Source organism: Vitis riparia, chromosome 7 (assembly GCF_004353265.1).
Source record: "Vitis riparia cultivar Riparia Gloire de Montpellier isolate 1030 chromosome 7, EGFV_Vit.rip_1.0, whole genome shotgun sequence".
Taxonomy (NCBI): domain Eukaryota; kingdom Viridiplantae; phylum Streptophyta; class Magnoliopsida; order Vitales; family Vitaceae; genus Vitis; species Vitis riparia.
Window position 1 is genome coordinate 17,636,460 of NC_048437.1, and position 72,089 is coordinate 17,708,548.

General features: G+C 33.8%; 4 protein-coding genes across 4 annotated transcripts; 1 reads left to right on the forward strand and 3 right to left on the reverse strand.

Annotated features, from left to right (window-relative positions):
• The first annotated feature begins 11,122 nt into the window (after window positions 1–11,122).
• Window positions 11,123–36,600, forward strand: LOC117917417. The gene is made up of 10 exons (XM_034833684.1): window positions 11,123–11,414; window positions 14,549–14,914; window positions 15,317–15,389; window positions 15,540–15,652; window positions 15,877–15,961; window positions 16,431–16,503; window positions 23,514–23,569; window positions 33,708–33,773; window positions 36,041–36,106; window positions 36,179–36,600. Exons 1-10 carry the CDS (start codon window positions 11,224–11,226, stop codon window positions 36,257–36,259), a joined length of 1,170 nt encoding a protein of 389 aa, XP_034689575.1. The 5' UTR covers window positions 11,123–11,223; the 3' UTR covers window positions 36,260–36,600.
• A 696-nt stretch (window positions 36,601–37,296) lies between these two features.
• On the reverse strand, window positions 37,297–40,685 carry LOC117917569. The gene is made up of 2 exons (XM_034833884.1): window positions 40,464–40,685; window positions 37,297–37,676 (listed from the first exon to the last, which is right to left on the reverse strand). The coding sequence occupies exons 1-2, from the start codon at window positions 40,613–40,615 to the stop codon at window positions 37,598–37,600; spliced, it is 231 nt and encodes a 76-aa protein (XP_034689775.1). The 5' UTR covers window positions 40,616–40,685; the 3' UTR covers window positions 37,297–37,597.
• Window positions 40,686–45,384: 4,699 nt separating this feature from the next.
• On the reverse strand, window positions 45,385–46,005 carry LOC117918110 (agamous-like MADS-box protein AGL62). Its single transcript, XM_034834633.1, has one exon. The coding sequence runs from the start codon at window positions 46,003–46,005 to the stop codon at window positions 45,385–45,387; it is 621 nt and encodes a 206-aa protein (XP_034690524.1).
• A 5,953-nt stretch (window positions 46,006–51,958) lies between these two features.
• On the reverse strand, window positions 51,959–52,441 carry LOC117918111 (agamous-like MADS-box protein AGL62). The gene has a single exon (XM_034834634.1). The coding sequence runs from the start codon at window positions 52,439–52,441 to the stop codon at window positions 51,959–51,961; it is 483 nt and encodes a 160-aa protein (XP_034690525.1).
• Window positions 52,442–72,089: the final 19,648 nt, after the last annotated feature.

Below are 72,089 nucleotides of genomic sequence, written 5' to 3' on the forward strand. Positions count from 1 at the left end.
ACTCAAATATCTGCCTAACATTCCAACAATGTACGCAATATTCGGACGCGTACAAACTTGTGCATACATGAGACTTCCTATTGCCGAGGCATAGGGAAACCTCTCCATATCCTTTTTCTCAAGTTCATTTTTCGAACATTGGTGCAAACTAAACTTATTGCCTTTTGCTACAGGCGTGTCTCCTGGTGCACAATTGCTCATGCCAAATCTACTCAACACTTTATCAATGTAGGCCTTTTGTGATAACCCAAGTATACTTCTTGGACGATCCCTATAGATCTGTATACCCAGTACAAAAAATGCATCACCAAGATCTTTCATATCAAATTTACTAGATAGAAATCGCTTGGTTTCATGCAAAAGTCCCACATCACTACTTGCAAGTAGAATATCATCAACATATAGCACCAAGATAATGAATTTGCTCCCATTGAACTTGAGGTATATGCATTGATCAACGGTGTTCTCCTTAAAACCAAATGAAGTAATCACCTGATCAAACTTTCGGTACCATTGTCAGGATGCTTGCTTTAAACCATATATGGACCTTTTTAATCTGCATACAAGTTGCTTTGAATCATTAGACTCAAAGTTCTCTCGTTGCACCATGTATATTGTTTCATCAATGTTACCATTAAGAAACGCAGTTTTAACGTCCATTTGATGCAGCTCTAAATCATAATGAGCTACAAGTGCCATGATGATTCTAAAGGAGTCCTTTGACGAAACTGGTGAAAAGGTCTCCTTATAATCAATGCCTTCCTTTTGAGTGAAACCTTTTGCAACTAGGCGTGCCTTATACCTAACAATATTGCCTTTTGAATCCCGTTTGGTCTTAAAAATCCATTTACAACCAATCGGTTTTACACCTTCAGGCAACTCTACTAGGTCCTAAACACCATTGTCTTTCATTGATTTCATCTCTTCCTTCATGGCTTCTATCCACTTTTCAGAGTTAGAACTTTGTTTGTAACTGAAATTGGGTCGTCTTCTAGACCCATGTCAAACTCATGTTCTTGGAGATATACAACATAATCATCTGAAATTGTACTTTTCCTTTCTCTAGTGGATCTCCTCAGTGACACTTGTACTTGAGGTTCTTGAGGTTGTTGAGTTACTTCTTCATGAACTTGAATTGGTTCCATAACTTGAGCAGGAGGAATTTCAGGTGTGTCTTGAATTTTTGTTATCGATTGTACATTCTGAATAGTGTCATCAAACATAATATGACCATGTCCAGTCGTAGGAATACTAACATATTCCTCTTCAAAGACCACATTTCTTAATGGTTCTCTCCCACTTAACTCAACATCCTCAATGAACTTAGCATTACCCATTTCAAAGAAGGATCTAGATGAGGGGTCATAAAATTTGAAACCTCTCGACCTTTCAGAATACCCTACAAAGTAGCAACTCACTGTTCTGGAGTCCAATTTCTTTTCATTTGGCTTGTAAAGCCTAGCTTCAACTGGACAACCCCAAACATGCAAGTGCCTAATACTAGGTTTCTTGCTAGTCCATAACTCATATGGGGTTTTGGCTACTGCTTTGTTTGGTACTCTATTCAAAATGTAAACTGCAATTTTGATAGCTTCGCCCCAAAGTGATTCTGGTAAGGTGGAATGACTAATCATACTTCTTACCATATCCTTAAGAGTATGGTTTCGCCTCTCTGCTACACCATTTTGGCTTGGAGTCCCTGGCATGGTGTATTGAGGAATGATACCACACTCCATCAAATATTTGGCGAATGGCCCTGGACGTTGTTCACCTGATCCATCATATCTACCATAGTATTCACCTCCAAGGTCAGATTTGACAGCCTTTATTTTATTGCTTAGTTGGTTCTCAACTTCAGCTTTGAAATTCTTGAACACATCCAATGACTGAGATTTCTCATGAATCAAATAAAGATAGCCATAGCGCGAGTAATCGTCAATGAAAGTGATAAAATATTGTTGTCCATTCCAAGAAGCTGTAGGGAATGGACCACAAATGTCCGTATGTATCAATTCCAAGACGTCACTGCACCTATTGGCATCCTTTTTCCTCATATTTGTTTGTTTACCTTTAATGCACTTTATACAGATTTGAAAGTCTGAGAAATCAAGTGGATCAAGAATTCCTTCTGACATAAGCCTTTGAATCCGTTGATTTGAAATGTGACCCAAACGCTTGTGCCATAACATTGATGAATTCTCATTTATTAATTTCCGCTTAATGCCATAATCACTTGAATGCAAGGTTTCATTTCCATTAGTGGCCTTTATGTTCAATTTGTATAATTTATCTGTTAGACTACCTGTACCAATAACATTTGAATTTAGATAAAGACTAACCATTCCATTTTTAAATGAACAACAATATCCAAATTTGTCCAAACAAGAAACATAAATTAAATTCCGTCTAAACGATGGTACTACAAAAGTCTCTTTCAAATCCAAAGTACATCCAGAGTCTAACTGTAATCTGAAAAGACCAATAGCCTTGACTGCAACCTTGTTGCCATTTTCCACATAGATGTATCTTTCACCATCAGTTGGCATTTGGCTCCTTAGGCAACCCTGCATAGTGACACTTATGTGAGTAGTTGCACTCGTATCTATCCACCAAGTGTCAGTAAGCACTACAGCTAAATTAATTTCTGAACAAACAAAGTTGAGAAGTGTACCTTTCTTTTCACGCCAAACAACGTATTTGGTACATGTCTTCTTCATATGACCAACCTTTTTGCAAAAGAAACAAATGATCTTCTTATCTTGTTTCTTCTGCATCTTCTGCTTTGATGTCTCAGAAACTGCAGTTTGTTTTCCTTTATTGTCCCTCTTTCTTTTCTTATTGGCACCAAATCCCTAAGATGTGGAAGCCAAGTGAGCACTTTCTATCTTCTCTTGTTTCAATCTCTCTTCCTCTTATACACACTGAGCAATAAGCTTATTCAAAGTCCATTTCTCCTTTTGAGTGTTGTAACTGATTTTGAATGGACTGAATTGTGTAGGTAGAGAGATCAAGACTAAGTGCACGAGTATGTTTTCCGACAACTCTAACTTTAGTGCCTTGAGTCCAGTCACAAGATTAGACATTTCCATAATGTACTCCCTTATATTCTCTTTCCCTTTATATCGCATAGAGACAAGCTTACTAAGAATAGTGTTTGTCTCAACCTTTTCATTTGCAGCGAATCAGTTTGCTATCTGGTCTAAGAATGCCTTGGCTTGGGTTTCCTTAGGTATTACACCCCTTATAGTTTTTGGAATTGAGTGCTTCATAATCATTAGACTCATGCGATTGGATCGCTCCCATTTTTCCATAGTAGACCTTTGCTCAGCAGTGCTGGCATTAGTAAGATCTGAAGGGCGATCCACTCTTAATGCATAGTCTAAATCCATGCACCCGAGCACAATTATAACGTGCTCTTTCCATTTCTTAACGTTTGTGTCATTAAGCACAGGAATGTTATTGACATTTGCAGATATAGAAGATGTTGAAATAATAATGAAGCTCACAATCAGTCATATAATCATCACACATACATGAATAAATAAAAATTTAACATATATATGCATGTGAACATATAACAAGATACCTAGCACAAATATCAATATTCAGTCTTTGGACAAAAATATCAACTTGTAAATGACATCTTGTTCAATATTAATTCATAAATATTGACAATAAAACCGAAAATAATATGTTTGTCTTTGGACTAACATATTGAATGCAAGATAAAATTTATATGTCATATATTTATGATTACTTTATTTATTATTATATTAAAATAATCCTCCTTTAGGTTGATTATTTTATACAATAATATCATGCTTACATATTTCAAAACAAATAAAATTACGTAACATATGTTACTTTGGCAACAAATATACATAACTTATTCATTTTGAAATGTTAAACACAAATATAGCAAGCAATAATTTAATCAAAATTATTTATGCATAAACCTATGTATATATACAAGCTTTGATAACAATAGATGAGAGAAAAGGTGGGTAAATGACGGAGCAAAGAGAAGTGGAATGGAGCGTAGCGAAATGGAACGAAGCGGAGTGACGGCATTGCCCTTTAGGCTTGTACTTTTGTGGGTGAATGACAAGTTGGGGGGACGCGGGAGGCAACACCCCTCGCGGTATGGTTTAGGGGTAATTTTGGTCCAAAAAAAAATAATATATATATATATATATATATATATATATATATATATATATATATATATATATATATATATATATTATTTATCAAACCACTAGTCCTTTATTGTAAAAACTTAGAGGACATTTATTTTACATGCAAAAACCTATATGGTTTTTATTTATTTATTTCAGGGAATCCTACAGCAGAGCACCTGTGGCGTACCAGCGGCCCAACGGTGCACCAGCGCACCAGCGACCCGGCGCACCAGCGCACCAACGGTGTACCACCTTGCAGCGGCGCACCAGCGGCCCTGTAGCGGCGCCAAAACGGCGCAGCCCCACCTGCGGTGCTTGAACGTCGTTGCGAACGACGCTTCTAGTGGTGTATGAAGGATGCTGCAAATGGCGCCTCCAATGGCGCCTGAACAACGCCGAAATGGTGGTTGAGGCGCACCTTGAACGGTGCCAGAACAACGCCTGAAAACGGCGCCTGAAGCACGCCTGCAAATGGTGCCTGAAGCGTGCCTAAAACAACACTTGAAATTGCACCTGAACAGCGCCTAAAATTGCCCAAAACAGCCCAGATTCTCTGTTATTTGTGTTTCAAAAGGTATTTTTGGTGAGGATGGAACCGACTCTGATACCAATTGTTATATTTCTTTGATCTCCATTATCACCAAAACATGTGCAGGATATATTTATCAATTGATTTAGAACATGCATTTATTTACATGGAACATACCCGAATCCATTTCTGAATTTTGGTTGAAGATGTATGGATCTTCTAAGGCTGAGGAGGGTAACCACCGTCACTGGATTCTCTCTGGCAATGGGAAGCAGGAGAGATTAGGGTTTTGTTCTATTCAAAAATGTGATGATAGCAAAATGAACAGAACCTTGACTTTTTATACCCTCCTGCCTTAGGGACCATACCCATTGGGCTATTGGGCCTCACGAGTCTTAGGCCCATTATCTAAGGCTCGTGATGGTGTTTGGGCTCTACACATAGGTGGTCCATACTCTTGAACGAATAGAAAACAAATGAAGAGGTGAATAGCATAATCATGAATTATTGTGAGATATGTGAGTCCATATCTTAACAGGTGGCTCATAATTCTTAAAAGCTCTTGAGGAAAATAAGAATTTTGGGGTTGATAATGGACAGATTGGTCAACTTGGTGTTGGGTTATATCCAATATTTCAGATGTAGTGAGGGTGGCAGTGTTAACGAATAGCCCATGGTTAGACAAACTCTATTGGAGTTTGTCTTTTCATTCCTTACATTGAAATGCGTGTCAAGGTGGAGATTGTTAGAATTTGGTGACCTAAATACTATTTGGTCTAACCTAAAAAGGTCATGGTACAATATATGTAGTAAAGTTATAATTATGAGATTTTTTGGGAGGTTTGTGGTGGTAGTAGAGGGATTGGGTTGATCCCCGTAGCCCACAATTGATCTCGTTGAGGGTGTGAGGGCTTGTCCCTACGGTATGGACCTACTTTGTTAATTACTCTCCCTATATATATATATATATATATATATATATATATATATATATGTATGTATGTATGTATGTATGTATGTAATGATGTATATTTTTAGGGTTATGACGTTTATGCTTCTCTTATAGTCGCTCGTAACTCTCCTGTCTTGTACCAATTTTGACATAGTGGATTTCCTTCTCCTCTACCCATGGTTTTTCTCGTTTAGGGTTTTTAATGTATATTTGTGTGTTTTTATTCTATTTTTTGTTATTTCTTATTCTAGCTATTTCGTAACGATCTACATATGATGATACAAACACAAACATGCATGCAGAGGAAAGTGAAAAGGATTTTGCAATGAATTTGTATCATGTATGTATATATGATGAATTGTTCTACATGAATTGACAAGCACAAATCCTTGAGCCTCTACCTTGTACCCAAAAGATATCCCAAAAATGCAAACATAAAGAATGAATCTTAATTTTTAGAATTATGTGCCAACCAATCATGTTGTGATTTCACTTATTAATCTCCAAATCAAATTAAAAAAACCTTTAATTAATTTTCTAATCCTTGAAAGAGCAGTGAAAGAAGAAATAGATCTTGTAATGGATTCTTAATGAACTAAGTCCAAATGATTAAAAATAAAATAAAAATGAACTAGAAATTTAAAGAAAAAAATGGAAAGAATTCATTCATTGTTGTAATAGGTAAAAAAAAAAAAAAAACTTATAGAGGCACCTAATAGAAAAGGGGATGCAACCAAATAACACAAGATAGATATAGAGCATGCCAAGTAGAAAAGGACCACAAACTGTACCTACTATCTAATAGTCAATAAAATCTAAGGAGAACCAACATGAAAATCCAAAGAGACTGAAGACCAACAAACAGAATGTTTAAAAGGTACTTTTCATAATCACTCTTTCTAATGCACCAAATCACACATAAATGAGCAACCCTCCACAAGCTCCTTAGGTTCTTCCGTACAAGTCTCCTATTCATTTCCAACATTCCTTCAAAGACACTGGAATTACCTGATAAATCCCAAACAGAAAAAATAACAAACTCCACAAACTGGGGGGACAAAGAACTTAGAAAACTGTTCAGCTCCATTAATTATGAGGGAAAGTCGGGCAAAGAATCAGATAGAGGTGGTATTAGTTTTGATTTCAGTTTCTCAAAGAAGTTACATATTCTATCTTGGGATTTGAGAGGAATGCATGATCTAGACAAAAGGAAGGTAATCAAATCTTTTGTTTTCAGGAAACCAAACTAATCAAGGTTGTGAGAAGCTTAGAGGTGGAAAGGAACCTGGAGTGGGCCTCTTTGGATGACAGGGGGATAGAGGAAGAGGTCTTGTTAATGTGGGACTCTAGGGTCTTGGAACAGTTAAGCATGGAATAGGTTCCTTTTCCATTTTTGTTTGTGTCAAAAATTGTGTAGATGGTTTTACCTGGGTGTTTTCAGGGATCTATGGCCCCTTTAAGGGAATGGAAAGAAGAGACCTCGATTAGAGGGCTATGAAATGAGCCTTGGTGCAAAGGAGATGGCTTCAATGTGGTCCACTTTCCAATTAAAAAAAGAAGGAATTGTAGTCGGATGTCTTCAACGATAAGGGAGTTCTCTGGTTTCATAGATGAGTTTGATGTGGATCCACCTTTAAAAGGTGGCGCTTTCACTTGGTGTGGGAGGCAAGAAAGCTCTTTGAAGGCTCGGTTAGACCACTTTCTATCCTCTAACAATTGGGAGGAGCATTTTTTTAGGTGAAGGTGGCAACTATTGTCAAGGCCAGTTTTTTACCATTCTCCTATTTTATTGGTGTATGGAGGAGAAAGGAAAGGAAAACTCCATTCTGCTTTGAAAATATATAGCTGACGGTGGAAGGATTTGGGGATTTGATTAAGGAGTGGAAGCAAGAGTATGAGTTCAGGGGCAATACAAGTGTTGTTCTTTTCAACAAGATGCAGGCCTTAAGAAAGGACCTAAATAAATGGAATAGAAAGGTGTTCGGAAATGTTTCAACTAAGAAAGAAGCTACTTTGTAGATGATAAATAGTTAGGACAATATTGAAAGTGGTCAAATCCCTCTCAGAAAAGGATAGGAGGAGTCAGAGGCTTGCTATGGATGAATATGACCACCTAACCATTAGAGAAGAAATCTCTTGGAGGTAGAAATCAAGGACTATGTAGTTAAAGGTAGGTTAAGAACAAAAATATTCTTGTATCACATGGCTAATGCTTGTTGGGGTAGCAATCTGATCAGTAGTCTTAAAGTTAATGGGATTAGGATGGAAGACGAGGAGGAACTCAAGGGTGGTATTACTACTATTAAGTTAATGTTTAAACATTCTCAAGAAAATAGACTTGATCTAGCAGCAAATCTCTTCAAAGGCATTGAAGCTTTAGATAAAGATCTTATAGAGGGGCTTTTCTTGGAGGATGAGGTGTTGTTTGCCCTCTCTAATTTAGACGGTGATAAAGCACTAGCACTAGATGGCTTTTCATTAGTCTTTAGAAATTTTTGTTGGGCCACAGTGGGTAGGAAGGTGATGCAATTTTTTGAGGAATTTTACTTGATGGATTTCTTTGTTCACAACCTCAATGCTACATTTGAATCAAAGGTATGTGACTTTATTATCTAGATCTATGTTTTCAATGGTATTCTTATTGTTTTTGAATACCAGTTTATCCGTTGCGATATATTTAGAGAGCCTATGGTAGATTTGCATGCACCCTACATTATCCAAGGCATGGGAACAGAGTAATCCAGGGTTCTCAACATTTTCTCTATAAAGATTAGTCTTTATTTTCTCAAGCATCATACAAAAAAAATAAAAAATAGAGATGAGACAAACTTATAACCCTTTCCACAAACACTCAATAACACACCATTTTGAACTTTTTAAAAAGTACCAACCAAGAAACAAACCTAATAACAATGAAGTCTCAAACCTAATCACAAACATTCCCAAAACACCCACTAATAAAACCCATAAAAGAAAATCCATAAAACTCACCAATAGACCTAAATAGAGAAACAATTTGTATGGGAGTTCATGAGTTTGTTGGAGGTGACTTCCACAAGGTTTTAATAGCCCTAGCTTCCATGACGCTTCTTTGTCTTGGCTTCCATGAGCATTTTTCGGTGGTGGCTTCCATTAGCTAGTAGTGACCATGGGTGGGTTTGTTTAGAGAGAAAGAATGCAGTGGGAATGCTTTGGTCTTTAATATAATTAATGTTTTTATAACCAAATTGGTTATTAAACCGAAAAAATTACTGATTCACGGTTCAATGGTTGAACTACAATCAAACCAACGATTGAACTGTGATCAAATCAATGATGTCATGGATATATATTTTATATAGATATATTTAAGATGAAAATAGAATTATAATATTTAATTTTATTTATATGTCTATCTATTTTATTATTTTAAAATTTAAAAAATTATTATATTAATTCATTTATATTATTTTTTATATTTATAATTTAATAGTTATTATAAAACTAAATGTGATGTAAATATTTGCACTTGTTTATTGATTAATTTGAAAAACATATCAGTATTTGTATATATGTTTATTGCATAACAAAATTTCATATAGCTAAGGGATTCAACATTTGCTTTACCACTATGGAGGTCCATGGCTCAAATCCTCCCAACACAAAACCTCTTTTCTTTGTCTTTAATTTATATCAATCCCACATCAAAAATTTGTAGGTTGTTTGTGGTGTACAAATACACCTTTATTAGTTGAAATGACAGATGATGGGATGAGGTATAGGCTAAGTAAGATAGTTGGGCTTTATTGGGCCTGCCAGTAAGTGAAGATCCTAAGCATTTTGGTCTAAATTAATGCTTAACCGATTACTCAAAAACTGGACAGTTTGTTTGATCTAATGATTCAATTGTCGGTTCAAATGGTTCCGCACCAGTCCAAAGCAAAGGCGACCCAATTAAGTGAACCGAAGCAAATGGTCATGGATCGATGGTTCGACCCATCTGATCTAGTTCTAAAAACATTAAATATAATATGTTGTCTTGTTTGGAAATGACCTAATAAATGGGTTATGCTTGTGCTTTGAAAATTTATTAAGTTATTAATGGGTTAATTGTTAATTTTAAAGGTTTAGAAATTTTATATATTATATTGGAAGTTAATACTTAATTTTTATTTTAGAAATGTTAATTTAATTTTGGAAGTGTTAACTTATAAAAAAATTTAAAGAAATTTAGAATTTAAAAATTAAGTTTTTGAATTTTAAATTAATCAAATATAAAAAATATGAGCTTTAAAAATATATTAAATATAAAAATCTTTCTAAAATGGAACCCAAAAAAAAAAGTTCATATATTATGTATATAGAGTTTATTACACTTCATTCTCCTAACTTATAATGTGTTTTGTACATTACTTTCTACAGTTTAAAATTGAGCAATGCACCCTCTACAATTTATAATTACATGTGATATGTATTTTTGGAGTGAAAGTGTTGCCTTAATTGAATGGAAGGCGCATGTGCTCTCCACGTGAAATAGGAAAAGTTCGGTTCTCATTTTGCTAATATTTCCATATTAACACATGAAAACACACTTTTTCGTAATTACTTTGTCATAAAAATATGCTTATAATGTTGGGATTGAAATAGTGCAAAGCCCCTTAACAAAAGCAAAAAATGATGCAAAATTGATGACAAGGGGACAAAGGGGGATGAAGTCTATCTTTCAAATACTTGATGAAAATTAAGCATTCTCTTGGTCTCAATGGATGAAGTTCGCTCTTTCAATGGACAAAATCCTCATTGATGAAGGAATGTTTTTCAATACGTTAAAGAACAAATTTTGAGGACGGAGAAAAAGTAAATATGGAAAAAAACAAAACAAAAGGAGGCCTTAGTTTAAGAACAAATAACGAAAAATAATCCATTATTTATTGATTATCTTCTTGCTTCACTCCATAACTAACTTTATTGTCGAAAAAGGGTTGTCCTACTCAACTTATCCCTTTTCATTTTTTTGTCTTTTTAAATCGTAAGAGGAAAAGTACCTCAATTTGACCCTGGCTTGAAAGAGGGCATAACATCAAATATGAAAAATAATTTTAAAAACTTATATATGATACAAAAATTTTCAACAATATTCTCCATATTTTTAATAATTAGTTGAAACAATGTACCAAAAATAAATTAAAATATCTAAAAATTTATTATAAAAAACAGCCTATTTTCGTAACAAATTCTGAAAAAATTATTTTATAATTTTTTTTTGTTAAAATTGTTTTTAGTTATGAAAAAAGAAAAAAATAGTGGGTTCCTAAAAAGGGCAAGTTTTTCTTGACTTCACTTCACTCAATTTTTTTAATTTCTAAACTTAAAAAAGGCAGGCAAAAACAATGTTGAAAGGGACTCGAAAAACCAAAGCATTTTCCACAAGTATATACTTGGATACTGTGGGGGAGACCACGAAGAAGAGCCACATGGCGGCACATGGAGATGAGACACCCACAACCACGATGACCCCCCCTTCTACTTCTCCCCTGCACATTTGAAAAACCATCCCTCCCACTGCGCCATACCTTCTCAAAATGGCTCCAACCCCACTTCTCAGTTACGCCTTCTCCCTCCTCCGCCTTCCTCCTCCCTCCCACTTCTCCAAACCACGCCGCCCCATCCACCGCTCCCCCCTCCTCCATGTCCCTCCTTATTCCTTGGTTTCAGACGACACCATCACGCTTCTCTTTCCTCCCCATTTCCTCAAGCCCTTCTCCACCTCCCGGTTAGTTTGTCACTCTCCTTCTGCTATTTGTTTTCTGTTTGGTTGCTCACGAAATGTGAGAATAAAATAAAATAAAATAAATTGATTTTTTTTTTTCCTGAGTTTTAGATTTTTTATGGCTGGCTTAATTATTTGGTTTTCAGATGAAAGAGATTTTCTGATTAAGGGAAAACCAATGTGACATGGAGAATGCATGATATTGGTTTTTTTTTTTTCCTTCAGTTTCTCGGCAACCAAACTGTACATTGCAGTATGTAGTTAGCTGTTTCTGAGACCCCACCTAAAATTAAGGCAACAAAGGAGGGAAAAGAAAGGAAAAAGCTTGAACGTGGCTGCAATCATTGTCAAGCAATTTCCTCACTTTCACCTCATTTTTTCCCAAGAACCAAACACCACATGATCATTCCAATAATTAAGTCAGCTGTTAGCTGTCCAATGAAAAGGCATGGATTACTAGTTAGGTTAGCAATTACTAATCCATGACTGCCAACAACTTTCCAACAGATAAATACAAGAGAACAATGAAAGCCTTGGATTGGCTCTTCATTATGGGAATAGTGCAATGTGGTTGGAATTCTCCCTTATTGAAGAGGAAACCTGAAAGGCAAATTTTCAAATGGATCAACATAAAGCCATGGATTTGGATGGTTTTTCATTAGCTTTCTATCTAGATTGTTGATCTACACAGAAAAAACATTTTCTTTTAGCTTTCAATAATGGGATTATCAATAAGAGCACCAATTCTACTTCTATTCTCTTTGTCCCTAAAACAGCTTTCATTACTAGTGGGTTCCATTAGCTTCACAACCAGTCTTTACAAGATCATAGCTAAGGTACTGTCTAAGCACTTCCAGAAAGTGCTTCATGAGACTGTCTCCTCTCTCAAGGAGCTTTTGTTGAGGGTTGGCATATTTTGGACATGATATTGGTAGCTAATAAATGGGTAGATAAAGATTCCCATTGAACTGATAAATGGATGGTCTTTAAGATTGACCTGAGAAAGTGTACAAATGTGTAGATGGGGGCTTTTTAAACATGTATCTTCTCAAATGGGTTTTCATTCCAAATGGAGACTTTGGATTTGTTGGTCTTGTTGTTCTTGTTAATGGGAGAGCAAATGGTTGGTTGGTGGGTGGTCTAGGTCTTAGGCAGGGGATCCTCTTTATCTCCCTTCATATGAACCACATTGTTTTATGTCTATTAGAATGATGCTAACAGTGAAAGAGAATAGTATCTCAAGTGTTCTGAAGTTAGTAGAGATAGCTTTAGAGTGTCTCTCCTTCAGTTTGCCAATAGTGGTTTTATTTTTGAGGATAAGTGTTGATGATATAGCCAAAATCAAATCTATTCATCTTGTGTTTGGTTCCATGTTGGGACTTAGAATCAACATTAACAAAACATCCTCCTGGGCATAAATGTTAACCAAGGTAACACCTCTACTATTCTCTCCTTGACAGGCTGTAAAATGAGTGACTAAGCCTTGTCCTATCTAGGTTTTCAATTAGGAGGAAATCTCAAGGCTCCTTATTTTTTGGACCCAATGCTTGATAAGATTTCGAGAACATTAGCTCATTGGAGGAAGGCTTTTCTACCTCTTGGGTGTAGGATCAACCTGATATAATTATTTTTATGCCAAATACCCACCTAGTACCTACCTATTAGGGGTAGGTCATCCTAATTCTGTTATTTTTATCCCCCATACCTACCTAGTACCTATTTGTATTCAAATCCCACTTGATTTTGTTTATTGGATTGGGAGAAGCCAGTGGGACTGTCTTTGGTTAGATGTTGAAATGGGGAGGAGAAATGATCTAATAGGTTAGAATTAGGTTCGATGTTTCCATTAGGAGTAGAGCACTTTTGGGTAAAGTGGACTTCGGAAATTTCTGAGAGAGAGCAATTTGTCATTGCATAATGTTATTAATTATCTATGGGTAAGTTTAAAGATGAGATGCCAACATTATGGTTATATGTTCAAGTTTTTGTCTCTAAAAGCCATCTCCTATGCCTCTCAAAACATTCCCAACTTGTTTGTTTTTCAGTTGGAGATGGCCTAAAATTTTGTTTCTGGGAAGATGATCCACAACTTCAAGAAACAAGCAAAAATTATAATCTTCCTGTACATAATGATAACATTACACTTCTTATGCACTTAAAATTGTTACAGAGAAGTAATACCCTTAGATTCCCTCTTCAGCCCCTTTAGGTTGAGTAATATGACTGGATTTTTGTGAATAAAAGATTTGAAAAATCATCATTTCAGGTTTGATGCCAAATAAAATGCCAAGAAATTAACATTAACCTGGGTGTGACAAATGGATGCTCTTCTAGTCGCCTATAGCTTGTTTTGCTGATTTTATACAATCTTTGAATGGTAATTACAACTTCTGTCCAAAAAATTTGTAAGAATTCCATCATTTTGTAAAAGCTTTGAATGTTTGGAACATGGATGTGTCTGAGAAGTTTGTAAGAATTTCATTTTTGTGCTCAATTAATTTTTTAGAATCAATTACAAGTCAAGTAACTCAAACTTGATTCTATAGTAGTGGTGGTGGTGTTTAATCGGATTTGATTGTTTTCACTAAATTTTGGTATATCCAGTAAATTTGTTTGACAATTTGACTGATCTTTAATTATATTGTAATGTGAGTCCAAAGAATTTAATCTATATTAATTATTGTTCTGGTGCCAGATGTATCCCTTACCTTTCTTGTGATATTGAGACCTGTCTCATATATATCCAGAATGCATTCTATTTTTTTCCATCTCAAATAGATTTAGTAAGCTTTTTGAGGGAAGGACCTCTCATCCTTCTCTTGTACCTTTACTATTATTAATATATTTTTTGTTTCTGGTAAAAAAAAAAAAAAAAAAAAAAAAAAGATTAGTAAGCTTTGGACAGATGGGTTTCAGTTCAAATTCTTATTGGCCACCACCAGTGTTATAGCTTTTTCTGTTTTAAAGATCCTTAAATAATCATCAAGTAGTGATTACTTTGTGTAAGTCTATGTTGTGTTTCTCATTATGATACTCTTGTTTGTTTATTTTTGTACTCTTGCAGTAGGCTGTTGTTTTGTTGATTTACTTAATTATTGAGGTATAAACATGTGACTTCTGTCAGTTAATACAAACAGGATTGGAAGCTTCCAAAATGAGGATTTAGAAAACTATGAGGCAGCTGGATTGAAAGATACTCCAGTTGAACAAGATGGGGATGCTCCTGTCAAAGAACAAAGTAGGATTTCTGAGGAGATATTCCAAAATGGGGAATATGAGACTTCTGGTTCTGGTAATTCATTCCTAGTAAAGGTAGCAATAGCCCTGGGTGTGGCTGTCACAGCCACAATAATATCCGCTGGATTCAAGCAGCCTGTTGGATCTTCTTTTGGGTTTCAACGTCTGGCTGAAGATTCATCTTCTTCAGTTTTGTCTGCAACCCCTGTTGGTTTCACTTTCAAAGCTTTTGGGTATAGAATTGTACTTCCAGAATATACGCCTGGGTATGCACCTACCTCTGCTTGCACTCTTGAGTATTTAATCACATAAGGACTGTTTTTTCAAGCTCTCATGATTCTCATGACAATAATTCGTTGAAGCAAACTGCTTATTTTCTCTTCTATACTTACCATTGTGTCAATTGACCTTCAGATTGTTGACCAGTATATTTTATCAACATAGAAATTGCAATTCAAATGAGCTAAAAAGGAAAAAAAAAACAAAAAACAAAAAAACAAAGAGAAAGTAGTAGTGTTGGGAGGATTGAATGGGCATCCAATTGAAGTGTTATTTTTAGTTCAATCTACCATCCATATTTCCAATCAAAAGACATTGTGAAGGTTTTGCTTGCCCATCAAGTGCAGAACACAGAAGTTCTGAATGTGTCTATAGGTTCTGTATTGCAGATGGGTCTACTTTTGGTTGCTCATGGCTGCTGGATGTGGACTTTTTATTAGTGAAGAGGCTTTAAATATTTGGGTCTGTCCTTTTTACTGGTACTTTTGTTTTACAAACTCACACATTTCCTTTTCCTCTTTGTGTTTGGCTATATTTTCCGTTCTACACCACTAGTTTTTTATAGCTGCTGTTTATTTAAACTTGTAAGTCATCCTCTAGTGAATGATATAGGTTGGAATATCTTTAGCACGGATGCTGCATTTGGATGGGTCATGGCAATCTTTTGCTGAATCTTTCTCAAGAAAGGCTCCATGTATAATATCTACAATTTTCTGGGTATACTGGTAAATGGCCACTACATTCTATTCACATGCCATTTTTACAGTCATATTTTGTAAGAATTTGTATGGTAAATAGAACCCTTTTTTTGGCTACAGAAACTTGTTTAAAACTAAAATGGTCTATCAGATTGCCTTGGACTTTTTTGGTAGAATTTAATCATTTATATACAGTATATTTATTACTACTTCTTGGTTTTGTGAATCTTATACTGCCTAGTGACCTTCAGGGGAGTTTGTATTAGCGATATGATTCCATTTTACCTTGGGAAGGCTTTTAGGCAAACTGGGGCATCTGATGATGTTTGTTCAAAGGTTTGTTCTCTCTACATGTTTCTAAAACATTCTTTGAACTAACGTATAGTTAGTTACATCTGGTGTAAGACTTTTTGTTTTTTAAAATTGCTTTGTAATTTTTGGTGCAATCCAGATCACCAAGCTCACCAATGCCAATTATCACAGTTCACAGTGTCAGATATCACAGCAGTCCAATCCAAAAACCACATTATTTTGTAAAAACCAAAAGTACAATACCATTTGATAGAGCTATCTGGGTAGACAGCTCTCAATTTCTGACCAACATTGACAATTGGTAGGCATTATAGGCTTGAGAGTGGTAGGTAAACCAATTGTAGACTTCTCAGCATGTGGGTTCTGACAGATAGTTAATGAGGAGGATAAGAATAAGTTGTACTCCAGATGTAACTTATATAATCTTTTGCAGTTTTTAGGTAATGATGTGTGCATTTGCTTTCTTAAATATTTCATTGTAATATACATGTAGCTAGGGATCAGCAAAGAGAAGGCAGCAAGCATTACAAGGGCGGTGCAAAGATATGGCAATTTCATAGGATTTGGTGAGTTCCAAGATTTCCTCTGCCAAAAAAAAAAAAAAGAGTGCTAAGAGTTAGCTGCTTTTCAAGCTTATATTTTGAATTGTATTTCTCAATGAATTGTTTGCTAGCTTTCCATGTTTACAGATGCATTGGCACAATTTCTTGTTTTGTTTTAGTATGACTGACCAACATGTCTTTGGCATTTTGTTGGATGTGGCTAATCAGCTATCTTGGATTTGCTGCCATGTGGTTGGATGGTCACCATAATAGTAAATTTGGTTCACCACTAGACAGACTCTGTTTGGGCAAAATCATTTATATCTTTTGTTAGCAGAGGATTCTAGATCCTGAGGTTGAAATTTAATGAACACTTCTCAAGCACATTAAAGAAGATAGTAAAATCCTTCCTGATACTCAGTGTCAATAAAACAAAGTAAAGAATGACAGAGATATCAGTTTTTAATGTGGTGTTAGGGGACAGCAGAAGGTGCTAGCAAACACTGTTGTTTCTAGGGTAATATTAGATATAATCATATTACCATTCAAGGCTTCTATCAGGTGGGCAACCTCTTTTCTTTTTCTTTTCTTTTTTTTTTCTTTTTCTTTTTTTAATAGAAATACAGCAGAAAGTTTTGAGGCACTCATTATCTTGATTTTAGTAGTATACATATTTCTTTTGTATAGAATGCCATATATATATATATATGAGGCCTATAGGTATGCCCTCTTAACAACTGCAGTGGTCAAGTGCAAGATTTATATTAGTTTCTGTTAATGGATAAGTATGATGAGAATAAACCTTACATTGCCTTGAATAATAGAGAGAGGAACATCATCTAGTCTAGCTCTAATTAATTAATTTATCTGAGGGAAGTTGCCTATCAGAAACAAAAAAAGATGAAAAGGAAAAAAACCAAGGGAAGACAAAGCATATTTATATTTACATGCCCCATGTGTAAAGCAACTCCATGCACAAATATCACATTGTCCAGCACCCTTCCTGACCAGTCAACTTGGACTCCAGACTGCTTGTGCCTGATATTCTGACTCACCTAGCCATAAAGCCAAATGCATTAGCCATTACATTAATAAGGTCATTTCAGTGTCTTTCTGAATCTTCTAACCATCCAAATGAATGTAATGACAGTATATAGTCTGAAGATTGCCCTAAGTGTTGCCTTGAATATCTTCTGTTTCTACCTCTCAAATGGTTGGCTCTTGCTGCTTTTCTTGGAAGCAACACATACATGCATCATGTGCCATGGAGGATCTGGACATAATGATATGTTTCCCTTTAACTATATGGAGTTCTAAATTCCTATAGAAGGGGGTTATTTTCCGTGGATCATGGTACTTGGAAAAGTTTTAGGAGACCTACTTCCTTGGAAGCTCATCCCAGAAATTTCAATGAAACTTTAGGAGAAACCTTAAGAAACCTTTGTGAATCTATACCAGAAACTTATAGAAAATTTCTAGGAAATCTTTGAGAAACTTATGAGGAAACATGTCCCATATGTTGCTTAGAAAACTTCTAGGAGGATGCTTAATAGATTTTAACTGTTGCCTCCTTTTCTGGTGTATGATATTCTTCTTTTATTCTTGAAGGATGGCTTGTCTTTATTTCTAATTATTATTCAATGAAACGACTGTTTCCTCTCAAAAAATGGGAGAAAAAAAGAAAACAAAATATCTCTAGTATGAGGAAAATTCTTTTAAGAAATCTGATTTTTTTTTTTTTAAATTAAATTTTCTAGCCACAAAAACATTTTCCATATAGGACCATATGAGCAATTTGTTTGGCCCTTTTCTTTACATCATTTTCACTGAAATTTTGTAGTGTTCAATTAGTATCTTTATAAATAACAAGGAGATAGAAAAAAAAAAGGAAAGAAAGAAAGAAAGAAAGAAAGCAAGCAAGAAAGAAAATACTACCTATTATTGAGAAGAGGAAGAATCCCAGATGCAATACCAGTGTTTTTGAAGTTCTTCCCTCTCTCCCTTTCCTTTTCAAAAACTTTTCCCCCTCCACTCTTTCTTTTTCTCACCATCCTCAACCTTTTTTTTCAGTATTTGCAGAATAGTTGTTAGATCTTATAAGAACACTGCTGTCTGATGATTATTATGCCAAAAACAAGCTACCATATTGTTTTCCAAACTGGTTCAAGTGGCGTTAAACATATTTGAGAAACTGTGGTCCAATCCTTATCATGCAGCAATCCTGTAACTCCCACTCAACTGCAAAATTTAAATTCAAACCAGTCAGATTGGTGAACATGTTGCACTCTGTAAGATTGATTAAATTTGTAGTTCAGGCATTCATTCTGGATTGAAACTTATGGAAGACTTGCATTTCATGTTGCCTAAATGCACACATGCATATAGACCAATAGGATAAAGAAAGTCTGCCTAATTAAAAGCAGGCATAGCCCAAGTACACAGATTGTATATGAGGCATGTAAAGGCAGCCAAAAAATCCAAAGGCAACAAACACCTGGCTATTGTAACCCAAAATATCTACAAAGTCAATATGGGATGGATCAGCATTTCCCTCCACACAAGAAGAGGACAAAAGAAAGCCTTTTCGCACCACCAACCTAAAGTCTCCTCTCCTTCAAAGATTCTTTTATTGCATTATTTCCAAAGTGGCCAAAAAAGACATAAAAGAGTCATCCTCCAAACCACCTTGTGGTTGCTTTTCATGTTGTTGTGTGCTTGCATGTGTGAGTGTTTGTGTGCATGTGCATGTGCATGTGTGTGTAACGATCCACTCCCTCCTATATAGATATCGTCTACTGGATCTAATGGATCTTCTTAGCTTTATAACATGTCTACATGTTTAAGAGGAGCTCATACATATATAGTGTCATGAACTTTTTCCTCTATCTAATGTAAGATATTACAATTACCTCCATGCAAATATAACGTCCTTGACCTGTGATACAATTTGTAATGACCCACTTCCAATCATGAAGATATTGTATAGGTTTTCACGACTTTAAAACTTATTTACATGGTTAAGAGGAGCCCGGCATGACCTGATATTGACCGGGCCATTACGGGCCAACGTGCTGGGCTAGCATGACCCACTTAAAAATCGTGTTGGGCTGGGCCAGCCCATGCAAGCCAAATAGGTGGCCCCGCACGATCCATAAGTCCGCGGGCTAATTGTGTTGTGCCGGGCTGGGCCATGCCGGCAGGCCATGATCCACGGGCTACTCACTTTGTTAAAATTTTAATTTAATTTTTTAAGTCATTTTTTCTTTAGTTTTTTTCATTATTAAATAAAATTTCTTTTTGTTACTTTAAACACTTCTAATAATTATATTTTTTTTATTTTTTATACACCTTTGATAATTATACTTTTTATTTTTTACATTTATATTTATCGAGTTTGTAATTATAAAATTTATAGAAATGTAATTTTTTTAAAAAAAATAGTAAAAAAAATTATATTTGAATTTGTTTATTTTTTTTTTTATCAAAATAGCAATAAATTTAAAATAATGGAATATAAAAGGAAATGAAATAGAAAAAATAATTCTTTTATTCAATATTTCAACAAATTACATGAAAAAATAAAGAGAAAAAAAAAAAGTGAGAATTGCATCACTATAGTTTGAGTACATTCCAACTAGGTTGGCACCCACCCAACTATGAATCATATGCATTACTCAACCTTTAAAAATTAGCTACATTTAATATATTTAAAAGAAACGAACAACATATAATTCTTCAATTATCATATTCACTTTTGTTTTCTTATTCAATCTTCATTCTTCTTTTTTCATCTTCAATCATCATCAATCTCTTGAACATCATTGTCTGCATTGAGATGCAATTTCTTGAAGGTTTCTTTAAGTTCATCCTCTAAAGTTTGAAGTCCCAACGTCCATCTTCCCAATCCTTCAAACATGTCAAAGCTTCTAGCATCTTTGCTGTAAGAGTTGTCCTCTTGCCTCCTATTATATTTGTGGCTATAGAAAAAGAAGATTCTGATGCTACAGTAGACACCAGTGAGGTTAGTAAATCACGTGCCATTTTAGATAGTATAGGAAAAGTGGATTCATGAGATTTTCACCACTTCATAATATCAAAATTTTGTACTTCATTAGGGGATAGGTATGAACAATAATCGGTATCTAAATATTTTGAAAGATCATACCTACTTGAAGGACCAATTTGTCGCTTTCCCTTAGCTAATTGTATAAAGAATGGATCATTTCCAAATGTAGATGAAATTATGGTACTTGAAGAGACATTACCATATTTATTCTCATAATATTTATATAAGTTGTTTAATTATTCATATATCTTACCCTCTGGTTCGGATGGTTGGTTCATACAAATAGCTATGAAATTTAAATTATTTTCTACACCTTCAACCTTAACCCTTGGATCCATATAAGCAGCTAAACAATAAAGTGATGGAATAGTCTTCCAATATTTCAATTTTTTTTTTTCCATTTGTACACATATTTCACTAAAAAGGGGATGTTCCCTATATTGTCGAAACATATCACTCATATTGCAAATACATCTAAGTGTTATACAAGATGTAGGAGTATATACAGCAGAACACATGTTAGTAGTATCATAAAAAACTTTCAAGAATTTTAAAAAAGCAAAACCTTTCTCCCAATCATCAGAAGTTACTATAATTTCACCTGTCTTACTATTAACATAATCTGATAGTATGTTATGATACCCTACACAAGATTCTAACATTAGGTATGTAGAATTCCAACGATGACCAATATCACGACGAAATTTTCTCTTCTTCAAACCTATTGATTGACATAAAGTATAAAATTCAGTCTATAAAAAAAAATAAAGTATAAAATTCTTGTAATTTGTTTAATAAATCAAGAAATAGTATAGTAGACCGGATAGCCTGTAATGAGGGTGATATTAATTTTAAACCATCTTGGACTATTAAATTAATTATATGACAAATACATCTCACATGAAATATTTCACTTAGTGGACCTTCTCTAATTGTTCTTACAAATAAATTTATGACACTTTTATTATTTGAAGCATTATCAAAGGTAATACTAAAATTTTTTCTTTGTATCCCATATTCTCTAAAAATACTTGTCAAAGAATCATATATGGAAGGCCCATCATGAGGATGTAATATTTTACGAAAACTTAATATTTTCTTTTGTAATTTCATATTTGAATATGAAGGTTCATTACTTTCATTGGTCCACATATCTGAGGTCATAGATACAATACCACTATGATTTTTGAATTCTTCAATTATTAATTGTTTTTCATTTAGGTAACATTTAATTACATCATTCCTAGGAATTTTATGATAGGTTGGTTGAGCATACTTGTGCATGAAATGTACAAATCTAGGATCTTCTCCAAATGTCAATGGAAGCCCCATACTAGCTACCATTCTAGCTAACCCTTCTCTTAGGAATTGTTGATTGTATATAAAGGGGGTCATTGAAGATGTACTAGATCCTATTTCGTTTTGACTTATTTGGGATTGTCTAGGGTCTAATGCACCATGTTTTTTGTTGCATTGTTCGACATGTCTTTTAAGGTGACCTGTGTCACCACAACTATATGTTTTTTTACAATACTTACATTCTGCTAGATTTTCTACTTCTCATCTTGTATTTTGTCTATTTATTATAGTGAAGTGATTCCATACCATAGATGTGCGTCTACTAGGCCTAGGTTTTTTGCCTATGGGATTGGGTTGGGGAAGGTTAGAGGGAGGGACACTAGAGGAGTTGGGAGTCTCGTCATCTTCAAAAGGATTAAATTCTTTAAATGCATCAATACCAAAGTCAAGGTTTTCTACATCTAGGTGATGAGGATCCAATTTTAATTTTAGAGGAAAAAAAAATAAGGTCAAAGAAAGAAAACAATTAAATTAAATATATAGAATTAAAATAAATAAATGAAATAACTAAATATAAATACCTCAACCTTGTGAATGATGACCACTTGTAGAGTTGGTAGATATCTTTAGCACTTGTAGAGTGAGTAGATATCTTTACCACTTGAGAGAATTTCAATTTAGAGAATTGTGAAAAGAGAAATTAGAGAGAATTGTAAACAATATAAAGAGAGAATAGAGAATTGTGTGAGAGAATTAAAATGAAGGGTATGTATAGAGAAGTATTGGTGAGTCATTTACTTATTTACCCCTAAAACTAGTCGTTATATAGTTGTTGAGAGGGGTATTATAGATATTTGATATAAAAATATTAATAGTGAGTGATTTACTTATTTATCCTTTAAATTAGTTGTTATATAGTAGTTGAGAGGGGTAATATAGACACTTGACATGAAAAAAGTAAAAATAGTTATTGATTTACTTTTTTATCCCTCAAACTAGCGGTTATATGGTTGTTGAGAGGGGTATTATAGACATTTGATATGTAATAAAAAATAAAAAGTGAAATTTAAAAGGGCCAAGTGGGCCGTCACGGTGGGGCGGCACGGTGAGCCAGCATGGTGGGGCACGGTGGGCCAGCGAGCTGTTTCTTTAGGCCGTGCCGGCCCAACCGCTACAGTGTTGGGCTGTGTCGGGCCATGGGCCAAAATGGGCGGCATGGCCCAATGGACACCTCTACATACATGTGTGTGTTAGGCATGTTGTTTGTTTGTCATGTATGAAGTGTGCATGAGTTTTCTACACTTCTATAATTTTATTTGCATTTCTTTGTGTGCATGTGTTAGGCATGCTGTTTGTTTATCATGTATGAAGTTCACATGAATTTTCCACACTTGCTTCTATAATTTTATTTGCATTTCTTTGTGTGCGTGTGTTAGGCATGCTGTTTGTTTATCATGTATGAAGTTCACATGAATTTTCCACACTTGCTTCTATAATTTTACTTGCATTTCTTTGTGTGTGAGTGATATGAATTTATATCATTGCATGATTCGTTTCCTTTAATGAATGTGGGGGGCATGCTATCTGTTTATCATGTATTTATCACACTTGCTTCTATAATTTTACTTGCATTTCTTTTTCTCATGATCCTGTGCAATGTGATTTGCAGTAGAGCGAGTTTCCGTAGGAGTAAGAAATCCAACTGCTTTCCTAGCAGGGGCCATGGTTAGTTATTATCATTTTTCAATGCTCTAAGTTACTTTCAGTCTATCCAATTTATTATGGATATTGGTTTTAAACTCAAGAAACCCCCTTATGCCACTTTAATAACTTTTGCTGATGCAATATTGTTATTACATTCTTTTGTTACCATGTGATCTTGTCTAATCTTTGTAAGCATGCTTGGACTAGTTTAGCATTGTTGGTTTTTATTTTCTTAGACTGATGTAGCCCCACCGCTTATTTGACGGTTGAGCAGATATAAACTTAAAAGAAAGAAACTCAGCTCCACTAGTTTTGGCACTGGCTTGCTCTATGCATAAGTGTGTGACAAGCTGTCACATGTTTGCTATTTCCTTATAGCTCTGAAAAGCCTAAAAATAAGATGCTTGAAAATGTAGTGAATTTCTGGATTTAAATAATCTTCAACAATGATATGCTCTTTACTGGGAAGAAAAAAAATTCTTTCATGATCTTCTGGTGGGTTGATTCCTTGAAAGCTGAGATTTTGACTCAGCTATGTACCTTGGGCTAAAAGGCATCCTTCTGTAGGGATTTTTCTCCATTGATATCAGTTGGGCTGAATAATCGTATCAAGTCCCTTGGTGGTATCTGGAATTGAAGTCTTAGACATATTCCTTTGTGGGTTTTTTCCTATATTTTCATGGATTCATAGATCAGCTAACAATACCATTTTGAGCTGAGAGCGGAGCCACAACCTTAGAACGATTTCAAGGCCTCAACACTGCCACTTTCTTTTGTTTAAACTTTATTTCCTTTTTTTTCTCTTTCTTTCTTTTTTCTCTTTTGAGAGTTTCTTGTCCTTGAGGTTTGCATTCTCCTTAATGCAAATACTACTTCTTGTCTAAAAAACAAACATAGAAACAAGGTAGATTATCATAAAAAGCTATCAATTGAGAAGTGAAGATTGGAGAATAGTTGTAAAACTCATTAGAAGAAGAGACATGTGACAAAGAAGTTTGGAATTTGGAAAGATATGGATGTTTCAATTGAAAGGATCCTGGAGACATAAATCTGATCTATGAGCAGCAGAGGAATCAAGAACATTTACTTTGGGGTGGGCAGGATGGGGAAGTTTTCAGAAGAAAAATAAATTTCTTACAATGAAAACTGTCTTCATGAGATAAATGACAATAATATTTTCAATAATACACCTTCAAATAGCTGAATTGGAAACAATGTATCACAGAAGCAGTGGATGCAAATTGTACTTACATTCACTTGTACAACCAGAGGAAAAACTAGGAACACTTGTTGTGGACCCTCCCCCGATTCATCGACCGGCGGGACTTGCGATTAAAAATATGTGGAGAAAAAGTGGTTTTTGAGTTTTGGAAAATCCGTCCCCGATGAGGAACAGTTTTGTTTGGAGTCGCCATTTACTTTTTATTTTTGAAATATGGAAAATTAAGTAAGAACAAAAACCCCTCAATGACTCCAGTTAAGAAAAAGCGGTCCGCGAAACTTGATTTCTGGGTTTGGTGATTAGGTTACCTATTAGGAAGGTACCTCATGCGAGGTAACACCCCTGTAGGCCCGGGGTTCGGTCTTTGCTAATGAATTGAGTACATTGGAGCATATGGGTCAAAGATCAGCCAATCCCCCCCAGGCTACATGGATGATAAGACTCATACAATCCTAATTGATATTCAGCATGTATAGGAAATCAACAATCAGAACAATGATGCGTACCCGAGGTCCCTAACCATGCGCTGTGGAAAAGGGTGAGTCAATAAGCACAAACACACAACATATGCAATCACCAAATCTACTAAAATTTAGTCATATTTCTACTTGAATTAAGAGAATTTTCAGCCATGACCAAACCTTGTATATGAAACCTCTAATCTCCACCAAACAACCACCAAAATGGAGCCATGAAACTTCATTACGTGGCTGAAATTTAGCTATTCCAATTTCGTTGACTTTCAGCTGGGAATTAAAATTTTTTCCACTTGAATTTCATCCACTAACAGCCACAAATTTCATAATTCTCCATAAAAAAAATTCTACCAAAGATCAATTATAGGCCACCGAATTCATGTAAGTCACTTGCATTTTTTCATTAGAAAAAAAAGATTCATCAATTCAAATATTTAACAGCCACCCCTTTCGCTCATTCTTACCATTAAAATAATACACTATGTTGCTGCCGCCTTTTCCATTAAACTTGCCAATGCGGCATGAACTTCTACCCCAAATCTCCATGTCCAACCTTTAATTTTAGCCAATTACATCATTTAAAACTTTAGCAAATCTATACTTGAAATTTTAGCCATGATTTTCATTAACAATTTCAGCAAATAATCACTCGAATTTCAGTCAAGGTTTTCATTAAAATTTCAGCATTTCTCTACTTAAACTTCCATAAAATTCAGCCACTTTATTTAGCAAACACAACCACTAAAATTCAGCTGTGAATATCCATTAATGTGACCACTTTTCTCCATTTTTTTCTCTAAAAAAATTAGCCATAGAAATCCACACACACAAGGCCACTATTTCCATTATTTTCCACAAAAATTCAGTCATGATAATTCACCCATTTATGGCCACTAAAATCAGATTTGCAGCTGCTGAAAGTGCCCACTACCAGTTCGCCATGTTTCTGATTCAAGCACAAAAAAAGATAGCAAGTTACAAAGAAAACAATTAAGAACAGAGAGCTGACGATCCCCTCGCAGATCTGATAATTTGTGATCATCCACTGCCCAAAACCACCAAGACTAAAAAAAAACAAAAACGAGGATCAACAAGGGGTTTTGAGCTTTTGAGTCTACTTCAAGTGAAGATGAATCAAACAAGGGGTCACCCAAGTATGATCCAATCTTAAACAACAAAGAAAAAGTACGCAAAATTAAATGCCCTTCAAAAGAACCAACACAACCCAACCTAACAGTAGACAGAAAACCAAACAGAGATGAAAAGGTAGTAGAAACAGAGAAAAGAGTGAATTGTAGAGAGAGTAGTCATATTTAGATAATATATATATATATATGAGAGAAGAGTATTACAACATTACATCCACACTCCAAACAATTGAACAATGCCTAGAAAATTAAAGATAACCAGAGAGAATGAAAGAAAAACAGAGTAATGAGTGGAAATGATCAAAGAAGCTACAACAAACACTCTTGGAAAGGCTCCTTCCAACGAGAACAACTGGGCTCCAAGCTGCTCTGTTTTTTTTTTTTTAAACCTCCAGCAAACCACAGCAAAATCAACTTCCCTTTCTCAAAATGTCTCCCCTCTTCTTCTTTCTCTTCTCTTGCTCTCTTCTCTCTCTGGATGCAGAGCCCTCAGAGATGCCAAGAACCCCCCCCCCCCCCCCCCCCCCCCCCCCCACACTTTCAGTCGTCACCCCAGTAGAATCTCCCACCCAAAATTTCCAAAACCTCCCTTCACACTCTCTCTGAAATGCCTTTTATGCCAACTTCCCCCTCTCAGCATCTGCACCACCTCATTTTTCTTCCCCTTCAGCCTTGGAATCCCCCAGCATCAACCCCGGAACTCCAACTTATTCAACTCCTCCTCCAATCACAAGGTGGGCAACTGCCCCTCATAAATCCACCATTGCTTACCCATTAAGAATCCACATGGATTCAAGGTGGATTGCAATCAACCTATAAACCGGTTGAGAAAAATTCTCAAATTTTGACAGAATATTCCTTAAAAAGTAAGGAATCCAACAAAAAAAAAAACGGTGCGTAATTCTGAGCTCGGATGAGGGAGAAATGACTAAAAACAAGCCAAAGTGCTCCAGATTTTGATGGGCTTCAGCGAGCTACCCCGACAAACAGGCTAAGTCGGTTGCAAACCGATCAAGCCGATTGAAAAAAAATTTCAAATTTTGACAAAATATTCCTTGAAGAGTATGGAATCCAACAAAAAAAAAAAATGCGCAATTCTGAGCTCGGATGAGGGAGAAATGACTAAAACAAGTCAAAGTGCTCTAATTTGGATGGGCTTCAGCGAGCTGCCCCGATGAACCAGTTGAGCCAGTTGCAAACCGGTCGAGCTGGTTGAGAAAAATTCTCAAATTTTGACTGAATATTCTTATAAGAGTAAGAAATCCAACAAAAAAACGGTGCACAATTCTGAGTTCGGATGAGGGAGAAATGACTAAAACAAGTTAGAGTGCTCCAATTTGGATGGGCTTCAGTGAGTTGCTTCGACGAATTGGCTAAGCCGGTTGAGAAAAATTCTCAAATTTTGACAGAATATTCTTTGAAGAGTAAGGAATCCAACAAAAAAGAACGGTACGCAATTCTGAGCTCGGATGAGGGAGAAATGACTAAAACAAGCCAAAGTACTCCAATTTGGATGGGCTTCAACGAGCTCCAACTGAACTGAAGTTTTTGTGGAGATCTTAACCTCAATCCTGTAGCATGATATGAACCAAGGAATTGGCCATGACGGCATTTCATAATGGACCAAGCGCTCGCACTAAATCGAACCATAGGTGAACTCACGTGAGGTTCAAAAACCGATTAAGCCCAACAAGGGCTCTATGGCCGTGACATACAAAAATTGGGTGTGGGCAACATTCCTAAGATACATGCAAGTGGCAAGGGACAAAATTGAGGGTCTACACTTGTGTTCTTCCCAAATTTTGAATGAATATATGTGTGTAAGTATATTCATTTTTCAATTTGGTCATATAATGACTTAAAAAAAGCAACAATGCCTGCATCACAACTAGTAATTTCTCTTTAGAAACAAAAATAGGATATCAAACCATTTCTTTCAAAATTTTAATTCAAAACTGTTATTGTTTGCCTATTTTAAATAGGCATTCCTACGAGCCTTCTTGACTGATACATGCATTAACAGGAATTTGAGAAATCTCATTCATGGAAATATGGCTAGACATGATACAAATTGTTACTAGCATGCATCTTAAATATTTCTCGGAAATAAGGGCTAATGCAAAAATATATCTGTAGGTGGGCGATTAGTTTTGAATTAGAGGGGCCAACATATAGAAAATGTAGGTAGTAGGAAGAGGCTTTAAGAAAATTGGGTGCCTTCGTGTTGGAAAAGTAGCAAGGTCTAGGGATTTTTATAGAGGAATGAGGCAGGAGACAATCTTAATTTTCCTATGGCTATTAACTTGAACTGAAAAACATGCTTTAAAAGAGAATGGGCATAGAAACTTTTTCTGATGGATCAAATAACAGTGAAGTAGATTTTCTTGTCGTGAAGGAAGGGTGGAATAGGCAAAATGTAAGCTCTCTATAGTTATTCAGGGTGAGGTATCATAGAACTAACAGGTTGTTCGAACCACTCTTTTCTCTTAAGTTGTTTATAACTGATCATGCCTGTAGCTAATCTCTCCCTTATAAAGAACCTAACATCAGTGCTATTGAAATAGAAGATGATAAAAGGAAGTCAGTGTCAGAAAAAAGGAACCAGTAGCAAGTGTTCTAGGAGAATTTTAAAGGAACAATTCATCATATAAGATACTTGATGGTGGAATGATGATATCCTGATTTTGGCTAGTGTAATACAAGCCTGTTACATTGCTTGGCAAAGATGAAGGGATATGAGAAGTTTTGAAAAGTATTATCTGCTGGAGAGGAAATAAGAACTTATGCTTCCTCCCAACTTAGGATTGGAGAAAGGGTTACTCTAATTGGATTAAATTAAGCCAAAAAGGCTTAGCTTGGTTGTTGGACTCAATGGATAGTCGCTGTAAGTGGAAAGAGAAGGTTCGTTCTTCAGGAGTGAAAAGACAATGGAAGGTGGCTCAAGGCTGAAATGAGGCAAAACCAGGCAGGGAGGTACTTACTATGTTCTGTCCTTTCAGAGGGTGCAATGAGGTTTTTCGTGATTTTCCCTGAGTTTTGACTTCCTAGGTTGGGCTGCAATCACCATTAGAATCAGGGGCTTGTGAGTTTTTGGCTCGGTTTCTTCCAGCACCATTCCTAGTCATAGTTGTAAGTTTCCCTCTCCAAAGGTGGGGGAGTTATCAACATTGGTTTCTAAAACAGAAAGTTCTGCAGAAATGGTGAAGAGGCAACCAGGTGGGTTTCAGGACTCAGTTCAGGTGGAGATGATGGAGGAAGACTTTATTCAGAAGGTTAAAGAGCTGAAATGTTGCCTTGTGGGTGGCGTTGGGGAGCAGTAGGTGATCCTCTGCCAGATTGCTTAAAAATGGAAGCATGGGCAAGCCAGGAATGGAGGAAGACAGGTAATGCAGGGGTGATACGTTTGAGCAGTTCTTTTTCCCTTTTTGAGTGCTCTTCCCCAGAGGCTAGTAATTAGTTTTTGCAGCAAGGCAGTAAGCTCTTTCAAGGGAAAATTTTCCTCTTTGATAAATGGGTGCCGTCAGCCATATGTATATGGGGGACTTCCACCTTGCAGAATCTTGGATGGCTGAGCTGCCTACACACTAGTAGGGGAAGAAGCTTTTCAAAAAAGTAGGTGATGTGTGTTGAGGCTTTATCATGATGGATGAGGACAGATGTATTGATATCAGTTTTGGTGAGCAAGAATTTCAATGAAAACTTCAGGAAGGGAGTTGCCAGGAAAAGTGAATTATATTAGGAGAGTTGCCAGTGTCGTTTGACTCTCTTAGAGCTGCAATGACAGGGAAAGGTAGAGCAGTTGTAGAGAGAGTAGTGTGCTATATGGAGGTTGATAAGGGTGGATTGTGCTCATCTGCAGCTAAAGATGTGCTAGTGTTGAAGAAAGAGAGTCAAGCTATGTGTTGAGAAGGTAAGGGACAGAAAAGGCATGAATTCTACAGGGAAAGAGCAAACTTTGCTGCAGTATGGGGCCCACCTCAATTCAAATTCCCACTCTCAAGGGCCTTTGAGTGGCCCAAGCCCTTTGTGTAGGATTGTTGGGTTTCACGCTTGGTAAAGTGTCTGTTAGGGCCCCTCCCTAACCCCATTCCTTAAAGGTGAGCTGATCTCATGGTTGTGTGGGCTGAAAGGCTCCTTTCTACGTTTCCAGCTTGCTCACTCCATTTGAGCTAGTGAGCCCAATGGGTTTGTAGCAGAATGCTTGAGATTATTCTTAGCAAAGCCTGTAATGATCAAGTCTCAGTTGAAGAACGCTCTGGTTTCTAGCCATAGCAGATGTGAAAGGGAGAGAGGCTTCAATGCTGTCTTTGACCATAAGAAGCTTTAATGACTTTAATTGCAATCTGATCAATATGTGCTGGATGGAGGTGCTTTCACTTGGAATGGAGGCCAAGACAATCGAGTGTTGTCTTGCCTTGATTATTTTTTGATTTCTACAGATAGGAAAGAACATTTCTACAAAGTGGCTCAGAAAATTCTACCCAGGCCAGCTTCTGATAACTATCCTATCTTGCTTGATAGCAGAGGTTTAAGAGTAGGAAAATGCTCTTTTGGATTTGAAAAAAATGTGGCGTTAAGGAGGTGGGTTCAAGAATTGAGTTGCTGGATGTTGGAGGAGTTATGTGCCTAAGGTTTGGTTAGTCACAAGCTTGCTTGGAAGCTCAAAGCTTTTACAAGGGACCTGAATAAATGGAATACAGATGTGTTTGGCAATATTGCTACTCAAAATCTTATGCCTTGCATATGATAAGAAGATGGAATGTGAAAGGGAGAGGATGGCCTACCATTTCATGAGTCAGAAGTAAAAAAATTGGCTCTTTCAAGAAACAACAGGTTGGCAATGTTTGAAGAAACATCCTGGAAACAGGTTGGTTCCATCTGCTAGTCAATAGTCCCCCACTGGTTTTTATAGAGCATGAGAGGCTTAGGACAAGGAGACCCTATTTCTCTCTCCCTATTATTCATGGTGATGATGGAAGTCTTAAGTTGTTTCTAACGAAACAGAGGGTGGTGGAAGGAGGTTACATTAAGGGGTTTAAGGTGGAGGGTTTAAGGGATGGTGGGGTTGAGTAGACACATTTTGTTTGCCAATGAAACATTGTTTTTCTTGTGAGGTGTATAAAGACAGTTTATCTTATGTTAGGCGATTCTTTTGTGTTCTGAAGTTGCTTAGGGATTGAGAATTATCTTAGATAAAAGCAAGCTGCTCTTAGTTGAGAGAGTGGAGGATTATGAGGGTTTTGCTAAGGAGTTGGGATGTAGGAGGGGTAGCTTTCTGACTAATTACTTTTGCCTATGGTTGATTTCTTAGTTCAAGTCCTTATTAGGGGCAAGATTTGCCAATGGCCTTACAGTCATGTTTTGGAATGACCATTGATGTGGTGGAGACCCTTCAAAGGGTTGTTTTCTAGGGCTTTTCAATTTGGCAAACCATATGTGGAAGCTTGGGTTGCAGATTTTTAGGATGGACATTGTTGGAACCGTAGAACCAGGAGGAACTTTTTAGATGGAGAGTTGACAGCAGCAGATTCCTTGTTGCAACTTCTAAACTTTTCTTTTTCCCTTTTTCCTCTTGTGACTTGTAGAGTTGTAGCATATGCTGGTTTGGCAGATTTCTAGGAGGGAATCATTCTCCATTAGATCCTATTATTTGTCTTAAATTTTCAAATGAAACTTCTACTTTCCCTCTAAGATGATTTCGAAACTATAAAATACCTGCCAAGTTTGTTTGTTTTATTTATTTTTTTTGTTAGAGAGAGGATAGAGTTTGGTTAATGATTGCTGGCTTTGCAATGATGACCTTCTTGAGTCTGCTGCCCACTCTTATCCATTGTTAATGGAATTTTGGATTTCAATTGATGGTATTCTCCTTAATCAATGTTTCTTGGTTGCTTCACCATTTGGTGATAAATGTTCTTCTTAGTTAGCATGCTACTTTTAGAAGCCAAGTGCAAGTGCAAGGATGTATGGAGGCTAATTTTGTTATGTACTTCTTAGCTCACTTGGAAAAAGTGTAATTGAAGAACATCTAAAGACTTGGAGTGGTGGTGATTAGAGTTGTTATATGTGTTTCTTAAGACAACTTTTTTTTTTTTTTCCCTTTTTTGTGGTGTGGTGGGGGAATGGATTATCCTTTTTCTTCTCCTTATGGGATTTTATGGATATGAGGGGAATTGGTTAGTTTAGCAAAGATATTGATCTGGTTTTTTATGCATTGGTTGTATACACCATTTGTACATGGATTGTGCCTCTTTTCTCTCAAGCACTTCTTTATTCCATTCAACTCTTAATGCTTATCAAGCAAGAATAATAATAATATTTCTAAGATAATATATATATATATATATATATAGAGAGAGAGAGAGAGGAGAGAGAGAGAGAGAGAGAGAGAGAGAGAGAGAGAGTATTGTTTAGGATCGAGTTTGTTATTATTTAAGTTTTATTAATATTCTGTTTTTAAAATTCAAAATATAGTTGTCATAGGTGATTAGGAAGCTTTATCTATCTGAATTCGGTTCCTATTTTCTAGGGATTTGCTTTAGCCTAGATTCTATCTGCTTGTTAGTTTTCTTTCTATAAATGTACTGGGTGTTCATTCCAATAAGTTATGAGGCTATTCCATTTATTTTCTAGCCTATGTTTACATGGTATTAAAGCCTCTTTTGGCAGGAGGTCATGTGTTTGGTGGTAGTTCATGTGATCAAGCCTCACCTCATATTTATTTCCCCAATTTATTTAGTATGCCCAAAAGAGGATAATTGTGGTTGTTTGTCTGAGCCTATGTATCTCTCCATGTATTGGTATCGTGCTGTATGTGAGGGAGGGTGTTAGAGAGTAAGATATACATTGTGAACCCAAATCCTACAAGTTTAAGCTTTTAGGAAAATTGGTTGTTCAACAATAAATATAAAATATGTGTGTTTGCTTCAATGTAAGTGGAAACATGGTTAGTCTGCATGCTTAAATATAAAATTAGAAAATAATGAAAACAATATCGTGCAGAAAAACAAACTAAAAAAATTTGAAAAATAAGGAAACCAAAATTTTGAAAGATATTAAATCTAAACAATTAACTTCTGATGAGAGTAAGCATTGTATTGATTGGTGTCGTATTTCTTTATTTTATTGATTTATTTATTCAGTTAGGACAAATTGTGACTGTAATCTAATAGCAATCATGATAATATTTTCATCATAGATATATTTGTCAGTTATTTGATTCACTCAAATATCTATTGAAAACACAGCCCATTTGTATTGACTGTTTATCACACTGATTGTCTTGGTGAGCATGTGCTTTTGTCCGAATGCAGGGCATATCTCCAGAGTGTTTCTTTGCTGGTGTCTGCTTCGGTGGCCTGGTCACTCTTCCACTTCAGGTCATTTTTTGTTCTTTTTGAAAACTTGCAGCATATCATACAGATAGACATGCATAGTATAAATTTATGTACATAAATAGATACCTAAAATGACTTTTATGCATTAACACCTATGTGCATATATCTACATAGGGAGCAAACTTGTATGCAGCTAGCTTTTTTGCTTTTCCATGTGTTTTTTATTCTTTTTGTTGTGGATGGTATATTGTATATGGTCAATTGAATTCCATCAAACTCATATTGAATCAACTTTCTGCACATACTGTAATAATTTAAGATTGAGGTTTTGCCAGCCATCTGGTAGCTTGATGGTGTGTTTAAGAAAAAAAACGACATTTGGTGAATTGCTTGACTATCTCCAGAAATGAAAAGAAAGGGGACCTAGGCATTAGAGTCTTATCTTCTCTAGATAAGGCCATGCTATGCAAATGGTGTTGGAGATTTGAGTTCAAAAGGGATCATTTGTGCAGGTGGGTTATTTGAGTACGGTTATGGGAAGAGGTGGAGGGGTGATCTTCAGATTTTGGAAGGGAAGGTTTAGGGTGGGGTTTTAGCAAGCAATTAGGAGAGGATGGGATGATTTTAAAGCAAGAACTAGCTTTGAGTTGGAAAATAGCAGGAGAGTCAGGTTTTGGAAGGATGCTTGGGGTTGTGTGTGGGGTGGTGTACTGGCATCCAAGCATCCTAAGGCAATTTCTTGATTAAAAGGTGGAGATTATATAGGAGTTACCATTTCCTGACTTCATGATGGATTAGCGTTGAGGATAGATTGGTTTGAAGGTGTTAGTGCATTAGTCTGATTAGATTAAGTTAACAATTTTGTTTCATTTATCTTAGTTTAGGACTTCATTTTTTTTTCTATGACTTACACTCAGTTGAAGACTCAAGGTTATAATCAACCAGAGATAGCACAAGTAATTATAAAAAGTTACAAAAAGGGTAATGATCTTTATAAGTGGCATAAAGTGAACTTTAGGGAATTAAAAAATTGGGCATTTAATTTTAATTTGGAAAGGGGATTTTATGATCAAGCGCTCAAGTGCTACCAAGAGGCACTCAAGCACACTTAACAGGCGCCTGATCTTTCAAAGCCTGAACTGCCAGAATTCTTAGTTTACAAAGTTTCCAATTTTTATATCTTTTGGCAAACTTGTTTTGGAAAATTGGGATTTTGGAGTTCCACTAGGGTTTCAACCATATATATATGTCTTATGTTTTATAATTTCTCCTTAATGTGCAAAAAGCCTAAATGTCATTACAGTTAGCATTAATTTGAAACTCTCAAAACTATTTGGTTTAATTCTTGGATTCATGAGAGAGAATTGCACCCCTCAAGGTGTTGAGGAGTCTTAAGGGATATGGTGGTGCTGCAATACGGATGTGAGATTAAGTGTAGGTACTGGTTTGTAAATATCAGCGAATAACAATTGTTAAAAAAATCTCTGTACTTAATTTTTCATAGTTAGTAGATTATAGCTCTATGGTCTTTGACCTCTTGGTTTTTACATCCACAAAGTCCTTGAGAGGCTTTGTGAGTGGTTTTCAACGTATATTTCTTGTGTACTTGTGCGATTAGAATTATTGAATCAATTAACACTTGGTAATTTAATTAAAGAATTTGTAAAAACCAAAAATTTGTAATCTTTGGGCTAATTGATAAAGGACTGCCTATTCACCCCCACACACCTGAGGTAGTTCCATGATGCAAGATCTTAAACTTTCAAGAAGGTTTTAGTGATGGAAAGTTCAAGGTCAAATCTATCTATTCTTCCTTAGAGCCAGAGGGAGGTGTTGTTTTTCCTGGTAGGCCTGTAAAAGTGATTTTCTTGCTGAGGAGGCTCTTACTTTGGATCAGACCAAAAGGAGAGGGTAGCCCTTGGTAAATCATTGCTTTCTGTGTAAGAGGAAAGAAGAATCAGCTGATCATGTTCTCATTCATTGTGAAAGATTAAGGAGCCTTTGGTATCTCCTATTTTCTCTTTTGGTGCTTTCTTCTTCAGTGAGAGAGACCCTATTAGGTTTGAATAGGAGTTTTGTGGGCAAAGAGTGTAGGAAGGTGTGGAAAACTGAGTCACTTCATCTTTTTTGGATATTTGGTTTAATGAGATTCTGTAACTGACTAATTTAGTCTGTACTCTGATATAGATATTTTTGTCAATGTTTTACTTCATCATGCGGTCTTTTTGCTCATCCCTGTTAAAATCTTGATTGAAAAATTTCAAAAACTAACACCACCGTTTTCTCTTTGCTTTGCTTTCCAAACTCAGTTGGGGATCGGGTTTCTACTGAGGGAGCGCCCTGTCTTTGCCTTGGCTACTGTTGCAACAGCAGTGGTAGGCAAATATTCCTTTTGCTTGAAATTCTGAATTTACTAATAAAGGAACCTAATTTATGCAATCTTACAGGGAGTTTGGACTGTTTTTCCATATGCTGTGGCTGCTTCAACAGCTTTGTTCCTTTTCTTGAGACGCCGCTACTTCACATAGGCCCGCTTAAAATCTTTTACCAGTTAAGTGGTCTAAAAATTAGAGAATAGAAGCTATCAAATTTGTATACAAAGATGAACTATAAATCTATTGTTTGGATGGATGGTAATTGCAGCCACTTGTTGAATAACCATCCCAATCTTCCCTTTTCTTTGGGGTTCTTCCACAGAGGGAGTGGTCTTAGAATTGATTACCCCTAATTATGTATATTTGATATTTGCCCCTTCATGAGGAAAACTCAAAACTGGGTTGAATTATAGCTATTTCTTTATCATTCTTGTATATATAATGCATACTCTCTTCCCAAAAGTACTTGTTTAGAAAATGAAATTACACTTGCTATTCGGATTGAATGTTTCGTATTTCATCTCTTTTGGGATTGTCTATAGCCTTGTTTCAGAGCTAAAAAGCCATGTTTGAAGGTCAAATCTAACTTTTTAAGGGTGTTTAAAGAAGACTCGAAATCATGAACTACATGCTCTTGAACATGAATTGCCTGCATTTCGAAAATTTTCTCAAATGAGATGCAAAAAAAAAAAAAAAAAAAAAATTATTTAATTGATTTTTTTTTTAATATTGTAATTATCATTATCTTTAGCAAAAACATTAATAATATAAAGTATAATAATAATTAAATCTGTTCGACTTCTACTACTAAATGTAGAAATTAAATGCAATGCCAAATAGGGTTTATATCCATTGTCTTACCCAATGTGCTTTTATGCTAAAGAGAAAGAAACTGTTTTCCAAAAACAGTTTTCGAAAACTCATTTTACAAATATGTTTTCCATGTCATTCTGCTTCTGAACAGAAAATCATTCTAATTTACTTGTCCAACAGACCCCATTTGCAGATCACCTTATTATGAATGTTTTTGGATGATCAATCATCCTACTTCCTATTTTAATACATCTTCAACTATTAGAAACCAAGCAACAATGGGAAAGAGGAAAATCGAAAGTCACTGGCATTCCTGGTAGCCATTCCTTGATTTGATCGAAATGCACTACATCATTTTCTAACCATACAACAGAAAATAAAAAAAATAAAAAATTGTGTATTACTCAAATATGTGGTAGAATCCGAATTCAGAAAATCAGCCACAGAAGAGTATGCTAGTCTAGTTACAGTGACATGGAAATGTCCAAAAAGAAAGGCTCATTCATCAGAAAAGGATTCCAGGTTGGTTTGCATACAAGAAATATTGTAAAAAAGTAAAATGCTAAGCAAAAGATTGAGCATCAATCATTGATGCTGATATTCACTAAGCTTTATACCAGATGAAAATAAAATTTTAGGCAGTTCTTCTACACAAGCCCAATGCCCATTTATTAACTACTACTGCTTGTCCTCCTTGGGAATCTCTTTCTGAGGAACCTGTGATTCCAGTTCTTTGGGCTTTGCCTTCTCTGCTGCCCTGAAAGAACCAAAAGAAAAGTAGTAACTTCACAAAGACAGCTTCCATGAACCATAACTTCAACATACAACCCACAGAATAAAGATCGTTTGTCTCAGCATAATTCAATTAGTGATAAATGGGTCAGACTATGTCTTCTTTCCTTATTTAAGAGATTTTCTTTCTGAGTAAAAACTTATCAATCGCAACCATCTACTTCAAGTTTTTTTCCCCATCCCAAATACTGATTGACTCACAGTAGTATCATCTACAGAGTATCATAACTGATCTTGGCAGGACAAGTATTATCAATGTTCACATTTGATACAATCCTCCTCTACAACATCAAGGACTGTTTTTCAAGTGGAGTAACTGAAGACTCTTTTACCTGTTCTTCATCCAGCTGCCTGAACCCTTATTGAGCAATAATATTTTAATGAAAGAAAAGGTCATCTCTAAAAATTGAATCATACTTCTTATAGATAAATGAAGATAAACTAAAGAAAGATTGGAATGAATGGCGGGGCAGGAAATTTTTCAAAAGAACATAACATTATATATATATATATATATATATATATATATATATATAAGAACAAATAAGCAGAGAGGAAAAGACACCAAGGACCCAGAAATACGCATTCAGCTTTTCCCAAAGCAAAAAAAGGTTTGTAAACAAAGAAAACTGGTGAGACAAGGGCATTCTTCATCAGAGCCACCAAATCACACCCAAGGTGCTTCTTTGCCATTCTTCTCTTCAAAAACTCTGTGACCTTTGAATACAATTCCATCTCAAACTAATCAATGTGTAACATAAACCACCATACATTAGAGAAAATGCTACCATGATGAAGTTCAATGTTGACTGTATTCCAGTCTCTAAGTTTGCAACTTGCTACCCAATGCATATTAAGCTCAAGTATCACAAAAGAACAAGGTAATGGTCAATCATACATTGAACAAGACCTTCAAACAAATTTAGTGCCCAAATGGATTTATTAGTGTTCTTCCTGTTAATGTATTAGTAAAGGTTGATAACTCTGCTTCAAAAATGCACTCATCTAGAGCTACCCATTCTAATGCGATTTATCCACCACAAAAGTCAAAACAAGTTGAAGCCTTCCAAGATAGAAACACAGGTAAGAAAATTTCAGATTTTAGATTTAGGTCAAAATAATGATAGTTAAATTTGTTTTGAGTCAAGTTAGGGTTAAAAGTATGCGAAAAACACTTGAACACCAAGAAAGTGCTCAAGCCAACTTACAATGCAAAAATAAGAAAATCAAGGTAGGATGCTCGAACGTCCAACTAGGAACAGTCAAGCAATCTCCTTGAGAATGCTCAAGCGTCTTGGACCTTTTATTTTGAAAAATTATTTTGAAGAGCCCAAAAAATCCTATTTTTCACACTAAGGGATTTTCTAATTAGGCTTTACTTTAAAAACTTAGCATTTGCCTAGATATACCGGAAGCCAATATTTTAAAAGGGCCATAAGAGCTCAATAGAGAATCCAATGCCTTTATTCTATGATGCATAACTCTCAAAAATCTTTCAAGAAAGACACTTGAAAGTCCTTTCCAATAGAGATACAAGGCAAAGTCTTGGTGCATCAATCCACTAGTCTTAGCAGAAAGTTGAAGTGATCCACTAAAATGCACAGAGTACTACATCACAAACGTGAAGAAATGAACGAATAGACTGGTACAAGTCTCTTCGGAGGTTGTAGCATCTGAATCAATTTACCTGTGCACTCTTCTTTTAGATTTGGTGCATTTCATCTATGGTCCCCCATGGTTTTTCATCTGTAGAGGCTTCGGTTGATGCTCTATCGATGGCTTCCACATATATCTGGTCTTTCAATGTGTGATTATCAATTTCCTTATTCTTATCTTCCTGGATATCATTTGATTCAATTAATCAAATAGTTAAGGTTTAAGAAAATTGAGTTTAAGACCATAAAAATTGGACTGCTTATTCACCCTTCTAGGTAATTCCATAAATCGAGAATACTCTTTCACTTCCTTCCCCAATCAAGTAGGTATAAAACAAGGTATTTCTAAAGGAAGCTCATTGTTGAGGCTTGCCTAGTCCAGTAGGATTAATTACTGGAGTTACAACTTAATTTAAGCAAGGAAAAAATCTACAAGCCAGAGGCAAATATTGCTCTAACAACCATAATTGAACAAGCTTCTTCAACTTTCCTCATCCTCTTTATAGTTTTAATAATTTTAAAGGAGCCATATCTGAACATGTCAGCTTGCAAAAATAAAATTAGAACCAAATCATAGTGGACATGGAAGAAGGCTATGATACCCTTAGAAAACATCAATGCATCCGAATATTAATAGTCATTTTGTCTTGGCCAAACAACTGCAAAGAGAACAACAAAAACAAAATTTGGGGAAAAAGGAGATAATGGCTTGAACGGTCTGAAGAGAACCATTCCAACCCCAAATTATATGCTTCCACTGCTTCACTAACCCCACTAGAAATGGAGCTCAATTCAGCTTCCATTAAACTTGTCTCGTCCGAAAATTTTCAAATTAAAACACTGAACAAACCTAAAAGAACCCACAAGATTTAGCTCAGTTCCTGAGCAACGGGAACACACCCATTTCAAAATTATCATCAATGAATCGATCACCATCATAACATTTTCACTCAATATTTTGATAAAAATACGACAATTGCAATAACAAGAAGCAGAATAAAATATGATTAACGAAAACAACGATTTCGAACAAAAAACAGTGCTAAATCAAAAAGTAGTTAGTGTAAATGGAAAGAAGAAATATAGAGAAAGATTACTTGGAAGCAGAGGCGGATTCTTCTTCGAGCCAATTACGAATATGGCGAACGTTGCGCCTGAAAATGGAAGCCGATTGTTTAACATCGCTCCTCAGTAGAAGAATGACGGCGCTGACGCCGGCCACCGTGATGATGAAGTTGGTCAAGGCCATTTTCGTTGCGGAAGCAAGTGGATTGGAGTGATGGAGAAGAAATGGTTGTTTTTTTAGGGTTTTACAAAAGTCTAGGTTTTATCATAAATACAGAGAATGGGTTTTGCTTTATCTATTTAATTATTCAATTATTTCATTTCTTTTAATTTACATTTTCTACACATAAGTAACGTTTTAATATCAAAGCAATATTTGAGAAAATTAAGGGTACGTTTTTTATTTTTTATCCTAAAAATAGTTTTTAAAATAAATTTTTAAAAAAAAGATCAAACTAATTTACATTTTTCTTTTATTTAAAAAAATGGATGAAAACAACTCCTACTAAAAATTGTTTCTGGAAAATAACCATCAAATAATATTAAAAAATTTTAAAAACAAATTTCTATTTTTAAAAGCAAAAAACTGTTTTTAAATCATGTAGTCAAACATGCTCTTTTATATAAAAATAGGATGTTTTGCATAGAAAAATATAGATTTATTTTATATTTTAAAAATTAAATAATATAAATATATTCATATCTTAATTTTTAAAATTATTACTTTTCATAGTAAGTCTCCAAGAATATCTTATATAAAAGTTATAATTATTTTTTATTTAATTTTTTTATTGTACTAATATGATTATATAAAAATAATAATAATAATAATAATAATAATAATAGGATTTATAAAATGAACAATTTTGCAAGATAAAAAAAATTATTTATCTATTTATTATTTTTTTCTTAACATGGAGACAATAATTGTTTAACATTAAAGAGATTTGATCATTTAAATCCTTAAATCTTGATGGAGTGCTATTTATTAGACACAAAATTATACCATTTTATTGGACAACCAGACATTTTCCTATATTTATGCAATAAATTGGCTAATATTAACCAAGTTTGATCATCAGAATCATTTAATTTTCATCAAGTGCTTTTCATTGGGGACAAAATTTTACCATTTTATCTTTCAATCCTACAAAAATCGAATTTGTAAGCATTCTACTTCCGTAATCTTTTTTTACAATATATATATATATATATATATATATATATATATTTGCCCTCACATTTCATTATTTTCTTTTTACACTTGGGCTAAAAAGCCTATTTGGAGTGGTTTTAATGTTGGGATTTTGTTTGTCCTGAATCTTCGGTAATAAATCGAAGACGTGATTCGGAATGTGGTCTACATCATTCCCTCAATTTAGGAACGAGGATTAACACTTGGAACCACGTTCGCATCACTACCCCATGTTCTGTGCATGCTCCAAGCAGACTCAGTAATGGAGAGAGTCTTTAAAAAAGGGCAGAACACTAATGGGTAGGGTTCCCTAAGCCTTCAATATCTTTCCATCTAAGTGGAGGTTGAGAAAGGTTTAGAAGCACCTGAAACCTGAAAATTGAAAAACACATTTTTAACCTATAAGAATGGCAATAGTGGGAGGTATGTTTTCAATTTGTTTATAATTCTGCATATGATCTAATTGTTATTTAATGATTGTTATAACATGTTTAGATTATTTTTATCCATCAATTGGTATCAAAGCCTTGTATGTTTTTGCCTTGCTCGTTTTTACAATATGCATTTTTCAATCAAAAAAAATATAATGAGTTTTGGTATTTTGGAGTTTATAGTTTTTAGAAAATTTTGATGAAAAAATATTGTTAGAAATCATTAGGAGATGAGATTTCTAACATTTCAGTGTTTTAAATCATCAATCTGGTGTTTGGAATAACTGGAAACCGTCGTGTTTCATTTTGGGTCAAAAATGGGTCAAACATACCCGATTGAAGGTAGGAGACGACTATAGGGGCTTATTGTTTTGATTGTAAATAAGAAATAAATAAGTAAACTAGAAACAAGAAAAGGGGAAGTAGCCCAGTTGGTCTCAGCCTAATCTTTTTTCATCCATTCCCAACCATGGTTTTAAAAACCAGACCAGACTGGTCGGTTCGACCGTCGACCGGCCATGGTTCCGGTCCAGTCCGATCAATTAGACCGGAAATAGGTTGAACTGGGATTGGACCAGTTGAATCGGCGGTTCGATTAGTGAACCAGATGGTTCAATTAATTTTTATTTTTTATTTTTTTTAGCATCAAAACAACGTCGTTTTGATGTTTCTGGTAACAAAACGACGTCATTTTGGAGGATATATAACCTTCTTCCAAACCCTTCCTCTCCAAACCGCAGCAATTGTCGCCCACCTCCAGGCCTACCCCCAACATGCCACGACAGGCTCCCACTTTGGCGGCTAAAAATCTCTCTCTCCCCCGCTCCCTTTCCATTGTTGTAAACCCCCACTCCGGCGGCTATAACCCCCCTCTCCCTGGCCTGTGTAGTGGGAGTAGCTGCTCCAATAGTCCAACGTTTGATTTTTATTTTTTAAATTTATTTTTAATGTTTTCTTTCTTTTATATTTATTATTTAATGTATTATTTTTATTTGTTGATCATAATTTTGATAGATATTATAAAAATTTAGATAGAATTTATTATTTTTAAATTTTAATAATATATAAAATAATAAAATATAAATTTATGACGTCACCGGTCCGACCAGTGAATCGTGAATCGATAATTTTTCTGGTTCAATGATCAGTGCGGTTCTGAAAACATTGCTCCCAACAACAACCTATAATTTTTTAAAAAAAATTCATAAAATTTATTGTTTTAAGATATGTCAATTTATGGGTTTCTTTATGGATATTTTATGTGCTATATTATTTATTTTTGTTAGTTGAATGTATATATATATATTTTTTTTATGGTTTATTATGCATACAACATTAAATTAAATAATTTTGCACATTAAATTTATTCTTAAAGGCTCTTTATGGATTTAATTTTAAATATTTATGTGCTTAAAATTTTGTGTGTATGATATATTGTTTTATTATACATGCAATATTGAGTTGAATATTATTAGTACATTGATATTGTGTTTTGTGTACATATTACTTATGGTTTCATGCAATTTATATAAGTTTTTCTTGTGAATTAATTAAATGTCAATTGATCCATATAATTTTAATTAATTAAGGAGTAGCCACAACATCTTTAATTATGCAAAATTATATATTAAGTGTTTTAGGATCACATATAGGAAAATAACATTATGGGTAATTAATTATATTTGATATAATAAAATTTTATCCCACATGAATTTTTTTATTATATTTATATAATTAATTATGATGGAATATCAAATTATATTTCTTAATTACCCACAAGAATTAGGAAATGTAACATAATTTGATAGTTTTATCATAAGGTTCTACATGGATCTAATTGAATTAGAACTTTAGCCCACAGACAAGCTTTATGTCACTAGATTCATAATTTTGAACATGAGTTACATTGGTAAAACATGATATATAGTTATTAGTCTCAATTGTGAATTATAAGCATGTATGTTTAATTTTTGTGCAGTCATGCAACTTGCGAATTTATCTAATATAAAATGCGACATTCCCGATTTGAAAGGGGATAATTATAGGAAAATCTTGAAAAGAAAAAAAAATGTATATGAAAAAACGATCAAATCTAAACCAAATGGAGATATCACGAAAATAACATAAAACAATGGTTATTTGGTTGTTGAGAAAACCTGTGAGAAGAACTCATAATCGGTTTTGAACTAGGGTTTTGAACTTACCTATGAGGAAGCTTTTAGAGAGAAGCTTTAGAGAGAAAGACAATGAGAGCTGAGTACAACGTTCTTGAATGGGTTTTATGGATTGATAGCTGAGAGAAAGACAATTTTGAACTTACCGCTCAAAATTCCTTTTAAGAATGAAAAATTCTATAACTTAGATAAAGTGATAATAAAAATATTACTTTTAAAAATTTGAAGAACAAAAAATTGGACAATGTATGAAAAATATGTATGTTATTAGTAAAAAAAAAATAAAATATTGAAAACATATATGTTCAAATCTTTTGAAAAACAAAAAATTGGAGCAAATGGGGAAATAGCATATATTAGTGTAAAACGCTATCTTACACTCTTAGTAGACTTTTTTTCGCAGGTCTCAAACTTTTAACAAGTAGCTCAAAATTCCTTTTAAGAATTAAAAATTCTATAACTTAGATAAAGTGATAATAAAAATATATTAAAAGAATTTTATATAAGATACATAAAAATGATGTAACGTAATTATATTTGGAGGTAAAGTGTTGAATTTTGAATATGATATGACAAAGTATAAAACACGTCTTGAGGCATTGGACTCTTTTTAAAAAATCAATAGTTTTTCGCATTCTCTTAAACTTGGACTTTGTTTACCATATCGTAGTTTTGCACCATAAATTTCATTTGCGAGCAAAACAAAAAAACCAAGGATGTTGCTAAAGATAAATTTCATAATTATACCCTTTAGACTTGTCAATGATCAACTTAATTCAATGTGGTCTTACAAAATCACTATTTTATTATGTAACACATTATTAAAATCCTTATCAAAGAATTTGTATTTTTTATATCCAAACATTAAATAATTCTACTTAAAGACTTTTTTAATGAAAGCACTATTAATAAAAATGTTGCTAAAAAAAGCAGTATATTTTAAAAGCCTATTAAGAATGGTTTTAACGCTTACAAGTGATTTATTACAAAAATTAGCTACTTGGTAATTTTTCTAAATATTATGTTTACAAATCTAAAGACTCGATTAAAGCAATTGACAATTGACAATTATTTCTCAAAGGACTCTTCATCTGTATTCTTTGGACCAGAGAATTAGTTCCATAAAATAAAATAAAAAACAAAGGAATGTACATCAGAAAAGGTGTTCATCGAAACCATGAGGAACACCATGTGCAGCCAAATCATGGCCATGCAGAACACCACCAGAAGAATTATACTCCTGCGGTGGCGCTGCATATTCAACCATGGCAGTCGAAGAAGGACCGCTCTCCATCATCATCATCATCATCATAGTCATCTCCTCCACTCGATTCGCCATCTTCTTCCTCAGCTCCTCAAGGGAACCCCTGAACTGCTCCAGTTCATTCAACCCCATGTTCTCAATGGGCGCGTCCCACCAAAACCCACCCTCCCCATCTCCCCCCACCGTCTCTTCTTGCTCCCTCTTCACCTCCAGCCTTCCAAGAGCCTCCAAGTATTGCCTCTGAACGTGCCCATGCACCTGTCCCGCCGGAACAAGCGCGCGAGAGTTGGTCTCGCGATGGAGGAAGCGATCGATGACAGCGTCCGCGGAGGGGTGGCCGAAGACGAAGGCCCTCCTGCCCGGAGAGAAGACGATGACGGCGGCCTCAGCACCGCACAAAACGCAAAGCTCGCCAGCCTTCTTGAAGAGTCCTGTTCGACGCTTGGAGAAGGTGACCTCTAAGGAGCTTTTCTTCACAATTTTTTTTATTTCGATCTTCTGTCTTCCCATGCTATGTTTTTTCACCGTATTTATGTTTGTCATAATTGAAGTCGACTTCGAAAATGAATGTTTCTTGATGCCTTGATTGCTGTTTTATATCTATAAAAAGCAATACTCACTCTTAATAAAAACATCTTAGAAAAGATTTTCTAAATCTTAATTTAGAAATAAAATATTTGCATATACCCTAAAAATAAAAAGCTACTATATAAAATATAAAATTCAAAATTCAAAAAGATTTCCTAAATCTAAATTTAAAAATTAAATATGTAAAACTAAAAAGCTACTATTTTTTATTTTTACAAATTTAATTTTTAAATTTAGATTTAGAAAATCCTTTTTAATTTTGAATTTTATATTTTATATAGTAGCATTTTATTTTTACATTATATGAAAATATTTTATTTCTAAATTTTGATTCCAAAAATCCTTCTAAATTTTTTTAACAACTTTTTATTAGTAGTAAATATTCCTTTCAAAATAAAAAATAGTTATTATTCGTATATTTTATATGGTAGCTTTTAAAAATAACATATACTTTTTTCCAAATAAAAATAATTTATGTTATTTTCATAAAATAATAAAAATTATTTTTTAAAATTTTGAAATTATTTTTTCGAGATTGGTTTTTTTTTTTCAAACTATTGCTTAAAATAATTTATTAGTGCTACTTTGGATAAATATTTTGTTTTTATTTCTTAAAAAAAAATAGTTTTGACTTCTATATTTTATATAAAAATTATCAACTTAATTATTTTAAAAATAATTTAATAGTGCACATATTTTGTTTTTTAATTTTAAGAATTTTTTTTTTGACTTCTATATTTTATATAAAAATTATGAACTTAATTTTAAAAACTTTTATGTAAAAAATATCAACTTAATTATTTTAAAATTTTAAAAATTTGAGTTTAAATTTTTTTAAAGACTTAATTATTTTTAAACAACTTTGAAAAGTCATTCTACTTTTAAAGTAAATATCAAGAAGTTATTTTATTTTCAAAAGTTGTTATTATTTAAAAAAAAAAATAGATAACATTCAAAGATCCTTAGAAAATAATTAATTTTTTATTTAAAATTGAAAATAAATTTTGAAAAGCATAGCCACAATCCACAAGTACCTTATTTTTAAAAATAAAATGCATTTTTTATTTTAAATCTTTTTTAAGAAAAAAAAAAAAAAACAATTTCTCAAACACTCTCATTTTAAAAAACTACTGAAAATCGATTTTCATTTTCAACTTTTTTTTCCTATTATTTTTTCATAATTTTTAATTAATTTTGAAGATCCAACTAAAATCTTGAGTGATTATTGCATTATGCCTTTTTAAGTACAATCTAGAAGAAAAATCTCACCTTTTTTTAATGTCTTAAAACTAAAAAAACATAGCGAATTAATTATTTTCTTAATTAATCTTAATATTGTAGATTTGCAATAAAGGATAGGTTTATTTAATTAAAAGGGTTTGTGGAAACTCAATTTTTGAAATTTAACTCTTTGTCATTTTTTGTCTCATTTTGACAAAAACACCCTTACTATTTTCTTGTAAAAATAATATTTTATTTGAAAACCTAAATGTAAATAATTCAAATGATAAAGAGCATTTGTGTCAAAATAAGTTACTTTTCAATTAAAAACATGAAAATTGTTAAATTCACAATTTTGGATTATTTCATTTTTTTTAACCAAATATTTCTAAAGGATATATGATGATGTTGGAAGAAGAATCAAGAGTAGAAAAATCATAGCAGATGAAGGGTACTGGAGCATTTAAATAAAAAAAAGTTAGGAAAATATTATATCTATTTAAGAAATTAAATATTAAGATTATATTTGGTTTCTAGAAAGTATTAAGAAAAGAAAAATGAAATTGTTAAGAAAAATAATTTTCTCATATTTAATTATTTCATAAAAAATATTGAAATAAAAGAAAGTTAAACAAATATTATATCATATTTAAAAAATTAAATATTAAGATTATATTTGGTTTCTAGAAAGTATTACAAAAACAAAAACAAAAAATGTTAAAAATGATTCTCATAGTTATCCTATGAAAAATATTGAAGAAAATTAAACATAATTAAAACTAGTAAAAAACCTATACATTTTTTATTATTTAATTTTTTATATCGAAAAGTTATAATAAGTGAAATGAATTTAAAGTATGATATATAAATAATTTATTTAGTTTAAATTTATTTTTTATTTTCTAATATCATGATTCAATCATCAGTTTAATCATCTACGGTCCATTAATGGGTATGGTTTTAAAAATATTATTGAAAGCAAAATGTTTAAAATTTTCAAAAAGAGGGTGAGAATTGTTTTGTAACATTTGAAAAGTGAAAAAAGTTAAGAGCAGGACTCGAGATTTTAGGGGTAAAAAAATAAAAGCAAAACCAAGTTGATTGAACACCGGTCTGGTCAACTGATTCTCTGGTCCAACGGTTCAACTCTAGTTTAAACCAAGTGACAATTATTTCCTTCTGTGGTGCAATTATTGAAAATAATGTGGACTAATAAGCACCCTCTTAGGAAAAATAAAAAATAAGGAGGTTGTTATAATCATACTCATAACCATAATCAACAAGTTACACATAATTGTTGTACACCATTCAACAAAAACTCTCTTTCAGGAACAAGAGAAAGGAAAAGAAATCCAGAAGTAGTTCAACAATAGAATCCTAATTCAACTTCTCCTTTCTCTTCTCTCATCCTTTCCCAGATCCAAATGCAGTCTACTTCATTAATAACTCCATATAAGGATTCAAAAATAATTTAAAAGTCAAATTTTTTAAATTTAACATATATATAATATATATATTAAAATTTGAAAATATTAATTTTCCTAAAACTAAATAAATAAAGAATTTGAGTCAAAACCCAACACATTAGATATACATATGCAATTAAAAAGGTATTATCAAAATGGAAACTATAAATAGTAACTTTCTTATCAACCATATCTTATCTAATCCAGAAATCAAGAACACGTTGTGTGCAGACTCTACTTTCTTCAGGTGTGATTGTTGGTTCCCAAGCTGCTGCTTTCTCTAAGCGAAATGGAAATCCTGGATTCCGCATGGGAAGAAGAAGAGAGCTGCCTCCCTATCCCTCCACTTGATGATGGGGCTTTCTCAACTTATCATCCCACAACATTGGCTCTCTTTCAGGTATCCCATTTTAAAAAACTTTTGTTTTCTTTATCATTCCCAAACAATTATGGCGCTGTCTTATTGACTGATCTATTCCTCTGCATTGTTTCACAAACCGACATGATCAAGTTCTTCGATGAAATTGATGAGAATGGAAGTAAGGATATTTTTCGAATTTTTATTAGCCCTATTTTTTAAACAAACTGATTATTCGACTTTCTAAACAATCTGTATGTTATAAATCTGGGGTAGATGTTCGACACGACACGAGAACTTCTTGTGGTGGGAGAGAAAAGCAGAAAACACAAAGTAGAGGCAAAGAGATGAAGAGACTAATTGAAGTTCTGAAGCCAGAAGAACCCTTAAGCGAGCTTGAGGGACATTCAAAACCATGCGCCGACCCCATAGCTGATGATCAGAAGGCATGCATAGATTCAACCCCGGCTAAGGGAAATGAAAAAGGAAGCTTCAATCAGAAAGCGGCTGATGAGAAAAACGAAATTAATAATCATGCAAGAAAAGGAGACAAGTCCATGGTTGCTTTGGAATCCAAATTTGAGTCTACGAAAAGGAAACTCCAAGAATCGTATAAAAATATTGAGAACGGTATTTGTTTTCTTTTCCTTTTGTTTTTTTTTTTCTAAAGAAAAGACTTGAAACTTATAATCTGATCATGACCCCCGAAATTTGTTGTCCAACAGCAAAGAAGAAGAGAAGGATTCAGGTTATCGAGTTTCAAACTCAACCAATGCCTAAGCAAATAGTTTGCCATCAAGTCCGGCGTCCTACATCCAAGAAGTGTAATTCCCATCTTCTGATCCGCCAACATTAGCAAAACTAGGCAATGTGTTATTTGTTTTTCTTTAAATTCTTTCTCCATTTAATCATGGACCATTCATCAATGGATTATGGATTATGGATTGTTTTAGTTTAGTTGTACAAGTGATCATGTCTATTCCCTGTACTATGGAAACTCAGACGTTAATTAATTTGAATTTTCATATGACTATTGTGAGGTTAAATTAAAAAAATACATACCTAAAAGTATAATATTTATCAAAATTATAGTTTGAAGGATTCTTTAAATCTCTTATGTGATCCACAGGAAATTTCTATATTGTGCCTTATGTAAAGGGATTATGAAAAAAAAAATGTTTTTTTTATATATATATAAATGATATGTTTAGATAAAGTTGAGGTACTAAAATCGGAAATTATTTTTTATTTGACTACAGTGTTGCCTTCATGTACATTTTGGTTATTTGGCTCTAGCTCGCAAGAGAAAAATTGTTGACTTTTGTTGCTCTTAGTGAGAGTAATGATGATCTGAAAATCCATATAGTTATTGACTTCTATTATGCTATTAGATTGGCTATGATTCCGCCTCCCAACATGTAAGGAACATTAGGGACTAACCATTTTTTTTTAAGTCCCACTATGATGATAGGGTATTATGTTAACAACCAAATTTTTTTTAATAATGCATGTTTTTCAAAAAAATTCAATTTGATATTTTTATAAAAATAATATATATAGTTGTAGACCCCATATGGGCCTTTTTTTTCTTTTTCTGCAGGTCATACTTCTTGCCAGGTGGAGCAATCCTGGTGAGCCACGTGTCGCCTCCTTGGTGGCTGGTGAGGAAGAAGATGGTGGTTTGCATACACGAATCAAAAGGCGACACCTGAGAATATTGAAGAGGAGGAGCTGGGTGATGGAAAAAGCCGCAGGCCGTTATTTGGGTGGTGATTTTGTTGCTGATTTTTCAGAGGAGGAGCCGATGAGAGAGAGGATATTCTGGCAGAGAGGAGAAGGTGCGTTTGGAGACGGGTGCTGGGGAGGAGATATTTTCAGCAGAAGATTCTTTCTTGAGGGGCAAGTCTGGACGAGGAGGGGAGAGGTGCGTTTTTGAGGTAGGGCTCTGGAGATTTTTTTTTTTTTTGGGGGGGTGAGGTGTGAGTGTTCTTGAGCTGAGGAAAGAACAAGGCTGTGGGAGGAAAAGATAGCTTGAGAGAATATAAAGGAATAGAGAAAGAGCAGGCTGTGGGTGGAGAAAATGAGAGAAACGGAGTAAGCTACAGAGGGTATGGAGCAGAAAGAGTGAAGTAGAGCAACTTGATACCCATCTGGTCTCGCAGGAAAGAGGTGTTTTACTAGACTACACACTGATTGCTATTGATTTTCTTTGGATTGCTGTGATTATGTCTAACGAATCTGTTCTTGGTTCTTTATGTGAAATTTGTTTAAGAATGATACAGTTCCTTTGGGTGTTTGAGTCATATCTATGGATTTTATTCCCTCCTGTACCGTCATCCCTCTTCGCCACTCTCTCCGTCTCTTTGTTCTTCTTCGTATTTCTAATGGTCTCTGTACATTCGCTACCCACCACACCCATGAACTGCACAGACACGTCTCGCCTCTGCACCTCCTTTCTTGGCCTTCAAGTCCACCCATAATCAGACTCTCGCTCTGATCTAGTCCATGTACGACATCCTCCCCAAGGACCCCACCGTTGAAGCGACCGACCTCAACTATGTCCTCGTCAAAGAGAACTGCTCCTGTGAGCCTTATACGAAGAAGTACTTCACCAACACCACCTTCGCGGTGAGGTTGTACTGTGGGTGTTCGATTGGGCTGTGGAATTATTTGATGAGCTATGCGATGATGCTGGAGACAACGTGAAGTTTGGATTTCCCCAAGCATTTACAGTGACGATGATTTCATGGAGTGTTATTGACTTCGGGTCACGTCCATCAGCCAAGAAGGAACTGGACAATGCTCTTGCCGCCATTAAATGGGGGACATACTACTCCATAATTATCATCATGGTCATCTCCTCCACTCGATCCGCCACCTTCTTCCTCAGCTCCTCAAGGGAACCCCTGAACTGCTCCAGTTCATTCAACCCCATGTTCTCAATGGGCGCGTCCCACCAAAACCCACCCTCCCCATCTCCCCCCACCGTCTCTTCTTGCTCCCTCTTCACCTCCAGCCTTCCAAGAGCCTCCAAGTATTGCCTCTGAACGTGCCCATGCACCTGTCCCGCCGGAACAAGCGCACGAGAGTTGGTCTCGCGATGGAGGAAGCGATCGATGACAGCGTCCGCGGAGGGGTGGCCGAAGACGAAGTCCCTCCTGCCCGGAGAGAAGACGATGACGGAGGCCTCAGCACCGCACAAAACGCAAAGCTCGCCAGCCTTCTTGAAGAGTCCTGTTCGACGCTTGGAGAAGGTGACCTCCAAGGAGCTTTTCTTCACAATTTTTTTTATTTCGATCTTCTGTCTTCCCATGCTATGTTTTTTCACCATATTTATGTTTGTCATAATTGAAGTCTACTTCGAAAATGAATGTTTCTTGATGCCTTGATTGCTGTTTTATATCTATAAAAAGCAATACTCACTCTTAATAAAAACATCTTAGAAAAGATTTTCTAAATCTTAATTTATAAATAAAATATTTACACATACCCTAAAAATAAAAAGCTATTATATAAAATATAAAATTCAAAATTCAAAAAGATTTCCTAAATCTAAATTTAAATATTAAATATGTAAAAATAAAAAGCTACTATTTTTTATTTTTACAAATTTAATTTTTAAATTTAGATTTAGAAAATCCTTTTTAATTTTGAATTTTATATTTTATATAGTAGCATTTTATTTTTACATTATATGAAAATATTTTATTTCTAAATTTTGATTCCAAAAATCCTTCTGAATTTTTTTAACAACTTTTTATTAGTAGTAAATATTCCTTTGAAAATAAAAAATAGTTATTACTTGTATATTTTATATGGTGGCTTTTAAAAATAACATATATTTTTTTCCAAATAAAAATAATAAAAATAATTTATGTTATTTTCATAAAATAATAAAAAAATATTTTTTAAAATTTTGAAATTATTTTTTCGAGATTGTTTTTTTTTTTTTTCAAACTATTGCTTAAAATAATTTATTAGTGCTACTTTGGATAAATATTTTGTTTTTATTTCTTTAAAAAAAATAGTTTTGACTTCTATATTTTATATAAAAATTATCAACTTAATTATTTTAAAAATAATTTAATAGTGCACATATTTTGTTTTTTATTTTTAGGAATTTTTTTTTTTACTTCTATATTTTATATAAAAATTATGAACTTAATTTTAAAAACTTTTATATAAAAAACATCAACTTAATTATTTTAAAATTTTAAAAATTTGAGTTTAAATTTTTTTTAAAGCCTTAATTATTTTTAAACAACTTTGAAAAGTCATTCTACTTTTAAAGTAAATATCAAGAAATTATTTCATTTTCTAAAGTTGTTATTATTTTTTATTTTTTAAAATAGCTAACATTCAAAGATCCTTAGAAAATAATTAATTTTTTATTTAAAATTGAAAATAAATTTTAAAAACAAATTTTGAAAAGCATAGCCACAATCCACAAGTACCTTATTTTTAAAAATAAAATGTATTTTTTATTTTAAATCTTGTTTTCTTTTATAAAAAAAAAAAAAAACAATTTCTCAAACACCCTCGTTTTAAAAAACTACTGAGATTTTCATTTTCAACGTTTTTTTCCTATTATTTTTTCATAATTTTTAATTAATTTTGAAGATCCAACTAAAATCTTGAGTGATTATTGCATTATGCCTTTTTAAGTACAATCTAGAAGAAAAATCTCACCTTTTTTAAATGTCTTAAAACTAAAAAAACATAGTGAAACTCAATTAATTATTTTCTTAATTAATATTAATATTGTAGATTTGCAATAAAGGATAGGTTTATTTAATTAAAAAGGTCCGTGAAAACTTAATTTTTGAAATTTAACTCTGTGTCATTTTTTGTCTCATTTTGACAAAAACACCTGTGGACCCCGCATTTCGGCTCATGCGTTTCCCACTCGATGGCGAGCTCGATTTTAATTTTGAAAAATTGATTTTATTTGATTAAGAAAACTGACTTGGAGTCGCCACTTATTTTTGTTTTATTTTTAAAGGGTAAACAAAATAAGAAAGAAAAACCCTAAGTGTGACTCCATATTTTTGGAAAAGGTGGTCTGTGAAAAACCGGATCGGATTCGGGGGTCAGGTTACTCGTCGGGAAGGTACGGTAAAGACCGTAGCACCCTTCTAAGTCCCTAAAAAACAGGTCTCTACTAATAAAATGAAGCTGACATGACAATCAATAGGAAAATCGATGGATACTCAAGTCGATTATGTACATATGGGAATCAGAACATGCATAGAGAATTACTAGAATAGGAATTGATGCATACCTGAGCCACGAACGAGCGATGCGCTATCATAAAAACAGAGTCAGTGCACAATATAGAGCACGAAATATATCACATGCGTTACCAAACAGAAATTAAAATGGTTCGAAGGAAAACTGGATTTTTGAAATTCATTCTGAAAATCGGAGTCTTAGAGATTATTTGAAAATTGGATTTTTAGAAATTAAATATAAGAATGAGAATTTTAGAAATTAAATTTGAAAGGAATTGGAATTTCAAAGAACTAAATTTGGGAATCAGAATTTTGAAGAATTATTTAAAGACGAAATTTTAATAAATATAATAATGATGAAATAATAGAGATTCGGTAAATAATTGCAAAAAAATAGAATTTTAGAGATTGGAGATTGAATTTAGAAATTGAAATTTTGAGAAATTATTTGGAGATGAGATTTTAAATATATGAATAAGTGAATAAATAAATGAACGGGATAATAATAATAACGAAAATAATCATTAAACAACTAAATGTAAATAGTGGAATTTTTTTATATTGAAAATTAAATTTGGAAAACGGAATTTTGAAAATTTGAACTTTAAGTATTGGAATCTGTAAAATAAATTAATGGAATAATAATAATAATAATAATGAGAATAATATTTAAACGAATGAATGTGGATAGTGGAACCTTTGAGATTGAAAATTAAATTCGAAAGTCAGATTTTTCAAGAATTGAACTTTAATGATTTGAATTTTTAAAATAAATAAATAAATAAATATGGAATGATAATAATAATAATAACAAAAATAATGGTTAAGCGAATGAACGTGAATAGTGGAATTTTTAAGATTGAAAATTAAATTCGGAAGTAAGATTTTTGAATAATTAAACTTTAATGATTGAAAATTTTAAGATAAATAAATAAATAAACATAGAATAATAATAATACTAACAAAAATAATGTTTAAACAAATGAACGTAAATAGTGGCATTTTTGAGATTGAAAATTAAATTCAGAAGTCAGATTTTTGAAGAATTGAATTTTAATAATTAGAATTTTTTAAAAGAAATGAATAAATAAATAAATGAAATAATAATAATAATAATAATAATAATAATAATAATAATGATTAAATAAATGTGAAAATTGGAATTTTGGAAATTGGAAATTAAATTAGGAAATTTCAATTTTGAAGAATTATTAAAAAAATGGAATTTTAAAAATAAATAATTAAATAATAATAATAATAATAATAATGAAGAATGGTTAAATAAATAAATGTGAAAATTGAAATTTTAGAAATCGGGAATCAAATTTAGAAATTGGCATTTTAAAGAATTATTTAAAAATAGAATTTTACATATTAAGTTTGAGAATCGGGATTTTGAAAAAAATTATTTGAAAATGGAAGTTCAAAAAATAAATATAAGAAAATGGAATTTTGATGAATTATTTGATAATGAAATTTAAAAAATAAAATAATAATAATAGTAATAATAAAAACGAATGGTAGGAATTCATTTATTAAAATTCTTAGTTGGAAAACATGATGGCCCACTGGTGAACCATGATAATGTTGTGCTCCCAAGCATTCTTACACCCAGCAAACATGGAAAAATTAACCCAAAATGCACTTTTTACCTACCAGCCATTCTTACACCCAGCAAACATGGAAAAATTAACCCAAAATGCACTTTTTACCCACCAGCCACTAGAGTTGGAGCCCATAGAATCCAGAAAAACGCAATGGAGAAACGAATGCAAGGTTGTGCACGTGGCAATAGCCATATCCTTCTATCACAAGAAATACATATGTAAAAGGACATTCTGCAGTCCTTAAAAATTTCCATTCGTGGAGTTTCAACCCAACATTTGGTGATATAAATGATAGTTATCATTACCAAGATCCCACTTGCTATGGAAGGAACAGCCACACTTTTCTTCACGTCACTACCAAGCAGCCAATTTGCAAGCACTTGGCTCCCAAATAAAAGATGCAGACTCAAAGAATGTTATTAACCAGAAAGTATCAATCAAAATATAACGTCTGTACCCAAGCTTGTCAAGTTCAACAACCATCCATTTTACATAGCTAAATGAAAATATTGAAGTGGCAAGAGATAAGCAGATATTTGCTACCCAAACACTAGGTTGCAGGGTAATCCTCCTCCACATGCCAGCTGATAGGTGTAGAACATAAAATGACAAACAAACCTTCTTTTGACCGATTAAATCACAATGCATACCTAAGAAAGCACTAAAGAAAAAGACAACTAAATATCCAACACATATAGACACTACCCAGTTCCCCCATGTGAACCTCACTCCCTTCAGCATCCAACATGATCGCAAGAACAAAGCCCATGAATAGGCGCCGAAATAAAGAGTAAATAGCATGGGAGCAAGCATAAAAGAAAAACAGAGCATCAAATGAACCAAAGAAAATATTGACTCGCATAGGAAAGCCGAAAAGAAATTAGATCACTTTTAAACAAGCATCATATAAAGAACAAGGCATGGATTATTTATAACACGGTCACAAGAACACCAAGAAAATCAAATGCGATAAATATGTGGTCCAATGGACGCACCCGGAAAAGCTCCTGTCCAGCGAGACTAGTTGGGTATCAAGCTGCTCTCCTCCCTCTCTTTCTCCCCCCGAAGACCCTTTTTCCTTCAGCTGTTGGTGTCTTCTTCAGCAAGCCTCTACCCGCCGCACTGTTCCTTGCATCAGCAGCATGGCACCCTCACCTACTAGCATGGCCTGCTGCATGCCTATGCAGCTGACTTCCCGGGTGTGGAGAAAAGAGGGCCCCTCACTTCTCTCAAGTGCTGCCCGGTATCCACCTCAAAGGGGGTCTACAACACCCTTACTATTTTATTGTAAAAATAATATTTTCTTTGAAAACCTAAATGTAAATATTTGAAATGATAACGAGCCTTTATGTCAAAATAATTTACTTTTCAAATAAATATATGAAAATTGTTAAATTCACAATTTGAGATTATCTCATCCCTTTTAACTAAATATTTTTAAAGGATATACAATGATGTTAGAAGAAGAATCAAGAGTAGAAAAATCATAGCAGATGAAGGGTGGAGCTTTTAAATAAAAGAAAGTTAAGAAAATATTATAACTATTTAAGAAATTAAATATTAAAACTATATTTGGTTTCTAGAAAGTATTAAGAAAAGAAAAAAAAATATTGTTAAGAAAATTGATTTTCTCATATTTAATTATTTGATGAAAAATATTGAAATAAAAGAAAGTTAGAAAAATATTATATCATATTTAAAAAATTAAATATTAAGATTATATTTGCTTTCTATAAAGTATTACAAAAATAAAAACAAAAAATGTTAAAAATGATTCTCATATTTAGTTATTTTATGAAAAATATTGAAGAAAATTAAACATAATTAAAACTAGTCAAAAACCTATATATTTTTTATTATTTAATTTTTATATCAAAAAATTATAATAAGTTAAATGAATTTAAAGTATAATATATAAATAATTTATTTAATTTAAATTTATTTTTTATTTTCTAATATCATGATTCAACCATGACTTCCATTAAAATGTTTAAAATTTTCAAAAAGAGGGTGAGAATTGTTTTTCAACATTTGAAAAGTGAAAAAAGTTAAGAGCAGGACTCGAGATTTTAGGGGTAAAAAAATAAAAGCAAAACCAAGTTTTGATTGAACACCAGTCTGGTCAAGTGATTCTCTGGTCCAACGGTTCAACTAGGGATGGCAATGGGCGGGTCATTTCGGGTACCCGCCCCGCCCCGCCCCTAATGGGATGGGATATTATTTTCCTAAACGGGTATGGGATGGGTTTGGGATTTTTTTTGAAACCCGGGGCGGGTTCGGGTATTGCCCCGCCCCGCCCCGATTATATATAAAATTAAAATTAAATTAAAATTTAATTTAAAATTTAAAATTAATTTAATTTAATTTTTATTTTATTATTTTTAATATATAGATAATAATAAATTATTTTTAATAAAATAAGTTATAAAAAATATAATAATTTAATTATTTATAAAATATATTTATTTTAATATAATTAAAAATTTTAAAAGTAATTTTAAAAAAATTAAAATTAAAATTAAATAAAAAGTTAAACGGGGCGGGTATGGGAATGTAGCATACCCGCCCGCCCCGCCCCGCCCCGCCCCGTTTAATTTTTTAAATGGGACGGGGATGGGAATTCCTTTAAATAAACGGGGCGGGGTTGGGAGGGGGGCGGCTCGCCCCGAACCCGCCCCGTTGCCATCCCTAGGTTCAACTCTAGTTTAAACCAATCGACAATTATTTCCTTCTGTGGTGCAATTATTGAAAATATATGGACTAATAAGAAAATAAAAAATAAGGTGATTGTTATAATCATACTCGTAACCATAATCAACAAGTTACACATAATCAACAAAAACTCTTTTTCAGGAAATCCAGAAGTAGTTCAGCAATAGAATCCTAACTCAACTTCTCCTTTATCTTCTCTCATCCTTTCCCACATCCAAATGCAGTCTACTTCATTAATAACTCAATATAAGGATTCAAAAATAATTTAAAAGTCAAATTTTAAAACTAATTTTATCATTTTTCAAATAAAATTTTAATTTTTAAATAATATATAAATTATATATTTATGAGTTCGACTGTCAATCGAACTAGTGAACCATGAACCGATAATTTTTCCGATTCAATGATTGATCAGGTTTTAAAAACATTGATATATATATATATATATAAAGAAAAATTATTAATTTTATTATAATAGTATTATTATTTTACTAAATACTATTTATTTTTAATTAAAAATTATTTTTATTTTTAATAAGACTTAAATTAAATTTAATTAATATTATATAAATTGAATTTATAATATTTTTACAAGATCAAAATTCAAAATTTATTTTTAAAAACAACTTATTTAAATAAGTTTTTTATTTTTATTTTTTTTAAAAAATTAATAACAACTCGTCAAACACTTTACTAAAATGCTCAAAACACCTATATTTGTTTTTGGAGTGGTTTTAAGCCTTAAAGAATTTTGACATAAACATCTGTACAATATCCATGCATAATAGGTTTTAATTTATGGAGATTACACATTCGGGTGATATAGAAAAATTAATCTTAATAGAAGTTTAAATAAATAATTCGAATGGTTGGATGTCAGACAAACATAAGGCTAAAATTTCTTAAAGAAAGAAATTTAAAGTGATTTTTTTTAGTCGACCTAAGTAATAGAACTTGGGGGGATTCTGAAAAAACATGGTTTTTTATTTATTTATTTATTATAAATGATATATATATATATATATATTAAATTTTGAAAAGATTAATTTTCCTAAAACTAAATAAATAAAGAATTTGAGTCAAAACCCAACACATTAGATATACATATGCAATTAAAAACGTATTATCAAAATACAAACTCTATAAATAGTAACTTTCTTATCAACCTTATCTTATCTAATCAAGAAATCAATAACACGTTGTGTGCAGACTCTACTTTCTTCAGGTGTGATTGTTGGTTCCCAAGCTGCTGCTTTCTCTAAGCGAAATGGAAATCCTGGATTCCGCATGGGAAGAAGAAGAGAGCTGCCTCCCTATCCCTCCACTTGATGATGGGGCTTTCTCTCCTTATCATCCCACAACATTGGCTCTCTTTCAGGTATCCCATTTTAAAAAATTTTTGTTTTCTTTATCATTCCCAAACAATTATGGCGCTGTCTTATTGACTGATCTATTTCTCTGCATTGTTTCACAAACCGACGTGATCAAGTTCTTCGATGAAATTGATGAGAATGGAAGTAAGGATATTTGTTTTTCGAATTTTTATTAGCCCTATTTTTTAAACAAACTGATTATTCGACTTTCTAAACAATCTGTATGTTATAAATCTGGTGTAGATGTTCGAGACGACACGGGAACTTCTCGTGGTGGGAGAGAAAAGCAGAAAACACAATGTAGGGGCAAAGAGATGAAGAGACTAATTGAAGTTCTGAAGCCAGAAGAACCCTTAAGCGAGCCTGAGGGACATTCAAAACCATGCTTCGACCTCATAGTTGATGATCAGAAGGCATGCATAGATTCAACCCCGGCTGAGGGAAATGAAAAAGGAAGCTTCAATCAGAAAGGGGATGATGAGAAAAACGAAATTAATAATCATGCAAGAAAAGGTGACAAGTCCATGGCTACTTTGGAATCCAAATTTGAGTCTATGAAAAGGAAACTCCAAGAATCCTATAAAAATATTGAGAACGGTATTTGTTTTCTTTTCCTTTTGTTTTTTTTTTTTCTAAAGAAAAGACTTGAAACTTATAATCTGATCATGGGCTCCTGAAATTTGTTGTCCAACAGCGAAGAAGAAGAGAAGGATTCAGGTGATTGAGTTTCAACCTCAACCAATGCCTAAGCAAGTAGCTTGCCATCAAGTCCGGCGTCGCACATCCAAGAAGTGTAATTCCCATCTTCTGATCCACCAACATTAGCAAAACTAGGCAGTGTGTTATTTGTTTTTCTTTAAATTCTTTCTCCATTAATCATGGACCATTCATCAATGGATTATGGATTATGGATTGTTATAGTTTAGTTGTACAAGTGATCATGTCTATTCCCTGTGCTATGGAAACTTGGACGTTAATTAATTTGAATTTTCATATGACTATTGTGGGGTTAAATTAAAAAAATGCATACCTAAAAGTATAATACTTATCAGAATTATAGTTTGAAGGATTCTTTAAATCTCTTATGTGATCACATGAAATTTCTATATTGTGCCTTATGTAAAGGGATTATGAAAAAAAAAAAGTTTTTTTATATATATATATAAATGATATGTTTAGATAAAGTTGAGGTACTAAAATTGGAAATTATTTTTTATTTGACTACATATGGGCTAGTTTTTTTTTTCTTTCTTTTTTGTTCTTTTTCTGCAGGTCATACTTTTTGCCAGGTGGAGCAATCCTGGAGAGCCACGTGTCGCCTCCTTGGTGGCTGGTGAGGAAGCAGATGGTGGTTTGCATACAACAATCAAAAGACGACACCTGTAAAGAGAATATTGAAGAGGACGAGCTGGGTGATGGAAAAAGCTGCAGGCCGTTATTTGGGTGGTGATTTTGTTGCTGATTTTTCAGAGGAGGAGCGGATGAGAGAGAGGATATTCTGGCAGAGAGGAGAAGGTGCGTTTGGAGGCGGGTGCTGGGCAGCAGAAGATTCTTTCTTGAGGGGCAAGTCTGGACGAGGAGGGGAGAGGTGCGTTTTTGAGGTAGGGGTTTGGAGATTTTTTTTTTTCTGGGGGGGTGAGGTGTGAGTGTTCTTGAGCTGAGGAAAGAACAAGGCTGTGGGAGAAAAAGATAGCTTGAGAGAATATAAAGGAATAGAGAAAGAGCAGGCTGTGGGTGGAGAAAATGAGAGAAACGGAGTAAGCTACAGAGGGTATGGTATGGAGCAGAAAGAGTGAAGTAGAGCAACTTGATACCCATCTGGTCTCGCAGGAAAGAGGTTTTTTACTAGACTACACACTGATTGCTATTGATTTTCTTTGGATTGCTGTGATTATGTCTAACGAATCTGTTCTTGGTTCTTTATGTGAAATTTGTTTAAGAATGATACAGTTCCTTTGGGTGTTTGAGTCATATCTATGGATTTTATTCCCTCCTCTTTTTTTTTCTTTCCACCCGTGACTCCTGTACCGTCATCCCTCTTCGCCACTCTCTCCGTTTCTTTGTTCTTCTTCGTATTTCTAATGGTCTCTGTACATTCGCTACCCACCACACCCATGAACTGTACAGACACGTCTCGCCTCGCACCTCCTTTCTTGGCCTTCAAGTCCACCCATAATCAGACTCTCGCTCTGATCCAGTCCATGTACGGCATCCTCCCCGAGAGAACAGCATTCCACAAGCGCACTCCTACTCTAGCAGCGGATTTCAGGATGAACTGTTGTGGGCAGCTGCATGGCTGTACCGCGCCACAAATGATAAAACCTACTCAGATTATCTTAGTAGTTCCGGAAACACAGGTGGCACCAGAACCATGTTTTCCTGGGATGACAAGTACTCTGGAGCCCAAGTCCCCGTCGCCAAGCTTATTTTGAAGGGGAAAGCTCCAAACGATGGTAACTGGGGAAACTACGAGAATCAGGGAGAGCAGTTCATTTGCAACGTAATCCAGCAAGGAAGCAATAACGTCAAGAAAACTAATGCAGGGGCATTGTGGGTGAGATCCATTCAACAATCTTCAGTTCACCACCTCGGCTTTATTCCTCACCTCCGACTCCCTTTCTGCTGCCAAGGACAGCCTCAACTGCCCTGCTGGTTCCATATCTCCTGACGACATCATCTCATTCGCCCGTTCACAGGTGGATTACATACTTGGGAAGAACCCTAAGGGTGTGAGTTACATGGTGGGGTATGGGTCAAGTTTTCCGCAGCAGGTTCATCACAGAGGAGCATCCATTGTGTCAATCCACGAGAATGGGACCACCTGTTGACTGTCCAGGTAGACCACCTCACCTACGGCTTCCACACCTCCAGCGGAAAGAAGATCTCGGGCACTTCCATTTACTTTGAGAGTTTGCCTTATAGTTATAGGTCAGCTCCACCACTGGCTAGATTGATTACGATCGCTTGGAGAAGAAGGCCTTGGATTTCAGGCCTAAGTTAATCATTTGCGGTGGCAACGCCTACCCCAGGGACTGGGATTACGCCAGGTTCTGCTCTATTGCCGATAAGTGTGGCGCTTTGTTGTTTTGTGACATGGCCCACATTAGTGGCCTTGTTGCTGCTCAGGAAGCCGCAAACCCCTTTGAGTATTGTGACATAGTCACAACTACAACCCACAATCACCAGACTGCTGCCCTAGCTGTTGCCTTGAAGCAGGCCATGGTTCTCGGGTTCAAGGCCTATGCTAAGCAAGTCAAGGCCAATGCAGTTGCCCTTGGAAACTACCTGATGAGCAAGGGATACAAGCTTGTTACTGGTGGGACTGAGAACCACCTTGTTCTATGGGATCTCCGCCCTCTCGGTTTGACTGGCAACAAAGTTGAGAAACTTTGTGATCTGTGCAACATTACAGTGAACAAGAATGCTGTGTTTGGTGACAGCAGTGCCTTGGCTCCTGGAGGTGTACGCATTGGTGCTCCTGCCATGACTTCGAGGAGTTTGGTCGAGAAGGACTTTGAGTAGATAGCAGAATTCCTACATGGCCACCTTAGCATGGCCACCCTTATGCCACGTGTCACTTCCCTTCAAATCCCTTCCCTGTGATTTCAAAATAATAATTTCCTAACCCCGTTTCAAATGATTTTCCAATTTTTGGTTTTTAAACGATTTCAAGTATCAAATTTTCGTCCTTGAGTTTTTAGATACTAACATCCGTTTTCAATAAAATTTGGTCGCCATTTTCTTTCTGGCAAGCCACTTTCAAATTTTCTTTGGTTTTTAAAATGTTTTAAAATAATTGTGAATTTATTTTCGTAATTCTTAATTATAGAATTTATGAAATTAATTCACTTAAAAATAAAATGGGCTTTGGTGGGGACCCAACACAAGTGATTTTATAATTGATTGATTGATTGATTTAATTGTCATGCATGATTGATTTTATTTTGCTCTATGACATACTCGAAATTATTCCTTAATTGTGCACTAATCTCACTTCTTAATAGCGCATTGAGGATCGTTGTCCAGGTATGCATCTATTCCTATTCTGGTCTTTCTATATACATGTTTAGATTCTCACATGTGCATGATCACTCTGAGTATTCATTGATTCCTTCATCAATTGTCGTGATTGCTTCATTTTATGGGTAGAGACCCGACTTTTGGGACTTAGAGGGGTGTTACGGTCTTTACTGTACCTTCCCGATAAGTAACTTGACCCCTGAGCCCATTTTTGGTTTTCACAGATCACCTTTTCTAAATAAGGAGTCACACTTAGGGTTTTTCATTCTTATTTTGTTTACCCTTTAAAAATGAAACAAAAATAAGTTGCGACTTCAAGTCATTTTTTAAAAGATAATAATAAATCATTTTCAAAATAAAAATCAAGTCGCCATCAAGTGGAAAACGTATGAGCCGAAATGCGGGGTCCACAATAGTATAAGTTTGTTTTGCATAATTGTACTTATATTACAAAAGTTTTATAATATGAGTACCCATTGAAAACGGATCATTATACTTAATAATTTTGCCCATACAAGAAAATAAAGTGTTTTTGGCAATGCTTCTAGTAGAATTGTTTTTATTAGAAGTGTTTCTTTTTTTTTTTTTTTTTTTTTACAATATATGAAAATACACTTTTATGATAATCTAGAAAACTGATTATAAGTGTGTTTTTCATGATGTGTTGCATATGAAAATCCTTTTAATATTAGTAAATTACAAAAAGGACATATAATCTAATTACAAAAAGGAAATATTATAATAAACTAAGAACTTTTCATCACAAAAGAATATATAAACATTTATGTTAAAAGAATATACAAACATTTATATTGATAAAAAAATTAAAAATAATCATTTATATGATTACAAGAAAATTTTGAAAAATATTTACAAAAAAGAAAAAAAAAAAGAAATTTGATCAATAAACAAACATCAATTATGACATAACAATTTTTCAAAATAAAACAAATTATTTGATTATGGTGGACTAAAAATAATAAATTTTTGTCACTATAATAAATTTTTTTAAAAAAAATACTAACAAAAACATTTAAATGAATAAAAAGAAACATTGAATAAAAGATAATTTTTCAAAGTAAAATAATATATGATTACATATAAGTTTAGTTTTCTAAAAGAAAAACTTTTCTAGTTAAAAGTAAATAAGACAAATGTTTTTGTACCCCCAAAAAAAAAAACAAAAAAACAAAGGAAAAAAACTATATTCTTACATATTGCTTCTCTTTTATATAGAAACATTATTTTCCAATTTTTTTTTAACTAAGCAAATAAACTACAAGTTGAATAAGACTTAATATGTTGTATTCATTAACAAGTCCAGTAATTTTTAAAAATAATTTAAAACTCAAATAATAAACTCATTAATACATAAAATTTATGGATAAAAACTACTTTATAATAACTATATTATATTTTTTTCTATAAATAATTATATTTTTATAAATTTTCTTACTAGGAAAATAAAATTCAAATCAACCAAAACTTTGTATTGCATTTATTAATGGGTTAACAATTTTTAAAAATGATTTAAAACTCCAAAAAAGATGTAATCACTATAAAAAAAATGACAAATGATGTATTATGAATTAGGTAAGAAATAATTAATAATATTTAAATTATTTAACAAACTTTTTATTTTTTAAAAATAATTTGGAATTCAAAAAACTGGTCAAGGGAGTTGCATGTAGATTGAATTAAAACATTATAGAATATTATTTTCATAATTGAGTACTAAATGTATCCATGTAATGAAAAACTTGATTCATTTCCATGTTAAAAAAATTGAACTTTTTTCATCATTCATTTTAAAGCATATTATTAACTATTATTATTTTTAAATTATTATTCATTTTTTAAAAATTAGGAAGATGTTAATATCCTAATATTTTAACATATACTGAAATAGTATATTTTTTTATAAAAAATATAATTTATAACTTTATTACAATATTATTATTCATGTTTTATTAAAAACTATTTGTTTTAAATTTATTTTTAATTATAAAATTATTTTCATTTTAATAAGACTTGAATTAAATTTAATTAATATTATATCAATTAAATTTATAATATTTTCACAAAATCAAAACATAAAAATTATTTTTAAAACAACTTATACAAATAAGTTTTTTGTCTTTTATTTTTAAAGACAACTTTCCAAACACTCTTGCTTCTATAAAATAATAATGTAGACCCCTTTTATGGGGGGCCCGGGATGAGAGTTTTGGGCTCTCTTCTTGGCATTTCTTTTTAAAATAAGGGGGACCCCTTTGCTCCCGGAAGCTAGCTGAAAAGAAAGGAAAATGAGCAGGGATGGCCATGTTGGTGGCAGAGGAGCCATGCCTGCTGATGAAGACACAGGAGAGCAGGTCCATGACTTGCGGGAGGAGTTTTTGACCGAAAAAAGGCTGGGCTTGCCAAGAGGTAGGGAGGGCAGGCAACGGCAGGGAGAGAAGGTTTTCTGGAGGGGAAGAGAGAAGGTTTTCTGGAGGGCCTCTAGAGCAAGAATAGGGAGAAACCCATGGCACCTTGTTGAAGAGAAGCGTTTTCAGGTACCTTTATTGTGGATTCCCCATTAGCTTCTACTGGTATGCTCTTATGTTTTTTTTTTTTTTTTCTGGTGTTTCTTAGATGATGTTTGTGGACTAGGACTGACCATGCTCATGTTTTGCTAATGGTTTTGCTGTAGATTAGTTTGCTCCTATTTTGATTCCTTCATGAGATATTTTGTAACCGTGTTTTACCCTTTTATATGATACTCATTTGATTTCTCCCACCCCCATCTAAGCTTGTTGATTAAGATATGAAGCATGGCTTGTATGGGCTCGTTCCTTGAATCCACTTTTTGTGCTCTGTTTTGTTATCTTCATCTACTCTTGGTATAGCCATGGCACGTCACTCCTAGGCTGTAATTTTCCAACACAACATTCATGTAGTTCCATCCAGCTGCATTAGATGGTGGAGATCTTCCCAAGTCCACCACCTTTATAGACCCCACACCATCACCTCTCTGTACCCAGATTGTTGCCTAATTTCCCTCACTAAATCCGGCCACCTAGTCCATTAATCCCAAGCCCATTAAGCCCACTCCCCATTATTCTTCCCCATCCATTCATCACACCCACTTACAGAAGCTAATCTCGCCATCCATTTTCATACCCGGTTGCCCACCATACCCATGCCATGCTCATCCCCATAGGAATCCCAAAGCCACCCACCTACATGCATGAGAATCATGCATGCATGGCCACCCCCCATAGTTGCCATTCATCAACACATACCCATCCTTTCAAACCTCCATACTTACCCATGCACATCACCACCCTCATACCCATGCAAACTCTCCACGTTTGTATACCCTAGCCCTCATATCCATGCAAACCTTCCATGCTCACATACCCTATCCACCATGCATGGCCACCCCCCATGGACACTTTCACTCACCACCCATTCCTCACCCGTCCATCTCTCACCTTCAATACCCAACTCCTTCATTTTCATCCTCACCACCTTCTCTCTCTCTACACCACACCCCAATCTCCATCACACTTTCTCTCTCTACACCACACCACTCACCTATTCTCTTTCAAGTGCCCTTCAAGTTCATTCTTCTCACCTTTGCATGGCCATGCACGGCCATGCATGACCACCTTCATACCCATTCCCTAGTCCACATGCATGGTCTCAACATGTATGACCACCTTCATACCCATCCCCATGCATGCCCATGTCACCTAGCTACTATACCCGTCATCACCTTTTCTCTCTCCACATTTTCCCATCCACTTGCATGGGAACCATGCATGCCATCACCCTTCTATGCCCACCTTACCCATTCTTTCTTACCACCTTTCTCTCTCTACACCACGTTCTTCATGCCCTCTTCCTATCCACATGCATGAAACCATGCATGGAATCATGCATATCATCACCCTCTCATGCCCACTTTACCCATTCTTTCTTACCACCTTTCTCTCTCTACACCACGTTCTTCATGCCCACTTTCTATCCACATGCATGAAACCATGCATGGAATCATGTTTATCATCACCCCCCATGCATAACCATCTCCCATTTACCCATTTTCCCCATCACCACCTATCTCTCTATACACCACAACCATACCCATATCTTATACCTTCATGCATACACCCACTCCACCAACCCGTAGCCTAATCTTGCCTCATGCATGACTGTCCAAAGCTCCTCCAATTCACCCATCCACGTGCATGGGACTCATGCTAACGGATATGGGCTTGAGATGAAGCCCAAGTCCAAACTTGATGGTGAAAGGCCTCATGTGATTATGCTAGTGGATATGGGCTTGAGTTAGAGCCCAGGCCTGTAAGTGTTGATGAAGGGCCTCTTGTTTAGTTCACCCATTTTAAGTTAGCCCAAGGCCCATGGACGTCCTTTGAAGGCCTTCTTTCCCTTAGGCCCATTCCTAAAGGCCCCTTGTTTTGTTCTCTCATTTTAAGTTGGCCCATGCTCATTCCAATCCCATGCTCACTTCATGTTTTGTCCACCCACCTTAAGTTGGCCCATGCCCATTCCAAGCCCATGCCCACTTCAATTGATTTGTTCACCCACCTTAAGTTGGCCCATGCCTATTCCAAAGCCATACCCACCTCAAGTTAGCCCTTTTGTTTTCAATTTGCATGACTTATCTTCCTAAAAACATTAATTCCGTTTTCTAAATTAAATTCCATTTTTTTTGAAATTTTATTTCTTACATCAATTTATTTAATCGTCATTATCTTATTTATTTATTTATTTGTTCATTTTTAAAATTCAACCTTTAATAATCTCTCAAAATTCCGTTTTCTAAATTAAATCCCAATGTCCAAAATTTTAATTCTTACATCAATTTATTTAATCGTCATTATCTTATTTATTTATTTATTTATTCATTTTTAAAAATTCAACCTTTAATAATCTCTCAAAATTTCGTTTTCTAAATTAAATTCCAATGTCCGAAATTTTAATTCTTACATCAATTTATTTAATCGTCATTATTTTATTTATTTATTTATTCGTTTATTTTTAAAATTCAACCTTCAAACAATTCCTCAAAATCCCGATTTCTAAATTTAAATTCCGATTTCCGAAATTTTTAATTCTCATATCGATTTATTTAATCATTATCATTTTATTTATTCGTTTATTTTTGAAACTCAATCTTCAAATAATCCTTCAGGATTCCAATTTTCAAAATTTAACTTCCAAAATTCCCATTCCTAAATTCAATTCCCAAAACTTCAATTTCCAAATAATTTTCGAGACTCTAACTATCAAACAATCTCCAAGACTCCAATTTTCAAACAAGTTCCAAGAATCCAGTTTTCACTCAAATAGTTTTAATTCCACTCCGATTTTTAAATAATGTTCTATTTCTTTTAATTTTTACACAAGCAAGAATGATGAATCTTCATAATTCCGAAATAATGGGATTCGTGAGATTAATTCATGCAATATAAATCGGGCTTTGGTGGAGGCCCTACATACGTGACTTCACGACTGATTGATTGTTTGATTGATTTATTTGTCATGTATGATTGATTTATTCTGTTCCTTGATATGCGCATAATTATATCTATCCATTGTTCACTAACCTCGCTTCTTGATAACGCTTTATGGATCACTGCCCAGGTACGCATCCACACCCGCTCGGGTCATTTTCTGTATGCGTGTTTCGATTCTCACATGTGCATAATCACTCCGAGTATTCATTGATTCCCTCATCAATTGCCATGATTGCTTCATTTTATTAGTAGAGACCCAACTTTAGGGACTTAGAGGGGTGCTACGGTTTTTATCGTACCTTCCCGATAAGTAACCTGACCCCCGAACCCGATCCGGTTTTTCACAGACCGCCTTTTCCAAATAAGGAGTCACACTTAGGGTTTTTCTTTCTTATTTTGTTTACCCTTTTAAAAATAAAACAAAAATAAGTGGCGACTCCAAGTCATTTTTTTAATCAAAATAAAATCAATTTTTCAAAAATAAAAATCGAGCTCGCCGTCGAGTGGGAAACGCATGAGCCGAAATGCGGGGTCCACAAATAAAAACTATTTTTATTCCTTATCTTTAAAACATGATTTAAAAACAAGCATCTAAAAACATGGCTGAATGCCCTATATTTTAAATTTTTTAATGAAAAAATTTGTCTAAAAAAATTAATCATTTTCTCTATTTTTAAGTTGTTTTTTTTGTTTTGTTTTGTTTTGTTTTGTTTTGTTTTTTTTTTGTGGAAATAATAACATTATATCCCTCATGATTTATGTAACACTATGGACCCCGCATTTCGGCTCATGCGTTTCCCACTCGATGGTGAGCTCGATTTTTATTTAAAAAATGATTTTTTATTAATTAAAATTTGACTTGGAGTCGCCACTCATTTTTGTTTTATTTTATTTTTTAAAAAAGGTAAACAAAATAAGAAAGAAAACCCTAAGTACGATTCCTTATTCTGGAAAAGGTAGTTTGTGAAAAACCGGATCGGGTTCGGGGGTCAGGTTACTTATCGGGAAGGTACGGTATGAACCGTAACACCCAAGTCCTTGAAATCAGGTCTCTACTAATAGAATGAAGCTGACGCGGCAATCAATGAGAAAGTCAATGGATACTCACCTTAATCATGCATGACGTGGGAAGCAGAGCATGTATAAAGAATGAACAAAATATGAGTGGATGTGTACCTGGTCTTCCAGTCACGAATGCGCTATCATGAAACAGGATTAGTGAATGACGAATAGATAAAATTATGCGCATGTCAAGAAATAGAATTAATCAAACAAGCATAGTAAATAAATCAATTAATCAATCAGTCAGTCATAAAATCACATATGTGGGGCCCCCACCAAAAGCCCGATTGATCTTGCCCGAATTAATCTCCCGAATCCCATTATTTTGGAATTATGAAGATTCATCATTCTTGCTTGTGTAAACATCAAAAGAAATAGAACATTATTTAAAAAACGGAGTGGAATTAAAGCTATTCGAGAGAAAACTGGATTTTTGAGATTTATTTGGAAATTAGAGTCTCGAAAATTATTTGAAGATTGGAGTCTTGAAAATTAAATTTAAGAATTGGAATTTCGGATATTAAATTTGAAAGAAATTAGAATTTTGGAAATCGGAAATTAAGTTCAGAAATTGGAATTTTGAAGAATTGTTTAAAATGGAATTTCAAAATAAATAACTAAAATAATAATAATTAAATAGATTAATGTGAATATTGGAATTTTCAGAAATAGAAATTTAATTCGGAAATCGAAAGTTTTAAATGAACTGTTTAAAATGGAATTTTAGAATAAATAAATAAAATAAAATAATTAAATGGATTAATGTGAATATTGGAATTTTTGGAATTAGAAATTAAAATCAGAAGTGGAAATTTTAATGAATGGTTTAAAATGGAATTTTAGAATAAATAAATAAAATAATAATAATTGAATAAATTAATGTGAATATGGGAATTTTCGGGACTTAATTCGGAAATCGGAAGTTTTAAAGAATTGATTTAAAATAGAGTTTTAAAATAAATAAATAAAATACTAATGATTAAATAAATTAATGTAAATATGGAAATTTTTGGGATTAGGAATTTAATTCGGAAATAAAAGGTTTTAAAGAATTGATTTAAAATGGAGTTTCAAAATAAATAAATAAAAATAAATTAATTAATGGGAATATGAGAATTTTCGGGGTTAGGAATTTAATTTGCAAATCAGAAGTTTTAAAGAATTGATTAAAATGGAGTTTTTTTTAAAAAATAAATAAATAAAATACTAATGATTAAATAAATTAATATGAATACAAAAATTTTCGGGATTAGGAATTTAATTCGGAAATCAGAGATTTTTAAGAATTGATTTAAAATGGAGTTTTGAAATAAATAAATAAAATACTAATGATTAAATAAATTAATGGGAAAATTAGAATTTCTGAAATTGGGATTAAATTTAGAAAGCGGAATTTTGAAGAGTTGTTTAAAGATTGAATTTCAAAATAAA

Excerpts from the sequence above, each read along its gene's own strand:
- LOC117917417 (XM_034833684.1), top strand. The coding sequence starts at position 11,224 with ATGGCTCCAACCCCACTTCTCAGTTACGCCTTCTCCCTCCTCCGCCTT. Across the intron at positions 14,915-15,316 it reads CTTCCAGAATATACGCCTGG|ATGGGTCTACTTTTGGTTGC; the intron begins GTATGCACCTAC and ends TCTGTATTGCAG. Across the intron at positions 36,107-36,178 it reads CTACTGTTGCAACAGCAGTG|GGAGTTTGGACTGTTTTTCC; the intron begins GTAGGCAAATAT and ends GCAATCTTACAG.
- LOC117917569 (XM_034833884.1), bottom strand. The coding sequence starts at position 40,615 with ATGGCCTTGACCAACTTCATCATCACGGTGGCCGGCGTCAGCGCCGTC. Across the intron at positions 37,677-40,463 it reads GAATCCGCCTCTGCTTCCAA|GGCAGCAGAGAAGGCAAAGC; the intron begins GTAATCTTTCTC and ends TGGTTCTTTCAG.
- LOC117918110 (XM_034834633.1), bottom strand. The coding sequence starts at position 46,005 with ATGGGAAGACAGAAGATCGAAATAAAAAAAATTGTGAAGAAAAGCTCC.
- LOC117918111 (XM_034834634.1), bottom strand. The coding sequence starts at position 52,441 with ATGGGAAGACAGAAGATCGAAATAAAAAAAATTGTGAAGAAAAGCTCC.